The sequence below is a fragment of the Herpailurus yagouaroundi genome, unplaced genomic scaffold (genome assembly GCF_014898765.1).
Source record: "Herpailurus yagouaroundi ecotype Mexico unplaced genomic scaffold, PumYag 140, whole genome shotgun sequence".
Classification (NCBI taxonomy): Eukaryota; Metazoa; Chordata; class Mammalia; order Carnivora; family Felidae; genus Herpailurus; species Herpailurus yagouaroundi.
In genome coordinates, this window is record NW_024412395.1 from 10,057,682 (window position 1) to 10,122,920 (window position 65,239).

At 45.6% G+C, this 65,239-nt stretch overlaps 1 protein-coding gene and 1 long non-coding RNA gene across 2 annotated transcripts; one reads left to right on the forward strand and one right to left on the reverse strand.

Moving 5' to 3' along the window:
- Positions 1-12,590: 12,590 nt before the first annotated feature.
- Positions 12,591-57,050, reverse strand: RALB (RAS like proto-oncogene B). Its single transcript, XM_040474816.1, has 5 exons — positions 56,924-57,050; positions 32,607-32,772; positions 24,497-24,705; positions 20,555-20,732; positions 12,591-14,375 (listed from the first exon to the last, which is right to left on the reverse strand). The coding sequence occupies exons 2-5, from the start codon at positions 32,718-32,720 to the stop codon at positions 14,256-14,258; spliced, it is 621 nt and encodes a 206-aa protein (XP_040330750.1). The 5' UTR covers positions 32,721-32,772; positions 56,924-57,050; the 3' UTR covers positions 12,591-14,255.
- On the forward strand, positions 50,174-53,649 carry LOC121030422 (uncharacterized). Its single transcript, XR_005790193.1, has 2 exons — positions 50,174-50,360; positions 53,388-53,649. It is a non-coding gene; the product is annotated as an uncharacterized LOC121030422 (long non-coding RNA).
- Positions 57,051-65,239: the final 8,189 nt, after the last annotated feature.

Sequence of the window (65,239 nt, forward strand, 5' to 3'; positions counted from 1 at the left end):
TCTTAGGGTCTTTGCAAAAGAAACAAGACGAGTGTCATTATCCCCACTTTAGAGATGAGAAAATGATGCTCAGAGAGATCGAGGAACACATCAGTGGGCACAGAGCTTTGTTGCTAAGCCAAGACCGGAAGCTGCTCTATTCAAAACCCACGTTCTCTCCACAAGCTGTCCCCTGGCTGCAAACAGCGTCAAGGAAGGGGTCCCGAAGACAGAGGAGATGAAGAACGGATTTGGCCTGATGTTTCCTGGACATCCTTGCCCCGCCCCAGCATTGCCATGGCTCCCAGTACGCCATAGGCTCTCTCAACCTATCCGACAGGTTCCTCCCTGAAGAGTCCCTGCTCCAGAGACTCACCACCACCTGGCCTCCCCTTTTTCCCATCTGGAAGGTGGAGCTTTTTGGAGTTCCCCACAAGCAACTGGCGGGTTCCCTGATCCTCCTGACTCTGTTCTTGTTCTCCCTTTGTCTCCAAGTGTCTCTTTTCTTTGCCTGGTTCTCTCCTTTTGCATCCTTCAAAACTCATCTCGTTATCACCTTCTCTGAGAAGCTTTCCTTCCCCTTCCAGATCGGGCTATTTATTCCTCCGCCATTCTGCAGAACACCAGAAACACACTGCTACCGTGTGCGGTCATATGGTTGATTGCGTGATCTTGCGTGGCCGTTGTGGCACAGCAGCTTATGACCTGACTGTTGAAAGTGTACCTGTCCTCCCCAACAACCTGGGCGCCGCTTGAGGGCAGGGCCGTGTTCTGTTCCGTTCTGTACCCCCAAGTGCTTAGCCCAGAGCTCGGGACGCAGTGGGATGAAATGAAGCCTTCTGCCCACGAAATGCAGCAGCTGTCAGCACCACAGCCCCAGGGGTTTGTATGCTGATTAAAGGCAAAGTTCGCTTTATTTACCATTGGAGCCCTACCATCATCCACTTGAGCACCCACCTGGCACAGGGGTTTTCACAAATACAGCTACTGGACAAGCATCTATCGCATAACTGACTCTCCTTAGCCTACCCATGAGCTTGCTGGGCTCAAGCCCTCCTTCCAGGGAGGAGAGTCCTCAATCGTCCCTGACAGGCTAGTTCATATCCGCCCCCCTCCCCCCAACATTGACTGTTGGGTTGTGCCTCCTGGTGGCCATTTAGAAGCCTCTGGATACAAACCAGCATGTCTGGGAGCATTTACAGTGCACCGGACGGAGGCAGAAGAATGACCCCTAGAGGTCTTCGATGGCTTTGTTAATGTGCAAAGCACTGGGGCCATAGAGGAACGTGTCCAGTGGGGGAAGAGGCAGACATTGAAGGACTCGACCGTTTACAAGAGCATGTGAGGATTCTGGCGATCACAACAGAATAAACGGCCACAGAACTGCACGGTAAATTTTAAACATACCTTTTTATTAGTGTTAAACTACCCATCGAAGGCAGAGTGACTAAAACGTATTTTATCCATGTTTTTAACGTCTATGAAATTTTCAATTTAAAAACTGCTTTGAGAAGCCCTGATGAATATTCTAAACATCGTATACAGGCAACAGGTACATCACAGTGTATTATTTCTCAAAAGGCAAGTTTTTAAAGGGCTCTAATCCTTAAAAAAAAAAAAAAAAAAAAAAAGTCCTCCTCGGGAATTACTATCATTTTGCAATCCGAGAATTTGAAAGAAATAGCTATTCAAACCGGGGCTCCAGTTCTACAAAAACCATCCGGGGGGTCTGTACATCCCGGCATATGTCCTCTCTAAATATAAAATTTTAACTTACTCCATTGTGTCATTTCCCCTATGGCGATTTGTTACAGCAGAAGTTCGGAATGGATGAACCCAGTCTTACTATGCTCGTTTTCTGATTTGATTGTCTTTGTTTCCTTGGGTGGTAGTTCTCTCTCTGATGAACACATAGAGTAGGAGGGAAGAAACACCTTAGTTCCTTTTGTTAAACAGGAATTCTACCAGAATCTTCTCCCTGATTCAGCTCAGAAACAAAGTTCAAAACAATCGTGCGTGGTTACAGGAACATGTAACCTTGCAGGAAACCTACAGTTTCCTTTGGGTGTTTGCTGAACTGTATGCTTATAAACCCAGGGCCTCTGAAATATGCTGAAATATTCCCTTGACCATGACCTAGAGACTCACGTTCAGGTGCTAACATGCTTGGTGCCACCCTGACCTAGCTGTTCCACTGCATACCCGGCTGCGATGAGATCTTGGACCTGCCAAACATAAAACCTTAGGGAAAGTGCTCTTAGCCTTCTGCAATCAAGGAACTGCAGAGCAAACCCTCCCTCCCTCTGGATTGGACACCCACGAAGTCTACACCGCCAACATGAAAAGCAATAAAGTATGCCATGCTCCAGGAATAACGATTGTAAGTTTCAGGCTGACACACGGTATGAGTTTCACATAGTCAGCAGGTCTTTCTTGCAGGCTCTGGGCTGGTTTACTCTTACGTGTACATTACATACACAGTTCAAGAAAGGACTTGAAGGAAATTTCTATCTTTTTTTTTTAGAAGGAGAGAGCATGCGTGGGCAGGGGAGAGGGGCAGAGGGAGAGAGAGAGACAATGAGAGAGAGAGACAATGAGAGAGAGAGAATCCCAAGCAGGCTCCACACTCAGCATGGAGTCTGATACGGGGCCTGATCCCACGACCCTGGGATCATGACTTGAATGGAAATCAAGAATGGGACACTCAACAGACAGAACCACCCAGACGCCCTGGAAATTTCAGTTTTTAAAACTGCTTTTGAATCACAATTGAGTAGTCTCTTCCCTCTTTGCTACGTAACATGGAAAGATCTCTAGAAATCTTTTACGAAAAGCAGCCAGGTTAGGGAAGCCATGGCTCTCTGCCACGGTTTTAACCAATGTCCTATGAAAGAAGCTGTGACATTGGTGTCCCCTTCCAAAGACAAAGGACCAGCGGGGCTTCTCCATGGAAGGCACTGAGTCAGGTGCCATAGGAAGCAGGGGGAGACCCTAACCCTGCCCCAGAGGGTGGGGGGGGGGGGGGGAAAGAGGAGCACAGACAGTGAAGGCAGATGGCAAGATCTGACAGGATTCTAAGGAAAGACACATGATAGAGCAGGTAAATGCAAGAAGCCTTCTGAGGGGCACCTGAGTGGCTCAGTCAGTGGAATGTCCAGCTTTTTTTTTTTCTTGAGAGAGAGAGAGAGAGAGTGATCGATCAGGGGAGAGGGAATGGGGAGAAAGAGACAAAGCAGGCTCCATGATCAGTACCCGGTCTGACACAGAGCTCGATCTCACTACTGTGAGATCATGACCTGAGCCTAAATCAAAAGTTGGTCGCTTAACTGACTGAGCCACCCAGGCTCCCCTGAGCGTCCAGCACTTGATTTCGACTCAGGTCATGATCTCACGGTTCATGGGTTCAAGCCCCATGTTGGGCTCTGCAGGGACAGTGAGGAGCCCACTTGGGACTCTCTCTCTGCCCCTCCCCCGCTCATGCGTGCACACTCTCTCTGTTTCTGTCCCTCAAGAAAGGTTTCTGAGAAGGTGGGTACTCGGGTGGCTGTGAAGGGGTCAGGGCTTCCTTGCTCCCTGTGGTACAGTGTCCACTGCCACCCGAGGACCACCTTTCTGGGGCGGTGGCCCTGCAAGGATGGGTAGGACTTTAGGAGGAGTGGGGGCAGAGAAGATTCCAGGCAGGATGGGTTCATAGCGAGATGGGGGAAAGCACTCGCAAAGCAGTGACCTTTGCGGTCCCCTTACCAGGCCATTTTACGGATGCGCCCCGGTCACATAGCTAACGTGGGGCAGAGCCAGAATTCAAACGGAGGTCTGTCAGGCTGCAGGGCCAGGGCAATGTCCCTCATGCTGAGCATGGGGCCTGCTCCGCGAAAGAGAGAGCGCCGGGCTCCCAGGACACCGGGCGAGCTGGCATCAGAGGGCAAGCAAGGGTGAGATCCCTGGGGCTTTGCCGGGAGCAGTTCCAGAATCCCTCCAGAGAAGAGGTTTGGTCTCCTAGCTGGGGCGCTGCAGGCGGGCCTGTCCCAGGGCCACGTCTCTGCAGCCCTGGTGCACCACGACTGGAACTTGGCTCGAGTGCTTATCTGAGGCAGTCCCATCGATGGCCTGGAGTGCGCCAAATCATTTGTACTTCCCTGGACGGCGGGCAGCGGCACCGTACAGGGGTGCTTTTAGCCCAGCTGCTAAGGCAGGGTGCACACCGTGGGCTGCGATGTGGAGAGGCCGGAGTGGGAAGGCCACCATGGCCACCAGACCACCGATGCCTGGTCATCCCCAAAGCGCATGCAGTCCAGGGTAAGAAACGGGAGGGGAGGAGAGGAGGAGAGTCACACAGACGAACACTTGCACGCTTTGGAGGCCGCCGTGGAGGAGGAAGGAGAGCCAGCCAACGTTCCTAGGGAGGACAGGGCAGAAAAGGACGGGCGGTCTAGCTCAGCACAGCAGCTAAGCTGGGGAGCACTTGGGCCGCCAGCCGGTGTGGCAGGTTGATCCCCCGTGCGGGCGGAGACACAAATCAGCCTTCAGATCCGGGGTTGGAGAAACCCGTCTTCCAGACTTTCCAAGGCAACAGCGTTAGCTCTGACTTGCTTTGCCTCTTGGTAGCGGTCCTTCAGACAGCCACCGCCTTATAAAGAAACTTTAGTTAAGTATGTCATCAAGGCTGCATATAAGACTTTATATCTGAGCTATTTTGTTCCATTCAGCCAACACTTAAGATGCGGCAATGAGCCAAATACAGTTTGAGGCCGAGACAGAGTTGAAGAGCCCACGGGGCATGTGCTCACGGGGCTCACTGGGCCCTCTGTGACAACAGGGACAAAGAGCACACAGAGAAGCAGCAAGCACCTGTATGAGGGGGTGCTAAGGAACGGCCAGGAGAGCCGTAACAAGTGGATGTGACTGGAAAGCCCTTGGCATGTTCTGGGACGAGGTGGCAGTCAGGCGGCATGGAGGGAGGGAGGGCAGCGAGTGACGGGGAAGGCCGAGGGCAGCCAGTGTGCTAGGTCCAGGCCATAGGACAGTCAGGGTGAAGGGGTGGTCAGATCTGAGCTTTAGAAAGACAATGTGGGGCACTTGGATGGCTCCCTCGGTGCAGCTCTTGATTTTGGCTCAGGTCATGATTTTGTGGTTCCTGAGCTCAAGCCCGTCAGGCTCTGCTGGCAACACAGAGCCTGCTTAGGATTCTCTCTCTCTCTCTCTCTCTCTCTCTCTCTCTCTCTCCCCCCTCCTCCCACCCTCTCAAATTAAATAAACTGAAGAAAGAAAGAAAGAAAGAAAGAAAGAAAGAAAGAAAGAAAGGAGAAAGAAAGAAAGAAAGAAAGGAAGGAAGGAAGGAGAAAGAAAGAAAGAAAAGAAAGAAGAAAGAAAGAAAGAAAGAAAGAAAGAAAGAAAGAAAGAAAAAAGAAAGGAAGGAAGGAAGGAAGGAAGGAAGGAAGGAAGAAGGGAAGGAAGGAAGGAAGGAAGGAAGGAAGGAAGGAAGGAAGGAGAGAGAGAGAAAGAAAGAAACAAACAAACGCTGGCCATTTGGTTAAACATCTGACTTTGGCTCAGGACATGATCTCACGGTTCGTGAGTTTGAGCCCTGAATCAGGCTCTCTGCTGTCAGCACAGAGCTTGCTTTGGATCCTCTATCCCCTCTCTCTCTGTCCCTCCCCCACTGGTCCTCTCTCTCTCTCTCTCTCTCTCTCTCAAAATAAATAACTTTAAAAAATAAATAAATACTTTTTTCAAAAGATCATTTAAAAAAAATAGAGTGGGCAAGAGTAAAGCCAGTAACGGCACAGGACCCAGAACAGAGGTACAAGGAGAACGAGGAGAAAAACAAAGACGGGAAAACAGGAGCGAAAATTGAAAAAGACCTCAGATTTTTCAGGAAATCAGAAATTCCTATTTTTCTTTCTTTTAAAAAAATTTTTTTTTCAAGTTTATTCATTTTTGAGAGACAGAGAGAGACAGAGCATGAACGGGGAAGGGGCAGAGAGAGGGAGACACAGAATCGGAAACAGGCTCCAGGCTCCGAGCTGTGAGATCTCACAAACTGTGAGATCCTGACCTGAGCCGAAGTCGGACGCTCGACCAACTGAGCCACCCAGGCGCCCCAAGAAATTCCTATTTTTCATAGGAAGTCCCTGGCATCTTTGCCCCAAACAGGCTGGCGGAAATGGAGCTCACGACAGGCATCGGGTTCATGTTCCTGGGACACGAGGCTCCCTCTCCCGGGCATGAGGTAAATAATAATTGGCTTCACCATTAAAGACAAAAAGGAAAAAAAATTTCCTAGGTACTATGTTCCTACACTTACACAGTTCAAGCATCTCTGTAGCAACAACAACAACAACAACACCTGTACACAGCCCAAACGCAATTTATTCCCAACAGACGACACTATCCGCACAGCATGACCTGAGCGATGGCCAACTGCCTTGGGAGGTGCTGCCGGTGACCAGAGCCCTTTAGGAAGCTACAGCCCGGGGTCTCCACAGCCAGGACACCATCCCCTGCACGTCACACACTCCACTGGCCGCCCGCCCCTGGCCCACCAGCTGAGAACCACGGCCGGAGCTAGGTGCCTGGCGGTGATGAGGTGAGGAAGCTTCGCGGGCCGAGAAACCATCTTGCCTGCGCCTTCTCGCCAAAGCCAGCGTGGGACTCACGAACGTAAGTCCCAGTCCACGTTTACATATGTTACGACAGATTGAAAAGAATGATAGCATACGTTTGTTTTCACCAGGTAAATCAGATGGTAGGAAAGCTTTTCCAGTCGTAACGACTGAAAATACACAGGGGCTATTTGGTGACAGCCCTTAAGAAGGCGACCGAGGCACCCTTTTGATTCCTGTGGTACACTCACCTTGGGATGCGTTTGGTTTAACTACTAGAAATAATTAAGCTTGTTTGTAAAATATAAAGTTGATAGGGGCACCTGGGTGACTCAGTCGGTTGGGCGTCTGACTTCAGCTCAGGTCACGATCTCGCGGTCCGTGAGTTCGAGCCCCGCGTCGGGCTCTGGGCTGACGGCTCAGAGCCCGGAGCCTGCTTCCGATTCTGTGTCTCCCTCGCTCTCTGCCCCTCCCCCGCTCACACTCCGTCTCTCTCTCTCTCTCTCTCTCTCTCTCTCTCAAAAATAAACATTAAAAAAAAAATGAAGATGTTTCAGTCAGAGCATGGAGATGAGATGCTACAGAAAAGCAACTTTGCCCTCGTGGCAGCCGGGCCTTCATTCCCCTCAAGGCTGAGCACACAAGCTCTCTTCAACGGCCTGGGCGGGGAGATAATACCCCCCAGCTCGGCCATATTACGGAGTTTCTCAGACACAATCAAAAGCTGTGTTCTACCATGAGCAACGCATGCGTGAGTCCTTCATCGCAGAAGCGATACTGCTTCATCGCAGAAGCGATACTTCTGACAATTCTATCAGTATAACTGAGAGCATCTAGCTTGGTGGCACGCATCTGAATGAGTAGAAATTAATAGTTAGCTATACTATGTCCGGACACGCTCTAGCATTTAAATTAGACAAAGACAGGAGGAGGGGAGCGGTATTAGAGGAAGTATCTTTCTTCATAGTGAGAGCCATAAACCTAAGGGCCCAGAATAGTTTTAACATTTTTACATCCCCCGGGTGCGTGGGTGGCTCAGTCGGTGAAGCGTCCGACTTCGGCTCAGGTCATGATGTCGCGGTTCACGATTTCCAGCCCCACTTCGGGCTCTGTGCTGACAGCTCGGAGCCTGGAGCTTGCTTTGAATACTCTATCCCCTTCTCTCTGTGCCCCTCCCCCCATCATGCTCTGTCTCTCCCTCTCTCTCAGAAAGAAACAAATGTTAAACAATTTTTAAATAAAAACAAAATAAAGTTGATGGCAGAAGACAACTGGCCAGACCCAGGTCCGACCCCAAATGATGAAGTCCACACTACTATAGAACAGGGATTGCCACGGGCCCCCGAGTTCAAGAGGACCTCTGCAGAAGGTCAGATCAACGGTTTCACTCTACCTTCTATTCGACACTGGTCTGCAACAAAAGGACATAGTAAGTACTTGTGAAAATGGGAGCGGGTCAAAATGGAAGAGTGAGCTCAAATGTCAGGCCCTCCTGTTTCCTGACGCCTCTGTTCAAGTCCTAGTCAAGCAAAAGTCCAACAGCCAAGAGAACGAGACGGCCACCAGTCGATGCAGGAGTTTGACAAGGCTGCCCTCCAGAAGGGCACCGGGAGACAAAAAAAGAAGGAAAGAAGGGGCTGTGGAGGGGAGGAGTGGGTTGCCCAGCAGGAACCCCAAATCTGCAGACCGAGCAGCCGGGTATGGAGCGGGGCTGGAAATAGCGAGGTCAGAGGTCTGCTGGGAAACAGTGCACCCCGCTCCTGCAGCCAACACTGCATCTGTCCCCGGGGCTCTGCTTTTGAGAGAAAAAGAGTACGTGGGGAGAACCAAGGAGGCCAGCCCGGCAGCTGCCCCCCACCCCAGAGTACACCTTCCCTGCTGTGGATGTTAGGGGCCTGGGGCACCATGACTGGTGTGCCCCACATTCACCCCAAGTCAAGCGTGCTGCATCACAGGCCCCGCCCGCGTACACGGAGCTCCTGGCCCGTCTCCGCAGTCCCTCGTAAGTAAAGGGCTGGCTGGACAACCAGGTCACCGGATGTTTGAGGAAAACTGCAGCTTAAAGAAAACAAAGAACAGAATGAAGAGAAAAACTGCATAAAAATTAAACAAAGGTAACTCTGGATATAGAACTTTCCAAAGATCTAATATGCTCAGAAAGCCATGCTGTTGCATCCAGGAGGCCAACAACAGTTGCTATGAGAAAGGAACAATTAGAGACAAAGAAAGATGTGGTTCACACACACAGAGACGTAAATAATGAGTTAGACAATAAAAGCTGATTCCGCTAGTGTAAGCTCCAGGAGAGCAAAGAATTTCATGTTTGGTCACTGCTGGATCTTGAGGACCTCCAACAGTGTTTGGCAAATCACAGGTGATGAAAGGAGATGGGGAGACAGAGAGAGCGAGAGGGAGAGAGAGAAAGAGGGAGGGAGAGGGTGGTTCCGAGAAAAAATAAACCTGGAACATACAGGAAGAGATGACGCAGATACGAATCTAAGAGCTCCAAAAGCAGAGAGCAGAGGTTTTGGAAAGAAAGCACAGAAAACGGAAGAGAGGAATTATCACGCCCCCCCCCCCCCAAATTCAGAAACGCATTATTCTAGAGCTGAAGAGGTGTCATTGTTCACTGAAAGGCATCACCGAGTGCCGGGCCGGAGGAATAGGGAAGACCCGCATTTAGATCAGCCACTGTGTCATCTGGACAGTGCAGATGAAGAGAAGATTCTCTACGAGTCCATGGGCGGAGGGGAAGCCGGGCACCCGTAACAAGGGGTTGCAAGCAGAGTAACACCAGCTTTAGCGGCAGCGGCAGGTGCTTGAAGACAATGAGGCAAAGCCTCTAAGTTCTAAGGGAAAGTTATTTTGAACGTAGAATTCCATGCCAAGCCAAGCCAGCAGCTGAAGGCAGGCAAAGGTAACAGTATTTCATACGGACCGAGAGACTCTGAAAGCTTACCTCCAGTGCACCCTTTCCGAAAATGTACTCCAGCAAGACGAGGCTGGAAACCAGTAAAGGAAGATATGGGAGACCGAGGAAGCTAGAACTGACCCGAGGGCCCAATGAAACAAATCTCAGCGCGGCGGTTCACAGAAGACCTAGGAAGTCAGGAGTCCAACGATCAGGCGATCGTTGAGCTCTGACGTTTTCCAAAGAATGGAAGCAGATCCCAAGCGACAGAAAGAAAGTGGCCTTGGGAAAAGAAGACACATCATTATCTTCTCAACCACAAAAAAGCAATCAAACTTCAGGAAAAATGGGAGGAAGGAGGGGACCCTGCCCAGGAGACGGTCTCCAGTGGAAGCGAGCTGAAGTGGGAGTGACTCAGGCCATTGATGGAAGAGCCCACGTGACTGGATGCTCCGGCCGCTCTCCTTGGTGGGGTGTGGCCAGAACAGCGATGCCTGAAGGAGACACCATTAGCACACGGTACTCAGCTCGGCAGTGAGTCAAAGTTATGTTGGCCTCATAATCTAATTGTTGTTGAGTGGTAGTCCACCTTTAAAATTAATCTGCGGATAAAGCAGGGAGGCTTGAGTGACAGTCACAGAATGGAATGTTCATGTCATCGACCTTGATAATATACAGGTGAAAGGTGTCACAGAGAAAGAGAAAGGAGGGAGTCAAGAGACAAAGGGCAGGAATGTTAATGTCCTCACCTTTCAGAGTGGGGAGCCAAGAGTTGCATGAATAACAAACAAGAAGTTTACACATAGTTTTAAGGGGTGCCTGGGTGGCTCAGTCGGTTAAGCGTCCAGCTTCCGCTCAGGTCATGATCTCATGGTTTGTGAGTTCGAGCCCTGTATGGGGCTTTCTGCTGTCAGCACAGAGCCCACTTCAGACCCTCTGATCCCCTCTTTTTCTTCCCCTCCCCTGCTCGTTCTTGCTCTCTCTCTCTCCCTCAAAAATAAAAAATAAACATTAAACAAAAAGTTTAGGGGCACCTGGGTGGCTCAAGCAGTTAAGTGTCCAATTTTGGCCCGGGGCCATGATCTCACCGTTCGTGAGTTCAAGCCCCGCATCGGGCTCTGTGCTGACGGCTCGGAGCCTGGAACCTGCTTTGGATCCTGTGTCTCCCTCTCTCTCTGCCCCTCCCCCACTTGAGCTCTATGTCTCCCTCTCTCTCTCTCTCTCAAAAATGAATATAAAAAAATAACAAAATAAAAAGTTTAATAAATAAATAAGTAAATAAATAAATGGTGTTAACAGTCACCAAGAGAGGAATTAAAACCATCCTGTTATGGTCAAAAACGGGGTAGGGGTAAGGAACACAGTGAGCTACACTCTCATCTACCACAGCAAGCTGTCACTGGGGACGTCTGAGGTGGAAAAATCAAGAAATCATGGCGTAAGAACAGTATTGAGAAACTCAGGAGCACCTACCGAATGATCTCAGAACAGAAATGGTTGACTATGACTTTCAGGGAGCAGGGCAGGAGTAGGAAGAGCAGGACCAGAGACCTTCCATCCCAGACACTTCTAGACCGTCGGAATTTTAAAACACATGCGGTTACAATTTTGATTCGTTTAAACAAATTTTTAAAACAAAAACATCCAAGTTAAGTTTACTACTATAACATTAACTGTATCTACCTATGTATACTCTCCCAGGGTTAATACTTACCTACTGTTCAAGCTTCTATTGTGTTTCAGTATAATGTAGCTTCTAGACCAACAGAGGTGAATTCTGTATTTCAGCTGTCACTTAAACATACATATTGTACTTAGCCGCATCTAAAACATGCAGTTTTCCCCACACTTTTATGTCACTGGAATCGGGATGGGTTCACTTAATTAGCAGGGTTTTTCCTTTGTGGTGTATAAATTACGGTGACTTCTTACAATTAATGGTGCCTTGGATTTGACAAAATCGGATACTTGTAGCAAATTATGTGTCTAGGTATTTTCCCCCCACATCATTTCATGTCATCGTAAACTGCTACATCTTTTTCTACTACTCTGCCCACCGTCATTATACTCCAGCCATATGGTCCTTGGGGTCTTTTCCCGAACACCTTAGGGCCTTTGGACCTGCGGTTCCCTACCTAGCCTGGGAAGCTCCCTGCACCCACCCAAGTGGCTTGGCACATGGTTGCTCCTTCACATCTGCAGTCTCAGCTTAAATGTCACTTCCCTGGAGAAGCTTGTTGACCACGCAATCAAAATCCGCTCTACAGCCCAGAAACTTCCTGTCATATTACCCAGTTTTATTTTCATCAAAATACTTACCCTGATGTTTTCACTTATTTGTCTCTTTCCCCACTGGAATATAAGCTCCAGGAGAGCAGAGCTCTTGCCTACCTGGTTCAGTACTGTACCCCAGCACCTAGAATGCAGCCTGACATCAAGTAGGTGCTTAAATAGTTCTAGAACGAATACTTTAGGAAGATAATGGTAGGCCCTGGACACAATATAGAATCATTTAGCAAGTAACTATGTTTCCAATTTCTAAATAGCACCACCCCCTTATTTTTCTATGGAAAAGATTTTCATATGTATAAATTCTTTAAGAAGATGCATTTCTGATTGCTATCCAGTTAAATATAATTTTAGAAATATACCGATAGCACCTACCAAGAATAATTTCTAGAGCATGAAATAATTCATACCATCTTTAATATATTTGTGCATACTCCAAATCTACCTACTACTGACCAGAACTGATATCAAACGGGTAGCAAACCAGGATGAAAAGAAAAAAGGTTGTTTGAAAAACCTCAAGTGTGTGATTACCTTCAAGTTTTCAAATTTTATGAGGGGGGCCTGGGTGGCTCAGTCGGTCAAGCATTCGATTCTTGATTTCAGCTCAGGTCATGATCTCACAGCACATGGGACTGAGCCCTGCGTCAGGCTCTGTGCTCACAGCATGGAGCCTGCTTGAGACTCTCTCTCTCCTTCTCCCCCTCTCCCACTCACTTGCTCTCTCTCTCTCAAAATAAATAAATACACATTAGAAGGAAATTTTAAGAAGAGTAGTCCTCTCTCCCAAAGGAAAGATGAAGTTAAAATACTATTTATATTTAAATTTTATTTCCCACAGTCCAGTTCAAAGGATTAATAAAGTTTGTCTGATATCACAGAAAACCTAACATAATCAATAATGAACGAGTTACTGTCAGTTTCTTTAATGCTTGCATTTTACGTGTATGACGAAAGGGTAAAATAAAAAGCTTGAAGCCCTGAAAAAGTGTATTTGTCTGCTTTTTTTATTTAAAAAAGACCCATGATTCTTTGGGAGGTGATACAAGATTGCTTCCCAGTCAGATCATAATTTCCACAATTTCCGTAATAACCATAAATGTGAAAGGTTCCCACTCTCCCGACCCCAGTTCCCTTTTGGCACCTATATGTGAAATGTCACTTCCAAAAAATGGGGGGAAATGTGCTGAATACTGGGTTTTCATCACAGTACTCCTTTCCTGAGGAAAAATTTTTCTGGTTGCTAAATTTAGAATATTGATATACAAAAAAGTTTACCATATCTCATCAATAAGAGCCTTTTTCGAACCAACTCTATGGCTGTCTCAGAAGAAAATTATATTAGAAACAGCAGCCAATTCTCAGAGGTAAAAAGCAATGGCTTATCCTATCCTTTCCCACATCTTCTAATTTTAAATTTAGAATTACAGAGCAATTCTATGAGAGGTAGCAGAATGTCTGACACTGGCGCTGGCTTCATGATTTGAGGATACAATTTGAACTCATCACATTCTTCAGAAGAACTCATTATACTTAAAAGAAACAAAGGAAGAGGCTTTCTCAACCTCTGCATGCAGAGAGGTCGACCAGAAGGACAGACATCGGTTACCAGTGGAGAAGGAAGGGTCTCACCTTGGCTGGCAGTTAGGGAAGGATACAACCAAAGATAGATTTTTTGCTCTGATAAGGAAAGTATGCCATGTATAAAGCATACTACTCTGGAGTCTTCACTTAATCTGCTAAAAAGAAGCTTCTACACAAAATTCAGGATCCTTATAGGAGAGAAATAGCCAACACAGGCTGTAATTGGCTAATTTTTACATATGAAGAATTTGATTTTCATTTTTCGTATCTAAGAAGCATTTATGAGCTTGTTACTGACCCATCTGGCCCGATTCATATTTATTTTATTTTTTCACGGTGCTTCAGATCTGCAGGGTATTGCCAAGAAACTTATCACACACAAAAAAATCTCTGAATTTTTCAGTGTCCTTAGAACTTAGTGGATTTTTTTGAATACTTCTGTTACACTGATAAAAGTTGGGGAGAGTCTTATCCTACCCACCTCTCCCCAAACCTAATAACATAGGACATTTTTTATTCCAAAATAAAAGATGGTAACGTTCTAAAACTAGGGGGGTGGGGAAGAAGATGCTACGACACTGTATTTCTCTTTAATTAACACCTGACTATTTCCTACCTATAGCACTAGACACGTGATTAAACTTTTGGGAGGGAGAGAGGGAGAGAGAAGGAAACTCCAAAACCTCCTGACAAAGTAGCCATTCCGATGCATAGACAAGGGCTTATTTCTTCTGCCAGCCACTGGTTCACAAATATTTTCCCCATTTAAAGAAGTATGCGTGAATGAGGTTGGGAGAGCAGGGAGTACACCAAGAAGTCGACTATACGCTTCCCTTAATGAGCCCACCCTATGTCCTTAGCGGTGAGTGCTTCATCCGCCATCTTGGCATTCACAGTAAGCAACATCTTTCTTTAAAACTTTTCTTGTTCTTGCTGCTTTTCTTGCCGTTCTTGTCTTTGTTCTCTGACATCTTTTTGGCTCTGATTTCTCTCATTAGGTCAAAGAACACCTGGGGTGCGGAGGAAGGAACGAAAAGAATAGGGAGGAAAAAGCCATTTAATGATTTCATGAAGCAATTCCACTAAGCAGGATATGTAGTCACATTTTAAAGCATAAAGCAAACTTGTTTTTATAAACCCTGAGCCAAATTTTGCATTAGACTTTCTAGCATTTGCAACCACCAGGAAAGGTTAAGAACATGCGTACCTGCTACTGGGTGCTTTCTTATACACCACCACACCTTATGTAATCCTAATCACGACCCTGTACAGGTAGGAACATCATTATGCCTGACGGCTTCTCCAGCAAGACTAGTGACTTGGAACATGGTGGGGTTGAGAGAAGAGGAAATAAACCATAAACAAACTGAGGCTCCTGCACTAGGAAACTGGGACAGGAGAGGAGAGATGTGCTGTCCCACCACCCCTCCACAAGCAGCCCCTACCCTCATTCTCAGGAACAGCCGCTGTTCCTTGAGACGTTAGCTGAAAGGCACTTTATCAAGAACTGATATGACTTGTCCTCTGAATGCAATGTACTATTCAGATACAAATTATCATCTGTCAGATAGTTTGGGTTTTGCCCTCTGCCTCCAGCAATCATGCCAAAGTGCCCGTGATACCCAAGCAGACAAAATAAGCCTGAGACAAAGAAGCATTTCAGATTTCTCAGAGGGAGTGATAGAGACTGGAAGCAAGAGGCTGAGTGCAGGCTTTAATCTTCAGATGTTCACACAAAACGACAACCTCCTTTTATTTCCATAGACATACCTTCTTCTTGGTGAAAAGGAAGATGGAGCTTTCTGAGTGGGGGACTCCACGTGCATTTACCACCAGCTCCAGGCACAAAAAGGCACCCCCCTCCCCACAAAATGACCTAAGCACCCCACCCACAAGAGCAGCAGTGAACAACTTCAAATGTTACGGCTTTTTCGTTTTGTTCTAACAGCAAAGGCAGGAGGAGGATGGAATGTGTCCAATTTAAAATGATGACAAAGTTGTTCACGGGCTGATCTTATCAACCTTTCGTGTAAACTGTGTACAAGCGAATACAATGCTGCCAGTCATAAGTTTCTGCTGGGTCCTGTTTGGCAGGTCAAGCTGGTCCAGCGGAGGAAGGAGATACAAGCTAGCCTGCAACAGCCCCAACCCCCACCAGCCTGTCAAAAACTACACATCCCGGGTTCCAGGCCAAGAAAGCCTTCCCGGTGTTTTTTAAATGAAATACATGTCTGGATTTTCTGTGTGTTTTCTACAACTAGGAAACAATTTGATACAAAGAAAGAGATTTGGAACGGCACAGCAATCAGCATAAGAGCTGAGAAATAATAGAGGGAAAAAACAGCGAGTGAACATACTTCACATTACAGACAGATTTATATTGCAGACGCTACCAAAATGCTTCTAAAGTGAACCCTTTCTGGGCTGCCTGGGTGGCTCAGTCAGTGAAGCATGTGACTCTTGATTTCGGCTCAGGTCATGATCTCACAGTTTATGAGTTCGAGCCCACGTCAGACTCTGCGCTGTCAGAATGCTGCTGGGATTCTCTCTCCGGTCTCTCTCTGCCCCTCCCCCACTCACACGCACTCATGTTCTCTCTCTTTCTCTCTCTCTCTCTCTCAAAATAAATAAACATTTAAAAAATAAGTAAAATAAAGCCAACCCTTTCTGAGGAGAAATAATGACTGACACCACAGAAATAAAAAGAATTTTAAGAGAATATTAAAAAATTATATGCCAACAAACTGGACAAGCTGGAAGAAATGGATAAAGTCCTAGAAACATAAAATCTTCCCAAACGAAATTAGGAAGAAATAGAAAATTTGAACAGACCGGTTACTAGTAACAAAATTGAATTGGTAATAAAAAAAACAAAAAACAAAAAACAAAAAAACCTCCCAACAAATAAAAGTCAATGACCAGATGGCTTCAAGGGTAAATTGCACCAAACATTAAAGAAGAACTAATACCTATTCTTCTCAAACTATTCCAAAAAAAAAGAATAGGAAGGAAAACTTCCAAATTCATTCTAGGAGACCAGCATTACCCTAATACCGAAACCAGAGAAAGACACCACAAGAAAAGAAAGCTACAGGCCAATATCTCTGATGAACACAGATGCAAAAATCCTCAACAGAATATCAGCAAGCTAAATTCACAATAATTAGAAGTATCATTCACTACAATCAGGTGGGATTTATTCCAGAGATACAGGAGTGATTCGATATTTGCAAATCAATGTGATATATCACATTAAAAAAAGAAAGGATAAAAACCATATGATCATCTCGATAGACACAGAAAAAACATGTGACAAAATACAACATCCATTCATGATGAAAACTCCCAACAAAGTGGATTTAGAGGGAATATACCTCAATATAATAAAGGCCATATATGAAAAACCCACAGCTAACATCATACTCAATGGTGAAAAACTGAGATCGTTTCTTCTATGATCAAGAACAAGAAAAGATGTCCACTCTCACCACGTTTATTCAAAATAGTCCTGAAGTCCTGGCCACAGCAATAAGACAAGAAAAAGAAATAAAAGGCATACAAATTAAAAGGGAAGAAGTAAAACTGTCACTATTTGCAGATGACATGATACTATATATAGAAAACCCTAAAGATACCACCCACACACACAAAGACTGTTAGTAGAGATAAATAAATTCAATAAAGTTGTAGGATATAAAATTAATATACAAAACTCTGTTGTGTTTCTATATACCAAAACTGAAGTAGCAGAAAGAAGAATTAAGAAAACAATTCCATTTACAATTGCACCAAAAAGAATAAAACACCTTGGTGGGAATAAACTCTACCAAGGCGTGAAAGACCTCAACTCTGAAAACTGTAAGACACTGATAAAAGAAATTAAAGATGACACAAACAAATAGAAAGATATTTCATGTTCACAGACTGGAAGAATTAATATTGTTAAAGTGTCCATCCTCCTCAGAGCGATCTAGAGATTCAGTGCAGTCCCTATCAAAATACCAATGGTATTTTTCACAAAACTAGAACAAATAATCCTAAAATTTGTATGGAACCACAAAAGACTTTGAAAAGCCAATCAGTCTTAAGAAAGAAGGAGGTATCATAATCCCAGGTTTCAACACATACTTCTCCAAAGCTTTAGTAATCCAAACAGTACGGTACTGGCTCAAAAACAGACACAAGGATCAACAGAATAGGAGAGAGGGCAGAGAAATAGACCCATGAGTATATGGTCAATTAATCTAAGACAAAGGAGGCAAGAATATGCATGGGGCGGGGGGGGGGGGGGTTAGTCTTTTCAATAAATGGTGCTGGGAAAACTAGACAGCCACATGCAAAAGAATGGAGCTGGACCACTTTCTTGCACCACACACAACAATAAACTCAAAATAGATTAAAGGCCTAGATGTGAGACCTAAAACCATAAAACCCATAAAAGAAACAGAGGCCTGAGCATTGGGTGTTGCATGGAAACAATGAATCACTATATTGTACATCTGAAACTGTTATTATACTGTATGTTAACTAACTGGAATTTAAATAAAAACTTGAGGGAAAATAAAAAGAAAACACAGGCAGTCATTTTTTGGACATCAGCCTGAGCAACATATTTATGGATCTGTCTTTTCAGGCAAGGGAGACAAAAGCAAAAATAAACTACTGGGACTATACTGAAATAAAAACCCTTTGCACAGGGAAGGAAACCATCAACAAAAGAAAAAGACAACTCACCAAATGGGAGAAGATACTTGCAAATCATATATCCGATAAGGGGTTAATATCCAGGATATAAAGAACTTCTACAACTCAACACCTAAAAACCAAATAATCTGATTTAAAAATACACAGAGGACCTGAATAGACATTTTAGCCAGGGAGACACAAGGACGGCCAGCAGGCACATGAAAAGACACATCAGTAATCCTCAGGGAAATGCAAATCAAAACCGTAATGAGATAATCACCTCTCACACCAGTCAGGCTAGTATTTTGTCAAAAAGAAAAGAAAAGAAGTGTTGACAATGATGTGGAGAAAAGGGACCGCTCCCTGCCCTGCTGGTGGGAACGCAAACTGGTGCAGTCACTGTGGAAAACAGTATGGAGGTTCCTCAAAAAATGAAAAACAGGAAAACCATATGATCCAGTAATTGCACTACTGGGTATTTACCAAAAGATGAAAACACTAATTTGAAAAGATATACGCACCCTGATATATATAGCAGCATGATTTACAACAGCCAAATTATGGAAGCAATCCATCGATAGATGAATGGATAAAGAAGATGTGGAACATATATACAGTGGAATGATATCACTCAAGCATGCAAAAAGAAGGAAAGCTTGCCATTTGCAACAACATGGATGGACCTAGGGGGTATTTGGCTCCCCTAATAAGAGGATTCCATGTAAATTCCACTTACATGTGGAATCTAAAAAAACAAAACAAACAAAAACAGACTCAAATACAGAGAACAAACTGGTGATTGCCCAAGGGGAGGAAGGTGGGAGGATGGGTGTAAAAGATAAAGGGGACTTGAGATACAAACTTCCAGTTATAAAATAAATAAGTCACAGGGATGAAAAGTACAGCCTAGGGAATATAGTCAGTAACACTGTAATAACATTGTACAGTGACAGACCGTGATTACATCTACCATAGTGAGCACTGAGTAATATACAAAATTGTTAAATCAATTTGTTGTGCGCCTGAAGCGAAGGTAACATTGTATGTCGATTATACTTGAACAATAAATAAAAATTGTTTAAAAAATAAAGGGAGCCCCTTTTATTTTATTTTTTATTTTTTTTTTAAATTTTTTTTTTCAACGTTTATTTATTTTGGGGACAGAGAGAGACAGAGCATGAACGGGGAAGGGGCAGAGAGAGAGGGAGACACAGAATGGGAAGCAGGCAAGGGAGCCCCTTTTAATACCAACATCCTAAACACCAATGTTCTTCTAGACTCATTTCAAGCTAAAGTAAAGCTTGGTCACAAATCTGTCCCTCTCAGGTAAGAAGTAGAGGAGAATTATTTCCCCATAAGAAGGAGCAACATGAGATGCAATCTGGGGGCTTCAGATGCTGACGCCGCATAATACAAAGCAGACATATCCACTGCTCGACTGCCAAAATGAGGTGGGTTTAGATGTTACAAGAACACAGATCATGAAGTAAGAGCTAACAAACAAGGTGAAGGCAGAAGGGAAAGCCTCATCTATAAGGCTGTTCACTTTAACTGTGTGGCAACCGCTCTGAACCTTAGTTCTTTAGAAAAAACCCCAAAACCTAACAATAGCGATCACTAGTAGGTGGATCTTCCAACTGTCAAATGTTCAGCATTGTCGGGGCCCCTGGGTGGCTCAGTTGATTAGCATCTGACTCTCGGTTTCAGCTCAGGTCATGATCTCACGTTTCGTGAGTTCAAGCCCCACATCAGGCCCTAAGCTGACAGCACGGAGCCTGCTTGGGTTTCTCTCGCCCTCTTTCTCTGCCCTTCCCCCACTTGTGCTGTCTCTGTCTCTCTCAAAATAAGTAAATAAACTTAAAAAAATTATTAAAAAAAAAAAAAGATTTTCAGCATTGTCAAGGTCCCCCTTTCACCAGCGTCAGATTTGAATGAGAAAGTACACTGGGCATCGCTAAGAGACAGAAGAGAAGGGAAGGGGAGGGGATGGGAGAGTTGATTCCTGAGAGCAAATAGTATTTGGAGACTAAGTAACAAACACAGAACACATTGGCTCTGCCGGTGGACAGTAAGGGGAAAAGAATAAATCTAACCGATAAGTCACTGACAACAAAATCAAGGTACAACATGTTTCCCTGGGGAAGCCGCTAAGAACCCGCTGATGGACTTGGCTCCTGGAGAACAATAGGCTGCAGCAGATGAGAGCACAGAGGTGCCACTGTGGCCGTCCTTCCAGCACTGCCTTCACTGACCCCGGGGCCATACTTCCAGGGGCCAACCTTAAGCATGCTCTAACAAAGACTCAAGACAAAGTGAGGGGACTCTGCTCTGGGTTGTTTTAAATCCACGGTCAAACCCTCCCAGGGCTTCTCACTGTACTGGCTGAGACATCTGGAAAAGTCAGTTCTCCCCTACTTTCCACAAATGGTTCCCTCAAAACCAAACAGATGAGACATCTACGTGCTGCAGTTTCCCAAGAAACACACAAAGAGCGCACACCTACCTTGTCCACGTTGGCCCGCGTTTTAGCCGACGTCTCCACGTACTGCACACCCCACTCCTCTGCTTTCGTCCTGGCCTCCTCGACGGGCACCTGCCTCCGCTCCTCTAGGTCGGACTTGTTTCCCACGACCAGCAATGGGATTTTATCTTCTTCGGCCTTAACGCGGAGGATCTGTTCCCTAAGGCATTGCATCAAAATAAAGCAGCTAAGAAAGCTAGAATGAGAACTCAATTTCACCGATGCATCTAAAATGAACGGCTTTCCTACGGCAGAAAAAATTGTTATGCTCGGACGTGTCCCAAGGCAGCATTCCCTAGATCCTGTCACAAACAAGTGTTTTCAAAGCCTGGTTCTCAGTTTGCCTACATCAGGAGGACCTGGGGTGCTCGTCACAAACACGGGTTTCTGGGCCCAATAGGAGGCCCACAGAAGGAATGTCTGAATAGGAGCCCAGGATTCTGCATTTCAACAGGGTCCCCAACTGATGCTTAGGCACCAAAACTTCTTAACAAAAAGGACAACTTAGGAACTCTGGGATAAAAACAAGCTAAAAGAAGTATCTTCAGGGGCCGCCTGGGTGGCTTGGTCGGTTAAGCACCCAACCCTTGATTCCGTCTCAGGTCAAGATCTCACAGTTCATGAGTTCAAGCCCCGCATCAGGCTCTGGGCTGCCAGCATGGAGCCTGCTTGGGATTCTTTCTCTCCCCCTCTCTCTCTGGCCCTCCCTTGCTCTCTCTCTGTCTCTCTAATTAATTAATTAAATAAATATTAAAAGAAGTATCTTCATACATAAAATGCGTAATAATTCTCCTGAAAACATGGTATGATTTCTTTGTGACACTAACAGCTGTGAAATCAGTGTTTTTCATACGGAAGGTGGCAGTCTATTAGTGGATCGTGAAATCAGTTTAATGGGTCACAACCAGCAACGTTTTTTTCCCTCAGTGAAACAGAACACCATAGACCAGGGCAGAAACATCAGAGGGGATCTCAAGTATGACATGAAGTATGTTTTGTGAAACTTCTGTTTCGATTACATCTGTATGCGTATATGCACCTGCCCCCCCCCTGACTCCCCGCACCTCTCCCCACCACAGTTTCCATTTAGATATAGTAAATGTTACAAGCAATGGAATGAGGTCAGTTAAGTTAGGCACTAATCATGTTTTATTGTGTGTCATTTTTCTACTACAAAGTAAAAAAAAAAAAAGGAAAGGAAAGAATCCAATATCTATGGAAAAGTACTTCAAAAACATCTCCTTAAAAAAAAAAAATTAACTGTAACACCTTAAATTTTACCTCTCCTAAAGCTATCAGCTACCTAAATTACTAATCAATACCAAATATTAAAAAAATAAATATTTCATTTCCAGTATTTTGGTCCAGTGAAGACATTTCTACTTTCACATTCCAATATATTCCCAAAATAGACCACCTCAAAAGTGTATTTTGTGGGGATCTGTATTGATTTCTCTATGATATAGGGTAACGTTTCAGAATATGAAAATTTAAAAAAAATTTTCCATTAGAGTCAATTTAAGTATCAGATATCAAACATTCTAAGAAAAACGAAAAAGAAGATAAAGAGATGCTTATAAATTGCCTCTAAGTAGCTTTGCTATAGCCTGCATTTCAACAGGGGTCAAAGAACATGCTACATTTAGAAGTTACGTGATCAGCACAAATTATGACAAGAAAAACTGATAGCTCTCTGGCTCATTAGTCATGCAGAGGTTTGTAAAATGACCTCATTAATAAACATATTCATGCAAAAATAGAAGTACCGATTCTGGTCTCTTATAAAAAAAAAAACCTAGCTTTTGAGCTTATTGAATATTGTCCAGGGCAAACTTCAAGGAAGATGGAGCATGTTAACATTTTGTTTTATGTTGGGACCTTTCCATAAATACAGAAATGCTATGTTTGAAATCTGTTAACAGGCATAAAGGAGTTTAACCACAAAGACTCAGATGCCCTACTTCCATTTTCCGTTTCTGATGCCGTGAGAAACCTGGACAGCCTCGTGACTTTTCTCTGAATGTCTGGAGCTCAAGTCAGAAGAGCTAACCTGCCCTCCCTTTTTCTTTTAGGTAGTCATCTGTCCTTTTTCTCCTAAGGACCTCCGTTCTCACATAATGACCGAAACCCACCTCCCAAGACGAGATGAGACTGCTCCAAATCCCTGAGAACACATGGCTTTGTGTGCGTGGTGCGGGGCAACAGGACGAGGCTGGCACTGTGTCTTCTCTGGACGTGACTCTCCCACTGCCCTCCACGTCCTTTCTTGGCGAGTCATGGGGTAATGGGAAATCAAAAGGCTCGGACATTCAAGATAATAAGGAAGTGTGTGCATCCGTCCTGTTTTATCCTCAAGGATGCACTCACAATTATGAATACATCCACTGTACCCACATAGAGAAAACCCTAGGCATGTCGGGAAAGTCTGAAAACTCACAGGACTTCTCCTAAGAGTCCTGGTCATTTAACTGATCGCCACCATGCACGTACTATAGTACCAGAGAATTTAGATGTGCCACCTTTGAAGACTTGACACTTTGAAGCCGAGCAAGTGACGACTACTGTGTTTACCTGGGATCACCCCTTGAGGGCCCCCTGGCTCACTGATGCTTCCTTCCAAATCTTGTGGGGGGAAATTTAGTTTCCTCATTTTCACCTTTGGCTGACCCCTTAACTTCTGACCAGAACTTGCTAAAGAATGGAAAAAAAAATTATGGATTTTCTTCCCTTTTTAGTTCCCTGTTAGACTCTAGATTTGCTTCTTAAAATCAAAAGTCATCTGGACAGATATGTTTATAAGGGGAGTAGATAAGAGAAAGAAAACAAGCGTGTAGGGTAAAGAGGAAGACGCCATCCCCATCAGAATTCCTCTAAGAATTATGCCTAACAGCTCACAATTTCTTGGTAACAATGAACTTCAGGTATCTTTAACCACTGCACTTAAAATGAATAACAGCGGTTCATATTCTACTCACTGTGTAAGCACCATGTGCCTACACTGTGACAGGGCCTGGGGACACAGCGCGGTACAGGATGGCCGTGGCTTCTGCCCTTACACATGGACAGCCCAAAGCATCATTTCATTTCATCTCATCAAGTAACAAGTACACTTTCAGACAGAGAAACAGAATCTCCAATGCCAAGTAAACCTGCTCAGGGTCCCCAAACTGCTAGGTGGCAGGGCAAGGATTCAAACCCAGGTCTGCCTGATTCTAAAGCTGGGCTCTTTTCACTCACCTATGTTACAAGTCCTACAGGTGCCGCAAACGGTCACTCTAACTGACATCTTTCACTCTCCTGACAATGTTTCATCAACCTCAAAACAGATCAAAATGATGACTTTTCCAGCAAAATTATAAAAAGGATAAAGATAGTTAACCCATCGATCACTGTCTCTTAGGATTTATATGAAAACAAAATTAGAAGTTCTTGAGTGTATGGAATGGCTTCGTCCTCTTAAGATTCCTTTTTTTTCTTCAATGTTTATTTATTTTGAGAGAGAGCACGCATGTGCACACATGAGTGGGGGAGGGGAAGAGAGAAAGGGAGAGAGAGAATCCCAAGCAGGCTCCACGCTGTCAATGCAGAGCCCGACGCTGGGCATCTCACAAACCACGAGATCATGACCTGAGCTGACATCAAGAGTCCGACGCTTAATCAACTGAGCCACCTCTGAAGATTCTTAAGGTAATTTATATTCAAAAATTATAAAAATGGGGAAGCCCAAAGAGATGATAACAAATGGGGGGCTCTCATGTGCCAAGATTCAAAAAGCCCCAGAACATCCGTCAGCGGAATTCTTCTTAATAACAAGCCCAACCCTCTGTTATTATGCTCAGCCCCAGATTCCTGCCAAGCTGACCACGTGAGAAAGACAGGCAGAAAGTCTCCTGGAGGCTGGAGGCTCTTTCGTTTCACACATACCTGAATTCGGCAGTTGCTGTAAATGATTCATGTTCTGTGATCGAGAACACGAGGAGAAAACCTTCCCCACTGCGAAAGTAGTTGTCTCGAATGGCTGCATAGTCCTCTTGTCCAGCCGTGTCCAGAATATCTATCTGGACTTCTTCTCCATCAAGAACCACTTTCTTTCTGTAACTGTCAGCTTTGGTAGGTTCATAGTCTTCTACAAACTGCGGGAATAAACAACATTATCAGTAATTAACAACATACTAAGGGAAAGAAAATTTGCCAAAGAAATAAATTTCAATATATGGGCACCTGGCCTATAATCAACTGAATATTTATTGAGTATTCATAATTATCACACTATGTTTAAGGCACTATAAAAAAATAACTCCTTCTTTAACACTTCTTTATTGCTCTCGGTTCTACTGCTTTTTGTTTTTATTTTTGTTTTCATGGTTTTAATATAATGTATTGTCAAATTGGCTCACATACACTATGTACAGTGTGCTCTTGGTTTTGGGGGTAGACAAGAGCCAATATTCCCATTTTGTAGATGAGGAGACCAAGCATAGGGCAGAAAGAACACTTGGTGATATTATTCACAGTATAAAATTATAATATAAACACTGGCAAGAGTGAGAAACAGAAGCTCTTACACACAATCAACAGAAGTATAAAACTCATCTGAAAAGTAACTTGACAAGAGGGACTAAGGGGATTAAACAGCCAACATGATAAACTTCAAATGGGTCAAAAATTAAATATAAAAAATAAGCCCATCAAGTATCAGAAGAAAACATGGGTGAAATCCTTGTATTACCTTGAAGTAGGGAAGGCCTTTTTAACTATGACTCAAAATCCAGAAGCCATGTAAGAAAAAATTGATAAATTAGACTACATAAAAAACTTATTAAACTTCCATATGGCACAACACACTATTTAAAAAAAGACAAATGACAAACAGGGAAAAAGTATTTGAACCCATATCACAAACAGCTATATTTAAACAGTTCCTAGAAACAGGGAGAAAAAAACATCAATAATCCAACAGGGAAAAGTGGCAACAGACATAAACAATTGACAGAAAAATACATACCTATGATGCTAATCATACAAAAAGATGTTCATCCTCACTAATATAGAGAATGGAAATTATTGACAACACAGAGATACCGTTTTTCACCTACCAGACCGGCAAAAAACCCAACGTCGGACAACATACTCTGGGGAAAAGGCCCTCTTGCACATGGCTGGTGGGAGTAGAGAACAGCACAGCCTTTACGGGGATGAACACGGCAACATCCAACAGCAGTGGAGAAGCACTCATCTCCCAGCCACCCTGCTTCTAGGAATCTAATCTACAGCAACACACAAGGTGATCACTGTGGCACTGTGTGTAACAGCAAATGGTCAATAACCACCCAAACGCCCAACAACAGGCACCCATCAACGGAATACTACACAGCTATAAAAAACGACAAAGAGAACCATGCACAGATACACAGCGATCTCCGGAAGATAACAGTCTACCTTTTGCGTAAGGAAAGGAGGGAGAATAAAGAATAAGATAGGAGTGTATGAGTATGTATAGCTGTTTTTGTGTGTATGTATATGTATGTATGTATGTGTGTGTGTGTGTGTGTATCTTAATAGGCACATATATGCATATGTATATATGTATTTATGCATGTATTTGCCAAAGAGATTCCCTGAAAAGACAAACAAAACAAATTTAAAAGCTGTGAAACAGAAAACAGAAGCAAATGAATCTGAATGAATGTTAAATTGGTAATAGAGCCACACAGAGAACTAATTCAAGAGACTTTAGTACAGAATATTTTGATAGCATGCATCCCACTAAAAGAGACAAAGGACAAAAAAAGTTTCAAAAACTGCTAAACTTCTCTCGGCTTGTATTATTGAGTAATAATGATATTAGTAATTCAAAGCTATTTTCTTTATATCGTGGTATACATCAAATAAGTAATTATTTTAATGATGTCAGAAGTTACAGATATTCAGGAAAAAAACTAAATTAATGACAGCAATGTACCATTAAAATAGAATTGGTGTGGGCGGCCTGAGTGGCTCAGTTGGTTAAGCAGCCAACTTCGGCTCAGGTCCCCATCTCATGGTTCGAGCCCTGTGTCAGGCTCTGTGCTGACAGCTCGAAGCCTGGAGCCTGCTTCAGATTCTGTGTCTCCCTCTCTTTCTGCCCCTTCCCTGCTTGTGCTCGGTCTCTCTCACTTTCAAAAATAAGTAATAAAACATTTTTTAAAAATTAAAAAAAAGGAATTGGTGCTGGTTTAAGCAGATATCTAGATGCGAAAGAATGAAGTGGGACCCCTACTTCATATCACGTACAAAAATTAACTCAAAATGGATCAAGACCAAATTGTAAAAACTAAAACTATAAACTCTAAGAAGAAAACAGGTGTGAATCTTTATGACCTTGGATGTGGCAATGCACTCTTAGATAGGACATCAAAAGCACAGGCAACAAAAGAAAAAGTAGATAAACTGAACTTCATTAAAACGTAAAACTTTCATGCTTCAAAGGACATCATCAAGAAAGTGAAAAGATAACCCATAAAATGAGAGAAAATATTTGTAAATCATGTATCTAATAGGAGACTTATATTCCGAATACACAAAACACTCTTAAAGTTCAACAATAAAAAGACAAATAACCCAATTTAAAAATAGACAAAAGAGGGGCACCTGCATGGCTCAGTCGGTTAAGAGGTCAACCAGCTCAAGTCATGACCTTGCTGTCTGTGGGTTCGAGCCCCACGTCAGGCTCTGTGCTGGTAGCTTGGAGCCTGGAGCCTGCTCGGGATTCTGTGTCTCCCTCTCTCTCTGTCCCTGCTTGCTCTCTGTCTCTCTCTTTCTCTCTCAAATAATAAACATTTTGAAAAAATTAAAAAAAAAATAGATAAAAGACCTGAATGAACATTTCTCCAAAGAAGATACACAGGTGGCCAACAGGCACGTGAAAGAAGGCGCAACATCATCAGTCACTAGGGAACTGCCAATCAGAACCACAGTGAGATACTGCTTCATACTCACTAGGATGTATGATCAAAAAGAGACAATAACAAGCATTGGCAAGGATACAGAGAAATCGGAACCCTCACACATTGCTTGTGGGGTTATAAGATGGTACAGCTGCTATGGAAAAAAGTTTTGCACTTCTCAAAAAGTTATACATAGAGTTACCATATGACCTGGCAAGTTTCATGCCTCGGTATATTTACGCAAGGGAATTTAAGACATAAGTCTACACAAAAATTTATGCGCATGTGTTCACAGCAACATTATTCAAAATAGCAAAAAAGTAGAAACAATCCAAAAGTCCATCACTTGATGAACGGATAAACAAAACACAGCATATCCAGACAATGGAATACTATTCCGTGAAAAAACCTGATGCAGGTTACAACATGGATGAGCTTTCAAGACATTGAAAGAAAGTCTGATACGATGTGAAAGGAGCCTGATAGAACGATCACATGATGTACGATTCCATTTATTTGAAATGTCCAGAACAGGTAAATCCATAAAAACAAAATGGTTGCCAAGAACCCGAAGTGGAAGCAGGGGAGGCAGAAATGAGGAAAGACTGCTGATATTAGGGTGTTTTCTTCTCTTTTGTGGAGGGAGAAAATTGTTCTAACATTATATAATAGTGATGGTTGCATGCCTGTGTGAATATGCTAAAAAAAATCATTAAATTGTACACTTCAAAAGGATTGGGGTCCCTGGGTGGCGCAGTCGGTTAAGCGTCCGACTTCAGCCAGGTCACGATCTCGCGGTCCGTGAGCTCGAGCCCCGCATCAGGCTCTGGGCTGATGGCTCGGAGCCTGGAGCCTGTTTCCGATTCTGTGTCTGCCCCTCCCCTGTTCATGCTCTTTCTCTCTCTGTCCCAAAAATAAATAAAAAATGTTGAAAAAAAAATTTTAAAAAAAACAAAAAACAAAAGGATGAATACCATGGTGTATGAATTATATCTTAGGAAACTAATTTAAATTTTTAAAAATTTAAAAATTGAATTGAGGGGCGCCTGGGTGGCTCAGTCGGTTAAGTGTCCAACTTTGGCTCAGGTAACAATCTCACAGTTCATGGGTTCAAGCCCCACATCGGGCTCTCTGCTGTCAGCAGTGAGCCAGCTTCGGATCCTCTGTCTCCCTCTCTCTCTGCCCCTTCCCTGCTCATTCTCTTTCTCTTTCTCTCTCAAAAATAAATAAAACATTTAAAAAGAATTGAGATTATCAGTGTGAACTTAGTGGGCCCTTTGAAGAACACCCTTAAAAAAAGCCTTGTACTGATTTTAAGCCCCAAAATAAAAAAAAGACAAGATTTTTAGTATTAGGTTCTTACATTTGTACTAGCAGTTATCTTAAACTAGACAAAATGTGGAAATTGACCTGTTTTACAACAGTGTCCTATTAACTCCTTTCCAAAGAGACAAATCCATGCCCCCAAAACCCAAGCACCCAGTGCAAATCTCTAAATACTACCATGAAGCATCTCAAGTGCGTATTTCTGAGCTTTCAAGGTTAAAAAGGTCCACAGACTCGCTGGACATGGGATGTCTGAATGTCCTCATAGCGACTGCATACCTCTGTGTCAGTGAAAAGTGTACAGATTATTAGAACATAGACTACAATCTTGATTTTCCACTTTTCCATTAGAAACAGAAAGTCCTGGAGTCTTGGTATCTGTTAAGACGATCCACACTCCTGGCCTTGGGGGGCGGTGTGTGAGTCAGTTTCAGATGCCTAAGACACACAGATTCCCCAGGGATCTGTGTCTAAACTGCCTTAGCCAGCCACTGACAGTCTGCCGTGGTTGCTGTCAAAGTCCCCGGTCACCAACCTCACATGGTCCGTAGCTTTAGAAGTCTTCAAGTATGTTAGGTCAAGGATAAAAAGATTAAGATCTCCCTCTAATTTTTCTCAAAGTCAGACCTTAGCCAAAAATAAAAACTTCTGGGACCACTGCCCCTTGCATAATCCAACCCTCATAGCAATTTCACCATATAAGCTCTTTTTTTTTTTTTTTTAACTTGAGGTAAAGCCCTGGACCAAAAATAAAGAATGCGGGATGTGGGTAGACTTTAGGTAACTGGCATCCCGGAGCACAGGACTGTTCCCTTTTCTGTGAAATCAGGCTTGACCAGGTGATCTCTCAGGCAGGAATCACCACACTTGGCCATACATCAGACTGCCGGGAGAGCTGTGCATAAAATGAGAGTCCCCATTTTCAACTCTAGAAATGTTATTCAGAAGGTGATCGGCTAAGTTTGGGAATCGCTGCTAAGATCTCTAAGATCTCTTCAAGCTCCAAGACTATGATTCTGGAACTCTCCTGTCCAATATAGTAGCCACTAGCCACATTTGCTGGAACTCTAGTCACATGTGCAGACAGTACAGATACAGAACGTTTTCGTCGTGGCAGAAGGTCCTACTGGACAGCATTGCTTTAGAAATCAATTAAAGACTTCTCCAGACGTACATTAATCCATCTCTATTCTTTCCTTGCTCTCATTTTACCATTTCTTCAACAACTGCTGCTCTCCAGTCCTCAACTATGTTTGCCCATGAAAAAATAGACTAAGATAAAGCCTAGTTTTCCCTTGTTTCTCTGAAGATACGAGGAAGAAGGGACAAAACTCTTCTGTGTGCATTTTCCCCACCCCCTGCCCCCACTTAACCATACGCACACATACAAACCTACATAATAAAAATGAAAATCGAGGTTCGACTCTCCTACTAGCTAGTCTCCCGCAGCGTCAGCAGCTGTGCTATTGACAAGACTATTTGGGATGGATAATTCTTGGTTGTGAGGTCTCTCCTGTGCACCGTAGGGTGTTTAGCACCATCGCTGGCCCCTACCCACTAGGTGCTAGTAGTAACTGCCCTCCAGTTGTGACACTCAAAAGTATCTCCAGACATTGGGGCGCCTGGGTGGCTCAGTCGGTTTAGCGGCCGGCTTTGGCTCAGGTCACGATCTCACGGTCCGTGAGTTCGAGCCCTGCGTCGGGCTCTGTGCTGACAGCTCAGAGCCTGGAGCCTGCTTCGGATTCTGTGTCTCCCTCTCTCTGCCCCTCCCCCGCTCATGCTCTGTCTCTCTCTGTCTCTGTCTCTCTCTCTCAAAAATAAATAAATAAACATTTAAAAAATAAAAATAAAAAGACCAATACTGTGGCAAATATACCCTCAGGTGACCCTCAGTGAGCCATGCCCCTGGTATGATACTCTCCTTTTAAATACAGAGGACTCTGTGATTGGCTTCTAACCAACAGAATGTGGGAAAGATCGTGAGATCACCCCATGATTACGTTTCCTTATATAAGAATCTGTCTTAGCTAACCAGAGATGCTCCTACTGGCCTTGAAGAAGCAAGGTGCCACGGAATGAACCACCTATGGAAAGGGCCTGGTGGCAAGGACCTGTGGGCCTCCACCCTACGTCTGCATGAAACCCAATTCTGCCAGCACCCAGAGCTTGGAAGAGGACCTGAGCGTCAGCCAGGCTCACGGCCCCAGCCAACTCTGACTGCAGCCTTGTGGGACCCCGGGCAGAGCAGCCAGCTAAGCCACGCCAGACTCCCAAGCCCTGGAAACTGTAGATAACAAACATGTGTTGTTTCAAGCTGCTAAATTTCTAGTAATTTGTTACATGGCAATAGAAAACCAATACAAATACCACTTATATCACAAAATCCAGCAAAGTAACATTTTTTATTAATTAACTGCCTGCCATAACTCTACAATACCTTCTTAACTGTTTGTTTGTTCACTGCATCCTCTTTGATTATCTCGTCATACAGGCCAACGATTGTGTAACATTTCCTATAGAGGATGAAAAACAATTTAGTCTTATCCTCTAGCATAATTGGTCCAAGTTTCTCTTTTATTGAAAGTTTAGAAGGATTTTCTTCAGCTTCACAATGACGTGACACTACTAGTAATAGAAGTTTTAGGACTATTGTCAAATTTAAGAAACCTCTCTTAAACTTCCCTGGAAGAGACTATAAGATCTGGAAGAACTTTCCTAACCAGTTTCTAGCTCCACGTCTCGACCCTTGTTTCTCGAGAACTCCACAGCCCACACACTTCCAGAACCAGGTGCCACAGGACCACACTCACACCACGATGACCTCCTGGCCCTGCACCTCACATCACAGTGCCAGGTGAGTCAGCGGAGTGGGTGGTGGGAATATTCCGGGAAGCCATCCCTACAGCGAAATGGCTAGTAATAACTTAACCACATGCCCAAGTGACTCCAAACCACATAAATAGATACCACTAATTCCTAGCTAAATATATCCTTAACCCAACTTCCCTCAGCTAGATCCCAAAAATGGCCATTGCCATTCCAACACCACCCAACAAAAGTTGGACAGAGGGCAAGTCTAGTGAAGATCAGATAATGATCTTCACCGACTGTGGTGACAGGTATCTTCCTTTTGGAAATCCTGTAAAGCACACACCCATGGGAACGTGACGTGAGCGCCGGTCAGAACACTCTGCCCATGGTACCAACCGACGGCCCGGGACATTTGTTGCCACGGGAATCAAAACGGTGTTGTCACATTGGACTCAGCACCAGTTCCATTATCCACACATTAAGTGACATAAATGTGGGGCAAGGATGGTGTGAGCTTTACTTTGCTACATGACAGAACTAGAGAGAACGTGATGCCCATCGCTTGAGAAAAGATTGTCTTATGACAGCTTAGCTCTCCCTTTCACTACCTTCTGAAAGTGACTGTCACAAAGCTAAATCTGACCTGTTCTTCAGAACGGTGTAAGAGTATAAGAGGCCCCTCCTCTTCCCTTGCTCCTGTCAGAAAGCAAGCTCAAAGGAACACACCGGAAGTCATGCAAAGCAGGGACCCCTCACATCCCCGCCAGAGTTGAAATTACTTACCAAAAATCAGCAGCCCAGATCTCATGCTCGTTAGACCACCTATAAAGCTACTCAGAAACCATGTTAACACAGATTTGCCCCACGATCCTCCGTGCACGTGGGGCACTGAACACATGAACACAGCTGGAGGAGGGACACTATGACAGCAGACTCGATGAAGAAAGGCGTCTGCGCCCGGCATGTCTTACCTCATCGTACATGAACTGAAGCGTCAGGGCCGACTTGCCAACCCCTCCACTGCCGACCATGATCACCTTGTGAAGGGCCAGGGAGCTCTGGCTCTTACTCTTGTTTGCGGCCATCCCGCTGGTTGTCTAAGGTCACGACACACGACCAGAGGACCCGGTTGAAGAGCTGCCAAGGAACAAGACAAAGACTCAGAGGCAGTTTGATGTCTACCCAACTGAAAGAAAATGAAGTCCGTGTGCACCAGTAAAGCCTAACCCAGACATTCCAACAGAGAAGCAAAGCTTCTAGGTGCCGGGCAGAGATGAAACGATCCCTCCAACAACCCCAGAGGTCATTTACCATAGCAGAGCCAGAGAGAAAGTAAGACAGAGAGGGAAAAAATGGCACCCAGTGCCTGGATCACTGGGGAGTGTGGGGAGGACAACCGGACACTAAAAATCCTCAAAGGCGCTTCTCTGAAGTGGAGAGACCAGAGAGCTCTGAGTCCCACCCTTCAGATCTCCCCCCAAGTCATCTGGTGCCACAGACAGCACTCAGGGACCTCAATTTCGCCTGCTTTATTCTCACCACTCACTTCCCCTTGTGCCTCTGCCTCCCGATACACACACTCCCACAGCCCCCAACGCGGGCCACAGAGATACTCTGGAAGGAGATCAGTAAATGCAGTTTTTATAGTAAGTACCCCTTTGTGGCACACGATGGAGCTAAAAGAAAGAGAACGAAATTATTTTCTTCAAGTGTATTTAAAGTGGTGAATCAAAATGAGTTAAACTGGGGGCCCCTGGGTGGCTCAGCTGGTTGCACCGGCTCTTGATTTCAGCTCAGGTCATGATCTCATGGTTCATGGGTTCAAGCCCTGCATCAGGCTCTGCGCTGACAGTGTGGAGCCCTGCTTGGGATTCTCTCTCCCTCTCTCTCTGCCCTTCCCCCACTCACACACGCACACATACTCTCTCTTTCAAAATAAATACACTTTAAAAAAAATGTTTTGGGGCGCCTGGGTGGCTCAGTTGGTTAAGCGGCCGACTTCGGCTCAGGTCACGATCTTGCAGTTTGTGAGTTCGAGCCCCACATCAGGCTCTGTGCTGACAGCTCAGAGCCTGCAGCCTGCTTTGGATTCTGTGTCTCCTCTCTCTCTGTCTCTGTCCCTCCCCTGCTCATGTTCTGTCTCTCTCTGTCTCTCAATAAATAAACGTTAAAAAACATTTTTTTAATAAAAAAAATTAAAATAAAAATAAATTTTTTTAATAAAATGAGTTAAGTTCCCCTATAATGACCATTGATCAAAATCAGTTTAACCTCCTCAGATGTGAGATAAAAAGAGGAGGGAATCCCAGGCACTGCGGGAAGATAAAGTATTCCAAATATGTAAATTTAATAGTAAATGGAATTTACTTTAACTCCAGTACAAATTTTTACTTTAACCAATTCGTATGAGAAAGCCTAGTTCACATATGCCACAGAGTAAGGAAAGGACGCAGGCTGGGGCATCTCCTGGGCCTGAGCCGGGGTCTGCCATTTGTGAGCTGGGAGACTTAGAACTATTTGAGTTCTCCGAGCCGCAAAACCCAACCACCACCTGTCTTGAAGGATTCTCCTGAGGATGAGAGACCTAAGCACAGTGCCAGGCACCCCCTAGGAACTTGATAAAGGTTGTTTTCCTTTCCAGCAGACTTGAACATCCTAACAGTTAAAAAAAAAAAGTTTTTTAATGTTTTTATTTATTTTTGAAGGAGAGAAAGACAGAGCATGAGTGGGGGAGGAGCAGAGAGAGAGGGGGAGACACAGAATCTGAAGCAGGTTCCAGGCTCTGAGCTGTCAGCCCACGCGGGGCTCGAACTCACGAACCGTGAGATCCCAACCTGAGCCGAAGTCGGACGCCCAACCGACTGAGCCACCCAGGCGCCCCATTAACATCCTAACATTTAAAAATTTTTTCCAGGGGCGCCTGGGTGGCTCAGTCAGTTAAGCGTCTGACTTCAGCTCAAGTCACGATTTCGCGGTCCGTGAGTTCGAGCCCCACGTCGGGCTCTGGGCTGATGGCTCAGAGCCTGGAGCCTGCTTCCGATTCTGTGTCTCCCTCTCTCTCTGACCCTCCCCCGTTCATGCTCTGTCTCTCTCTGTCTCAAAAATAAATAAACGTTAAAAAAAATTTTTTTTTCCAATTCCAATATGGCAGGCTCCTATTTCCATTACTGCTGACAAAGGAACTTGACAACATCCCCACTAGAACAATAAATTAATACACACAGTACACACATAAATCATCCATTGGTTGATTTATAAATAAAACATTGGTTTAAATCAGTGGCTTCCATCCTTGGCTGCACAACAGAATCCCCTGGGGAGCCTTGAAACCATTCTGATGCGGTGCCTGGGGGCTCAGTCGGTTGAGCGTCCGACTTTGGCTCGGGGTCATAATCTTGCAGTTTGTGGGTTCGAGCCCCGTGTCGGGCTCTGTGCTGACAGCTCGGAGCCTGGAGCCTACTTCGGATTCTGTGTCTCCCTCTCTCTCTGTCCCTCCCCGTCTTTCTGTCCCTCCCCCACTTGTTTTGTCTTTCTTTCTCAACAATAAATAAACATCAAAAAAATTAAAAAAAAAAACCAAAACATCCTGATGCATGGGTCCCACCCCAGAGAGTCTGATGGAATTGGCCTGGCATGTAGCCTGGCATGGGGACTTCTAAAAGCTTCCCAGGTGATTATAGTGGACACCCAACGTTGAGAACTTCTCTTACATGTACAGCTAAGCTCAAAAGAAAGGAAGAAATCCCCAAGGTAGGGTGAAAAACGTCAGGGCTCTGAGAGCTGCTGTTCCTGCAGTCTTGAATAGCTGCTGTTCGCAGTAACTTAGGATTTAGCAAACACACAGGGCTGAGGGACCAACTGCCCAGGCCAGGTGGGAGTCAGAACTGACACCTTTTCTCAACTGAGAACAGAGAAGCCAAGACGCTTAGAGGAACACACCTTCAGGTAAAGAATGTACTAGAAAAACATTTGTTGACCAACAGGGTACAATGACAGAGAAGCTTATCTGACTGAGCCCCAGCTGCATGGAAGTGTACCCAGAAAATCTGTGACCATGGCACTTCTCCAAAGCCAAGAAGTTAACATAAAAAGCAGTCCGAGTCTGGTCGCAGTGCTGGAACACAAGGCAGAGTGACAAACAAAACCTCTCTGGGGACACAACATGCAGTAAGACACATCAGGATACTCATAGCTAAAATCCACAGAAAGGAGCCCACAGCTCCAACCTATGAAACACCTAAGAAAATCACCATACGTGGTAGTTCACATCCATAACAAGTAGGGCTTTTCAGACAGCTATTATAAAAAGTATAATTTGAGCATGTTTAACAAAGGCAAAATCAAACTGCTAGAAAAACATTATCAAAAGACCAGGAGTTGAACAAGAACCCTTTGAATGTCTAACATATTTTAAGTATTTAAAACAAAGAATAATAAAACCATAGGGAAGGAGGAAAAAAAACTATTGATTTTTTCTCCACCTATTTTTGGCTTATTGGTTGGAGCCCTGCAGATCTGACAAAAAACAGAGTAACAAGAGAAAAACAAATGGAAGTTTATCACTGTGTACATCTCACTAACACACACAATTCAGTGATGAGTAACTCAAGGGGGTGGTCAGAACTTCAGCTTACATCGCATCTTAACAAAATAGTAATAAATTTCGGAGAAGCGACAAGACGAACAAAACAAAAGAAAACAAATAAAGAAACAAACAAAAAACAAGACTTTGCACTTCTAGGGGCAACAAAGCGTGGGAAGACAAACACTATCTAAGGGAAGTTGATAGACGAGATGAGGGCTAGTGAGTAAGGTGTGCTAAGCAGGTTCCTCTGGTGCCCTCTCGGGGCTGGTAGGAGCCTAGAGCTGTCTCAGGTGATTCAGAATAGCCCTGCCCTTCCTGGTAGGGGCGCGGCGGGGAGGCAGAGAATTTTATTTTGGTCTGTTTTCAACTGTCTTCAGCTCGAAATAATCCTATGTCAAAGTGGCATATTTGGGGGTGGCACACTCCAAACCCTTTCAATGCTCAGTAGAAAATTTAGGAAATATCTAAACCATCTTTCAAAGAGAAAAAAAAAATCACTTATGATTCCACCACCCAGAGATATTTGCTTATTAGCAGTAGATTTCCTGCCAGTATTCTAATCTATATAATCCTATATTTAAAACCTATTTAAGATCATAGTCATGTAGTTTGGCATGTTACCGCTCACGTATTATCTCCATCTGTCTTCTTAGAGCAGACTGAACATAATGAAATCCTTCCTTGATGAGTTAAGGACCATCAAGGCTGCTGGGAGTAGGATCGCATGTCTGCTTGTGCTGCCCGCTTCCCCCCCGGACCGTTAGTTTATTGCCTATGCCAGGCCTTCTTTCCACCACTCCTTTTCTAATTATGTGCCTTTTAATAAGTGTTCTAAGCAATTAACTGGATAATTAAGCACATTTGAATTGTGACTAAAATAGAATAAATGGGGTAAGGCGTGGGCCTCCCCTAAAGGCTTCAGTTTAGCAAAGTGAAACCGCTTGTGGCCTAATTTCTGGTCCACCAGTGTTCCACAGAAAGCAAATCCTGGAGCATGAGGCTGGGACCTCCGGACCATCCATGTGTCTCACAATCACTCCGAAGCAACCTTGCTTCTGTGAATTATTACAGTTGTAAGAAAATGGAGAAAGAGTTTTCCAGGTTGGAGTAGGGGAGGCTTTCAAACCCACGTAGACATCTATCTAATTCTGAGCTGCTATTTTCAAAACACAAAGTCAATCTCTCTAGAAGAAACCATAATAAATGAGCTGAAAACTACGCAATAGGTCCAAAGATATTTGCCAGAGGATCTGTGCTCAAAGCTCAAAAACTGAAATAACCATGCTGGCTATTTCCAATCCACACGACTGCGTTGGTCAACTTCACCCGATGAAGGGAAAGACAGGATACAGGCAGAAGGGCCAACCAAGTGCCCAGCACCAAACTGATCCTGGAAACTGCAAACTCCTGACCTCGGGGCTCTTGACATTGGGAATAAATAATATTTGTTTAAGCCACTGTTAGTCTACTAATTGTTGTTGTTTTTGTTTTCACTTCTACCAAAAGTGTTCCAGAAACAGAGTCATTGACTCAAGAAACTCCAAGTCTGTGGTTCAGACAGATCACAGCGCAGGTAAAACAAATCCCACGGCAGAAGTGAGATGCGAGGGGTGCTCTGGGAACACTGAGGAGAGACATCTAAATCACCCTGGAAAGTCGGGGAAATTCTCCCAAAGGGAGCAACACAAGACCTGGGATTTAAAGACACCAACTAGACAAAGAGAGGAAGAGAGATGCCAGGAAGAAAACAAATCAGCACAGCTTAGAAAGCGTGTGTTGAAGATTTAATGTTTGTGATTGATACGCGCAGCCAATAAATGTGTTCTAAAAAATAATACAAGTATCCTTTTTCCCAACAGTTTGTTATGAAAAGTTTCAAACTTTCAGGAAAGTTAAAGGAACTGCAGGGTGCGTCCACATACCCACCACCCAGATTCTCCGGTTTGCGTTTTGCCCCACGTGCTTTACCACAAACCCTGTCAACTGGCGTCTCTCTCCCTACCCGTCAATCCGTCTTATTCCTTGCATTTCCATGTAAGCTGTAGACATCAGGACTCTTCATCCCTGACTTCAGTGTAGACACCCATTTTTTTTACAAAGCAATCATATCCACCCCCACCCCTCGCCCCACTGCTGCCTTCACTGATAATTTCAGAACTCTCTCCAAGCGGTTTGCAATCCTCCTAAATCACTTCAGTGAACTCATGGGTTCATAGCCAACACATGAAGCTACAACATTGATCTTCCAAGAGGGGAATTTGGGTCCATAACACCACGTCCTGGCATGTCTCTCCCTTTGGGCCAGAAGTCTCTTACAGGGCACTTGAGAAACACATCAATGAACACCCTTCACTACGTCTCTACCTAGTAACAGAAAAGTTCTGTGGTTAGTAGATCCATTTTTGTGCAAAAAAAACTTTTAAGTGCTACTTTGTGCCAAGCTGCGGGCCTCTGCTCTTAGGAAACTTAATCTCTAAGGAAAGACATACAACTAAAGTATGTTAATATAATTTCCCACATGCGGTGATGAAGATGGTGCAAAGTATAATGGAAAGCACAATGAACTCTGGAAAAAAAAAAGAATCAGGAAAGGCTTCAAAACTGAGTAAGAGTTCACTCAACAGATGGGGTGATTGAGGGGCGCTTTCCAAGCATAACTCAGAGCACAAGCAAAGGAACAAAGGCATCACACATCACAGTTAGTACCAGGTACCACATAATATTGAAGCATAAGGTATGGAGTGGGGAAGTGACAGGGTGAGGAGTCTCCAAAGACACCCATGTTCACCTACAAATGGACCTAAGATGCTATCTTAAGAAACATACCCTGGAGAAAATGGGAAACCATTGTGGGGTGTGGCCTCCAGCCCAAGTTAGCATGTAAGGCACTGAATCTGTAAGAATAAAAACACATTCCCTGGGGCGCCTTGGGTGGCTCAGTCGGTTAAGCATCCGACTTCGGCTCAGGTCACGATCTCACGGTTCATAAGTTCGAGCCCCACATTGGGCTCTGTGCTGACTGCTTAGAGCCTGGAACCTGCTTCGGATTCTGTGTCTCCCTTTCTCTTTGCCCCTCCCCAACTTGTGCTCTCTCTCTCCCTCTCAAAAACAAATAAACATAAAAAAAAAATTAAACACACACACACCCATTCCCATACAGAAAAACAAGACATGCCAAACTAAAAAAAAGCATCACTCATATGGTTTGGCAGGCAGGCAAGGGTTAGGGAGTGCTTTTTCTATGTCATATTCTATGATACATTAATTTGAGATAGGGCCCTCTACCACTCAGCATTAATTCAAGACCAGAACACATTCACTTGAGAAGTGAAGTTTTTAAAGCAGATCACAATATATAAATCACGCAAATGTGTTAGGAGGTAAAGAGCAGTTTCTAGACTAATATTCTGGGCTAATATAATCATTAGTCTTTTATTGAACTGAGGCTAGGAGAAAATAAGTTGGTAGACAGAGTAAAATGCCACCTTGTCTGTATCACGGGAATGTCAAAAAAAAAATCAAATGACAATTTGAAAATGCAGAGCAACACTTACTCAGTCCTCCTCATAAAATTCAAGTGTCCTAGGTAGCACACGTCCACAAAAGCACATGGGAAACTCTCAAATACTATCCACATGCAAAGAATTGCACTTAGCACTTTTTTTAGTATAACTTTAAGGTAACCTAGATACTACTAATAGGGCATAATCATAATACCTGAGTCTCCCAAAATATTATCCATGTTTTTAATCCTCTCTATAACAATCAAAAAAGGAGGACAATCCTAAATCTGGGACAATTTAAGCACCAAAATAATTAAGGGCACTAATGAAAACAGACCATTGAAAAATTAGGAATTCGTGAATCCATACCTATAATAAATATTAAATAAACAACGGAAGAGGGAGGACTCTTGCTTCCAGGAGAACGCCAAAGGCAGACTGACACATTATAGAGGGTGCACCTGAGTTGGAAAATCAACATTTATATGGAAACAACTTCATATGAAAGTTCATATACATTCAAACAATTCATATGGAAAATCAACTATCATAGTAAAGATTGGTTCAGGCAAGAATCATTAATAGATGCTAAATCTACAGGGGAGATCTGGATGAGGAACACAGTATTTGCATGGTCTTACAGTGCCTCCGTACATTACTTATGAATCAGAATCTGCATTTTAACAAGCAGAGCCCTATTACGTGTCAAGGCAAATCCATACCACTTCCTGTTACAATCCAGATTAGAAACAATCTGATCTAAATTAGGGTCATGAAGAACTCTCCCCCAAAAGACAGTGCTTTCAAATATGAAGTAACACAGGAAACAGATGGACTGCAGGGATTGTGAATGCTGAATCATGAAAAAGGAAAACACCATGACACGGTCTACCCAGTAGATGCCATTTCCATTGGTGTTGAAATCGACATGGAATCTTCTTATTTCTTAGCATCTAACGCCAAATTAGTAAATAGCTGTACCCAATAAAATGAGGGGCTGTACACACGAGTATGCCAGTGTGTGTTGACAGCACCTCCCTTCCTGCCCTGAGTCCCCAGATCATACTAGTGTCTTCTACTGATCTGTCATTCTTCAAATTCAAGCACAATAATTTCCATATATTCACCCTGCACTTTTTTTTTTTAATTTTTTTTTCAACGTTTTTTATTTATTTTGGGGACAGAGCGAGACAGAGCATGAACGGGGGAGGGACAGAGAGAGAGGGAGACACAGAATCGGAAACAGACTCCAGACTCTGAGCCATCAGCCCAGAGCCCGACGTGGGGCTCGAACCCACGGACCGTGAGATCGTGACCTAGCTGAAGTCAGACGCTTAACCGACTGCGCCACCCAGGCATCCCCACCCTGCACTTTTAAAGTCTTCTGGGGGCGCCTGGGTGGCTTGGTCGGTTAAGCGTCCGACTTTGGCTCAGGTCATGATCTCACGGTCTGTGAGTTCGAGCCCCGTGTCGGGCTCTGTGCTGACGGCTCAGAGCCTGGAGCCTGTTTCAGATTCTGTGTCTCCCTCTCTCTCTGCTCCTCCCCTGTTCATGCTCTGTCTCTCTCTGTCTCAAAAATAAATAAACATTAAAAAAAAATAATAATAAATAAAGTCTTCAGAAATAGGGGTGCCCTAAGTAAATGAGAAACAAAGTTCTTAAAAGACTGTCTTGGGAATTCATAGAATTTTACCAGACAGGACAAAATAATAAAGATTTAAAATGATGTGCTAACTTCAAATAACGAAAACACATGGAAAGAAACAAAAAAAGCGATTTTGATTTGAAAATGCATTCTTGGATTTTCACGGTTCATAATAAAACAGAAACTTTAGAAACCAGGATAAGTTTTTTTGTATATACTTTACCAGATTCTATCAATACCTAAATTTTGATTTTTACTAAATCAGGTTTGTAAGATTGGGAGTATGTTTGTAGCAACCCTTTGCAATCCTAGCTTGAATCATCCATTAAAAACAAACAGATTAGCCATGTTACATCATAAATTCCAAGTGAGATGCTTAGCTTTGACGGGCACATTCACAGGACTGAATTATCACGAGAGCCTCTATGAAGTCCTCCAGCACTCCTCCAAAATAAAAAAGCAGAGGACCACTTAAAGTGTTAAGTGTGTTAAGAATAACAGGCCCTTTGGACAAAAGGACATTGGTAAAAAGGAGTTTAAAAAAAATTCACTAAATAACATAGAACTTTTTCCAAATATCTCACTTCAGTTACTGTCAGACTAGCACCCTTTTTCTAGAAACTGCTCCCCTCTGCCATCTGCATGGTTATTACAGGACAAGGGGTGAGGGAGATAAGGCATGTCAGCTCAGTATGTGGCCCTATCCCCTGGGAGAAACTGACTGATCCCAAGGAGGGCACCTGACCCAGGCCAGGGTCTGGGTACAAAACCACGCAGCTGGGTCCAGGATGGCTACAGCTGGGGCAGGGAGCACCCGGGGCAGAAGTAAGAGGAGTAGCAGCCCTGTGGTCCTTTAGACAGTGTGTTGCCCTTCCAAAGAGAAGTGCCTGCCGGTTGCTGGAATTTAGGGATGTCAGACTTCTGCTTCTTTAAGAGATGTCGGACATTTGGAATTTTATGTGAAACTCCCTTTTTCAATGTTAACAATTAAATCACTTTTGAAAAGCACTGTGAGCAGACAAAGCATGTCTGCAGGCCACTCACTTTTGCAAATTGGCAGCTATGTTTTTTGCCAAGTAGTGAAAGCAGCAAGAGAGACGGAGCCTGAACACGGAGAGGAAACACTGGGACAGTCCTGGCCGCATTCGGGGGGTTGGTTCCCGCTGCTCCTGAGTCCCAGCCGCATCCTCGGCCCCTTCCTTGGCTTGGTTTTCCATTTGTCCGCTGAGTCAGTGACACACACTGGTGTCCACCCAATAAATCCCCCTTCGTGGTATGAGCTCGTGTACCTTACATTTCTATCACTTCCAACCAAGTGAGTCCCAACTGACTGTACATAATGGCTTTGAAAGTACACATACAATTCAAGTCCAAGGAATCAGATCCAGGCAGGGCCAGGGGGAAAATACAATGACACAAAAATACTTCATTCTGAATGAATAAGGCATGAGCACTACATATAGCAACTCCAGCTGAAGGTGTTTCCAGGGAATTCAAATATTCTGTCCCTTATATGATTAGGACTCTTGCCCACAGTGAAGGAAACTCCAACTGAAAATAGTTTAAGCAAAACAATTATTTATCGGCTCACCTAATGGCGTGTCCAGGAACAAAGCTTGCTTCAGGGGCTCAGATGATGTCTCCAGAACCCACTTTCTCCCCACAGCCCCCCGCCATCCCTAGGCTCCACCTCTCCAACCTCACGGCCTACTACTCCCCCCTCTGTACCCTCCCAACCCTGAGCCTTTCCACACTCATCATTCACAAACCCAATTCCTTCTAGAACTTTCCATTTAAAGGTCACTTCTTCAGAGAGTGAAGGACCTCCACACTTCAAGTAGACCCTCTCTCAGTCTCCATGTCAGCCTCTTGGCTCCCTTCACTGCACTGATCACAACTTGTAATTCCTTTCTTTTTCTCCTTCCATGCTTTTTGCTTATTTCTTCCGCTACTCTTAAGGCTCCATGAGGCCAGGTGCCAGGCCTGCCCTTTTCCCTCTTATACCCTTGTATGACAGGAATATTTCTGCTCTCATCAACCTGAAGAACATGACGTTTACCCAAACTATGGTCATCATAAAATCTAGAATACAGGGTAAACTTAACAGTTGGATTCATCTGGGGCACCTGGGTGGCTCAGTCGGTTGAGTGTCTGACTTCAGCTCAGGTCATGATCTCACAGCTCGTGAGTTCGAGCCCCATGTCGGGCTCCGTGCTGACAGCTCGGAGCCTGGAGCCTGCTTCGGATTCTGTGTCTCCCTCTCTCTCTGCCCCTCCCCCACATGCACTCTGTCTCTCTCTGCCTCTCAGAAATAAAGAAAACTAATAAAAAAAATGTTTAAACAGTTGGATTCATCTATATCTTACTTCCATTACTTACTGTCAAAAGCCTAAAAAATTTAAGCCATCATTTCCTAATGTCAAAAGCAAAATTTGGCAAATAGGTAACATTAATTTCTACTTTTTAAGCTTTGCGAATTTGTCACTAAAGACTTTGACTCTCTTAAGCTTGGCATTTAAGTGTTTATTTGAACTTACTATGGGATTGTCATTATTGGTTATGGCCCAGGCCCTTAAAACAGAGATTACCAGATCATCAAGCAAACATGTTTCAGAGTAAATAAAAACCTGTAGCTTTAGGGTCCGGTGTTTCAATACAAAAGCCAAACTCCCTACACTTACACCAGAGACACCCTTTCCAAATTAGAACAACCTAGTACTCCTAAGAGTCTCATCATTTCACCCGCTGATTTAAATAAGGAATCCTGAGAGGATTTATGATCATTTGATTGTTATTCAATTGGCAGTGATTTTTCGGACAGACCATCTCTCCTATGTCTTTGCACTGTCAGAAAGAGCCACAGGCCCTTGCCGGGGCGGGCGGAACGTGAATGGCTAAGCGACCCGAATAACCTGGACGTGGCTCGGAGCACCTCAGCTCCAGGTACGGCAGGCCACCTAGCGAAGGATCTGTATGGGTCAGCTAACAATCTCTCCACAGACACCAAGTCACTTGAGCTGCTGTTCAACTTCTGCTACATCTTTCTATGGAAGGAAGATACTCAGTCTTAACTTCTCTGTTTGGGAAGTTTGGATTTTCTTATTGCTCTTCACTGAACACGGCATTCCAGGAGTGACAGTCCTGGCAAGAAACAACTGAAGTCCCCACGGTTCTCAGAGGACAGTCTTTCTGCGCCCTCAGCCTCACCTGCACATACTAACTTAAAGAAGGAAACTCCTTTTTCCCTTCCCTTGAACAACTGCTATTGTCATTAGCACTGGGGGAGAGAATATTTTTGTGCTGTCATTCATGTATGACTCAGTTTCCAGGTCCAAAAAAGCAAGGAAGTTGAATTAAATGATCTAAGTTCCTTTCCAGTCTTTGCTGGGTTTTTTTTTTTTCCCCCTGAAACTAAATCTGCAAAACAACTTAAGGTACTGCTCCTAAGTGCCTAAGGAAATTTGTTTTAGGTATGTCTGCTCCCTGATGAATATCTCTTTATATGTTCTCCCGCCAACAAAACAAAACAAGACAAAACAAACCCCGTAACTAAATTAACAAAACAAGCAAAAGTCACTTAAACAAAAACCAGAAAGCTCTGAAGTCACTCATCATAAATATTCTGTTTCCAGGCTGTACCCTTATGTACATGTTATTCTTTCTGCCAGGATTGCCCTTCTTCCTGATGGAGGATCGCCTATAATTTAACACTCAGCCTAAATATTTCCTCTACCACCTTCTTAGGTCTCCCCCAGCAGAGCTGACCCTCCCTGAGTAGGTTCCCCTGCCTGTCAATATACCTACTGTTGCACTGAAATAAACCAGTAATTTATTCTTAGATGATGTTTGTCTCTCCCACCACATTGAGAGCTGCCCATTCACCTTTGTGTGCCCAGTGTGCCTGGCACTTAGGAGACGTTCAGGAGTTGGCAGATAAAAGAAAAACAAGTTCTCCATTGGGGCTGAGAGGTCTGGTCTCAAGAGGATAAGTGGTAACTGGTGAACTTTGAAAGGTTAATTCATTTATATGATGACTTTCCTGAACTACAAAGCAATGGAACAGTGACAGGTAATTTGCAAGCTCTGATTTTTTTTTTTTTTTAAAGTATACAGTTATTTCTGAAACAAAGTCTTCTCCCACTATACACTCATCCCCAATGGAACCTGGGGATTGCTCTGGCCTTGGAGAGGTCTACCAATTTATCCAGACTCCAGCTCCTTCCACCCGCAAAGGCAGCCTCGGAGACATTAGAACCACTGCATGTCTCAGTCGCAGAAGGTCAAATTTGGAACTAGCATACATGTCCCTGTTCTGAACTACTCTCCCCAAATCAATCCTGCTTAGAGACGTTCTACTACTATTTCCACTTGTACAGCATCTACTAGTGTATCGCACACACTCAGAGCGTGTAGAATTTGCTGGGTCATTTAACTAGTCTGTGGCAGGGCTGGGACGGTAAGCCCAGCAGTCTGGCTGTAGAGCCTACTCTTGGAGCCGTGACACTGGGCTGCTCCATCAGCGGACTAGGGTAGGGTGGGGAAGACCTTCAAACACGGTGTGAAATACTGGAATTTTTATCACTGACACAGAACTATGGATCAGAAAGCTCATTAAGGAGAGAGAGGCACAGGCAACTACAGCACAAGTTCGAGGAGGAAATACACGACAGAAAGCACTTACTACAGAGCCCCCCGAACATACCCCCAGAAACTGAAAGCAGGGACTTGCACAGATTTGTACGCCCACGGTCACCGCAGCACTATTCACAGCAGCCAAAAGTGAAAGCAGTCCAAGTGTCCACTGATGAATGAATGGAAAACAAAATGTGGTACATCCGTACAACAGAATACTATTCAGTCTTAAAAGGGAATTTAATCCTGGCAGAAGCTACAATGCAGATAAACCTTGAAGACATCAGGCTAAGTCGAACACGCCAGACACGAAAGGGCAAATGCTATATGATTCCACTTACGTGAGGTACCTAGAAGAGTCAATTCATAGAGATGGAAAGAGGAATAGTGGTTGCCAGGAGCCAGGGAAGGAGAAGATGGGAGTTAGTATTTTATGAGCACAGAGTTGCAGAATGGGATAATTAAAAATGTTTTGGAAGGGCACCTGGGTGGCTCTGTTGGTTAAGCATCTGACTTCGGCTCAGGTCATGATCTGACCTCTGTCTCTGTCTCTCTCTCTCAAAAATAAATAAACATTAAAAAAAAAATTTTTTTTAATCACTAAAATGATGGAGAGGTGCCTGGCTGGCTCAGTCAGTAGGGCATGTGGCTCTTGATCTTATGGTTGTGAGTTTGAGCCCCACCTTGGGTATAGAGCTTCCTTTTAAAATAATTGCTAAAATGACAGATCTTATGTATATTTTACCACAATTCCTTCATTTTTTAAATGTTCATTTATTTTTAAGAGAGAGATAGAGCACAAGCAGGGGAGGAGCAGAGAGAGAGGGAGACACAGAATCCAAAGCAGGCTCCAGGCTCCGAGCTGTCAGCACAGAGCCCGACGCGGGGCTCGAACACACAGATGGCGAGATCGTGACCTGAGCCAAAGTCAGATGCTTAACCAACTGAGCCACCCAAGCGCCCCTACCACAATTTTTTAAAATAGTTATATACCAACTACAATGTGAGAAAAAACAGTCAACTTGAAGTTTGGAGTCTGTCTGTGGGAAGCTAATGCCCTTAGTTAAGTTGCTTTCCTCGGCCTCACCCTCATCCGTAAAACACACAGGGGGTCTGTATCCTTGGGGTTGTTAACATTACGTGAGAAAATACCCGGCTCTGGGTAGGCACTTAACTGACTTTTGAACATCATTCTGACAGTCTAGAAAGTCCTGAGAATGACACTGGCCTACCAGCCAAACCTATTTGAAGGCGGGATAAGCTGCTGGTCCTTAAAGAAGGACGAGAATAGGGGAGCCTTCTTTGCAGAGACTCAGTCCTCTGCCAGCGGAGGTGACACCTGCCAGGACACCACACTGGGAGGGAAGAGGACCAGATCACAATATGACTGGGTGATTCTCTCTACCACCCGGCCTGAACACCTGCCCCGCCTATCTTGGGGTAACTAGAGAGGAAAAACAGGACTTCCGCCTTCCTCTGAAAGGACTCCTTTCCCCCACCCTCCACAACCAGGAGAACACGAACCAACTCTTCAAGACCCCCCCCACCTCATCCAAGAAGTTTCCGCTAGCTTTTAGCTTTCCCTGAGACTTTGCTGTGCCCTGGGGACACCATATCTTAAGTAGACACTATCTTCCTCTCCTGCCATGTGCCTCAGGGCCAGGAAGAAATAAGTGTCCTTCCTCCCTCCCACTTGTCACTTCCAGTAGAGGACATCCTTCCTCCAATACTCCCCTCCTTCCTCTTGCAAAAGCCCCTTATCTTCAAGGCTCTGGCCATCAGCTTCCCCCCAACCCTGCTGCCCTCAGGTCATCTATGGACGTCCTCACTGCCCTCATCTATTGGTGGTATCTGCTTCTGGTTCACAGACTTCCCTTTGACCCCTTTCTCCTGTTATCCCCCTTAGTGACTCCTGTGCCCATTTGGACAACTTGCCACAGAGCTCGGCCTCTCCCAAGTCCTTGTCCTCCTCTTCTCCAAAAACCCTTTCCTTCCTCCTACCTAACACTGCTGTGCTCATGCCCGGCACGTCAGCCTCAGAGGCGGCTGCCTCCAACATGTCTCCAGCCTCGGCCTCCTTCCTTCTGGCTGGGGCTCGGGCTCGCGTAAATACCTACTACCCCAGTAGCTGCTGCTACTACCACCGCGGTTCCCCGCCTGATGGTTACTTGCAAGCACTGGCCTCTAGCACTTTCTTTCTGTGCCTTACCTCCCCAGGCCCCACCTCCCTCCTTCAGGAGCTTAGATCTCACATTATGAAAGCCCTCTCGCTGGTACCTTCCAGCCCCAGCACCCAGCACGCATCAACATCAACGCTGCTGGAGAGGGAAAGAGACCCTTGCAGCCGGCCTTACGAAACTTCATGTTAAATGCACTTACGATCCCAAACCAGGAACGGGCATTCGCTGCCTAGAAATGTTACTGATTCTCCCCTATGCCCTCCCTAAGCTCACGCTCTACAGATGACCTTACCTCACTTTTCCCAAACACAAGCCATCAGGCACAAACTCCCTCATTGCTCCTGCGCCAAATCTACAAACCTACCAGCATCGTTACCCACCTCCTCCCTGTCTCCCGCTGCACGAAGAGCACACTCCTGCTCCTCGTAGCAAAGCCAAGCACTCCACACAGGCTTTGCTCCACGCGTCCCTACGCCCCTACCCAAGAACAGCATTCCGGTCGCTGTCCCCTTTTTCCTGCCTCTTTAATCAGTCTTTACCTCCGTAGGGGATCATCCCCAACAGCATACAGACGCGGTCGACTGAATCTTCATCTTAAAACACACACACCCCTGTGATCACCATCTGTCCCCCCCAGCTAGTGACACAATTTCCCTGTAGCCCTGGTTATCTATACCAATGCTTCTCAAACTTGTAATTACCTGGGAATCTTGTTAAAATTTATATTCTGATTCCGTAGGTCTAGAGGGGAGCCCAAGAGTCTGCACTGCCTACCAACTCCCAGATGGGTCCTGGCCCAAGGGTCCCACTCTGCCCGACAAGGCCCTGTGTTTCCTTTCCTCCCTACTTCATTTACAAATTCCCTTCCAGCGCGGCTCCCTCCCCCAGCATAACTTCCAGACACTGGGCTGGTCAGGGTCACCCCTAAACCCCACGCTGCAAACTCCAATAAAAACTGTTCTCTTCCTGGGGCGCCTGGGTGGCTCGGTCCATTGAGCGTCCGACTTCGGCTCAGGTCATGATCTCACGGTTCAAGGGTTAGAGCTCAGCATCGGGCTCTGCGCTGACAGCTCGGAGCCTGCTTCGGATTCTGGGTCTCCCTCTCTCTCTGCCCCTCCCCTGCTTGCCTTCTGTCTCTCTCTCTCAAAGATAAATAAACTTTAAAAAAACAAAACTGTTCTCTTTCTCCTTTCCCATGCCCTCCGCTTTCACCAAAGAGCACGTGGCAACTGCGAGCCAACCCTGCCTGGAGAAGGGAAGGCCCGTAGCAGGCCAATTCAAAGACCCCTCATGGGGTCTCCCTCCGGATCCTGTCCCTTCTGGCCTCTAGAGCACCACACTCCCCCTCACCCCCCACCTCCGGGGCTTGCTGTGTCTCTGGCAGCTCTCTGTCAGGCATCTCAGGCCAGGTCTTCCTCCTCTACCTGGCTCCTAAATGCCAGTCCGCCTCAGAGCTCCGTCTTCCCGCCCCTACGCTCCCCTTCGGTGACCTCATCCATTCCTGCAGCCCTCCATGCCACTCCCAAACTTCTAAAATGCAGCCTAGACAATTCTCCTGACCTCCAGACTCCTATCCCTCTGCCAAACTGCCACCTCTCCCCACGTGGCTGTCCTGCGAGAATCTCAAGCTTAACATTCCCAAAATAGAACTCTCAATTCTTCTTTCCCTGCTTCAAATCTTTTCCATCTCCACTATTAGTAGTAGTTACTCAAGTGAGTAGTTGTGCCCAAGCTATTACTAAAGCCAAAACCTGAGAGTCATCATCTTGGATTCCCTTTGCCTCTCCCCCAACTCAGTTCGTGACCAATTCTACTGGTTCCCTCTCCAAAACCCCTTTCAAAGTGGCTTATCGTGGCCACTTTAGCCCCTCTTCAATCTATTTTTCACACAGCCCCTACTGTGAGTTTTCCAAAACCGCAAATAGAAGTGGGCATAAAGCCCTTTATGGCGCCCCATGAATAAAATCCAAAGCCACTATTCACCAACCTCTCCCTGGCCAGCTTTGCCTTCTTTCAAGTTCCACGAGCGGGCCAAGTGCTTTCCTATCTAGGATTCCTTTCACGTGCTCTGCTCCCTTCTTGTATTGCTTTTAGGAAGACCTGAAGCAACAGGAAGCAAGCAAGACACAGTCAAGTGACCGAAGAAGACCCCCGTGGCTGCCCGGAGCGGAAAGAAAGAGGTAGGGTCTGGTATGAGCCAATACTACACTGGGAAGGAAAGGGCCAGATCATTTGAGACCCCGCAGGCCCAGCACTGTAGAGACTGCAGACTTTCCAATGAGGGCAATGGAAGGCCACTGAAGTGCTTCCAGCAAAGGGGTGACATAATTAGTCCTGCATGTTGGAAAGATCACTCCAGTTAAAGTACGGGAAACCAGAGGGGCCAAGAGCAGATGTGGGAGGTACAGGAGGCCAGACCAGAAACAACGGGGGCCTAAGAGGATGACAGTGGAGACGGGGAAAGTGGTTAGACTTTAGAACTATTTAGGAGGCTGTGATGCTGTGATTTATAAGAAATACACACTTGCTCCTTCAGATGGCCAAAATGTATTTCTCATGTATACTTAGTCTTCATCCAGTTTCTGTCTCGCAGCTCCCCAAACCCTTGGAATTTCCTGAATGCAAAGGGCAACAGGAACATCTTTTGTTATAATATTTAAGTCTCTTGTCCTCAGTTCCTGAAAAGCCTCAGAGCCAAAAAGGCGGAATGGGTGTCGTGTTATTCATAACATGACCTTCCCACCACAACTAGGTTTGTGCTAATGAGGTGACCTTTAGACCACCTAAGTATGGGCGCTGGTTGCCAGAGGAACCCACCTTGGACAGGGGGTTGGAAGTTCCAGTCCCACCCCCCTGACCTCCTGGGAAGGGAAGGGGCTGCTGGGAAGGGAAGGGGCTACGGGGCAGTGATTTCATCAATCATGTCTCTGTAATGAAGCCTCCACAAAATCCCAAAAGGAGGTGTGGAGAGCTTCCAGGTCAGGGAATCACGTGCCACGTGCGGGCCCCCAACCCCATGAGGCCAGAAGCTCCTTCGTTCAATGCCTCACCCTACGTAGCTCTTCATCTGGCTCTTGATTTGTCTCCTTTAACACCCCTGTAATAAATCCCTGATCTCGTGAATAAATGGGTTTGCTGAGTTCTGTGAGCCACGCTAGCACATTAATCAAACCCAGGCAGGGGGTCACGGGCACCTCTGGTTTGTAGTGAGTCGGTCAGAAGCACAGGGAACGATCTGGGCTTGCGACTGGCATCTGAAGTAGAGCGTGGTCCTGGGGGGCCAGACCCTTAATCTGTGGAATCTGATGCCGTCTCCAGCTGGTGTCAGAGAACTGCACAGTGGTGTGGGGTGGGGGGGGAACCACACACACGTACAGCCTTGGAATTGGGTCCAGAACCCCTCTAGAAGTTAAAAATGGCAGCACTTAATGAATGAACACATGTAATTTTAGATTTTTAAAAAGGCTTAACACACAAGTATGAGTAGAGGTCCCACAATGACTACGTCCACTACTGATAACAGGATCAGCTAATCCACACTGGACGACAGTCCACCAGTCCTTTCCTGTTGTTACTGGCAGACTGGGGTGGAAGGAAGGAGGGGGGGGAATGCCAGGAGAGGTAGGATGAAAGAAAAGAAAGATACTAGCTCACAAATTAGGGCAGTGGATGGGAAAAGGGCCAAAACGGGAAGAAAGGAAATGCCAGCTTTGCTGAGTTTCCAGGCGGCCTCATGACCACTCGAGCAACCTTCAACTGGGCCGGACTGAACAAAAGCCATTCTCACCACACTTAGTTTTCTGAACTTACAGTTTAACATGACTTGTGAAACCCCTCGTTCCAAATATGCTTTGTGCAAAGGATATTTGTTATATGAAAATACTAGAGGGGGCGCCTGGGTGGCGCAGTCGGTTAAGCGTCCGACTTCAGCCAGGTCACGATCTCGTGGTCCGTGAGTTCGAGCCCCGCGTCAGGCTCTGGGCTGATGGCTCAGAGCCTGGAGCCTGTTTCTGATTCTGTGTCTCCCTCTCTCTCTGCTCCTCCCCCGTTCATGCTCTGTCTCTCTCTGTCCCAAAAATAAATAAACGTTGAAAAAAAAATTAAAAAAAAAAAAAAAAAGAAAATACTAGAATCACAGAAGAGAAGTTTTCGAGCTGGAAGGAAACTTAGAAATCACTGAATCAGGCTTCAGGCTCAGGATGCCTCTTCTCTCCACCGATAGACACTTTGGGAGATTTCATCTAGAAGCTAAAAGAATAGAGTCCTTCCATCCAGGTAGATAATTAAAAGGTATTAGGTTTTGGGGCACCTGGGTGGTATAGTCAGTTAAGCACCTGACTTCAGCTCAGGTCATGATCTCGTGGCTTGTGAGTTCAAGCCCCCCATTGGGCTCTGTGCTGACAGCTCAGAGCCTGGAGCCTGCTTCACATTCCTTGTCTCCCCCTCTCTCCTCCCCTCCCATGCTCATGCTCCATCTCACAATAATACATAAACATTAAAAAAAAAATTTAAAGGTATTAGGTTTTAAAAAGAGAAATCAAAAATTGCTGGCCAAATACATATTGCCCAAAGATTTATAATAATTGGAAGAGAGGGGCACAGATTAGGTTTTTAAAGATTTTTTTTAGTTCCTTTGCCAGTGAATTTTATTTTTAAAAATACACAGATGATTAATGACTAATTTTAAGCTGTTCATCAAGGAGATCATTTTGGCAATAATTTTTTTTTTTTTTTTTTACCAATTTGTTTTAGGGTTAAAAAAAAACTCAGCTGTTCCATTTGGTTTAAGGATCAGCTAGATTTAAATTTCTAATTTCCAAAGCTACTGCATATTTGGCTAATTAATTCTAGCATCTGACAATGAAAAAACAGGAGAAAGAACATAAAGTTAAAAGTAAAATATTAAAAGTCTCTAAAATGGTAAAAACCCTGGCTGCATTTTATTCTCCCATCATACATACTTTGGTAAGCATATGAGACAAAGATTTGCTCAATAATGTCTGGTCTAAACCTTCAAAAGGAAATCTGGGAGCCTCCAAGAATGTCCAGGGTCCTCAAGCTCTCCTTGTATAATTCCCTCCCACATTGTACCAGGTTTGGTCCATGTGTCAGTAGAAGTGAGGGTACGTCTGTCACCTCCAAGATTAGATACAAAGGTATCACACCTTCCATCTTGACTGCCCTCTTTCTCTCTCTCCCTCTCTCAGATCACTTGCTCTGGGGAGAAACTTAGTCACCACGTTGTGAAGAGTCCTACAAAGAGGCCCTCATGGTGGGGCACTCAAGCTTCCAGCCAGCAGCCAGGAGAGTGAGCCACCGTGGAAGCAGATTCTCCATCCCCAGTCAAGCCATCAGATGACTCCAACCTCCGAAGAGACCTGAGCCAGAATCACCCAACCAAGCTGCTCCCGGATTCCTGAATTTCAGAAACTGTTTGAGACAATAAACGTCTGTCCATTTAAGCTGTTACATTTGGGCTAATTTATTATACAGCAGTAGAAAATTCATTCAAGACAGATGAACTTTAGAGGTAGCCAGCCACACAGGACCAAACCACTATATTTCCTTCAACTCATGCCATTACATGAAGAAAATACATGTACACACTATATATAAGATGCCCACAAAGCACTGGCAAAAGCAACAATGACAACAATGTCAATTAATCAATTATCAATTAATTATCAATTAATGGCACCACTCTCTGCATTCAGATTTCAATTGTTTTCAAAAAGCACAAACTCCCCAAAGAGTCATCTACAACCACCATAGGGAACACTCACAAAAATTATAAGCATTCCCCCCCTTTTTTTTTAGAGTAACATAAACTTGAAATACCTTCCCTCTTTGACTTTCCGCGTCCACATTCTCGTCATGTTTCTCCCCACTCTCACCCGTCCAAAAGCTCATACACCCTCTTGCCTACTGGGTTCTCCGTTTTGAAACCTCTAAGAATACGTACATATAGACGCCCATATTTGTATTCTTAGGTAACCGAGAGAACTGAGAAGTTAAAGGAACCAGCTCATGGTCAAATCTCCAAGGTCAGATACGTATCTGGTATTGCTTAGATCAGTGGGTCGGTGCCAAGTGGACAACAGATACTCTATAAATGTTCATTTCTTTCCTCTTCCTTTCCCACCTCCCCCACGATTAGGAAAGATTGCATTTTCTCTGGTACTCTGTTTTCTTTGATTCGGACTTCTCAACAACATGCATTCTCTTGAAAAAAAAATTTTTTCTTCAAGTGTCTTGCATATCTAACAGCAGGGGTTAGTTATTTGCTCAGAAGCAACTGGATCCAGTGAAAAGTGGGACTCTTGCCTTATCATCTTGAGACAAGTTACACTGGGAACCTCAGAAGAGCTCACCAAGATCTCTTCCAAAAACTGCAGCTCTTCGGTGTTATCCTGTCTCCAAATCTAGCTTTCAGAAAGGGTTTCCAACAATGTTTCTAACTTCCATAAATTTCATGAGTGGAGAGGGATTTAGTAACCGAATGCAAAGAGGCATTGTGGGATTGGGCGATGTGGCACAAAGGATTACCTCAACTCTGGTTTACAAATTTCCAGAGTCCCGAGCCATCTCCAGCCAAGGCAAGAACCTTAAAGAATTAAGGCAGAATTAAGAATTCAGAACTTTTCTTCTTCCACCTTTCACCAACACCCATTTAGATCCTATCTGACATTCTAATTCTTGTCTCCCCACCTATGTGTCTGGGTCCCACATTCACAAAGTCCTGGGAAAGCATCTACCACTAGGGAAATCTTGCCAAGATCTCAGATACCCACTGTTTTCAGTGGGAAATCCCATGAATAGAAAAGGAAGTTAAGACCCAGATGCGATCAGAAGAAAGCAGTCTATGGGACAGGACTAAAACCACACACAAGGAGGGGCGCCTGGGTGGCTCGGTCGGTTAAGCGTCTGACTTTGGCTCAGGTCATGATCTCACAGTCCGTGAGTTCGAGCCCAGTGTCGGGCTCTGTGCTGACAGCTCAGAGCCTGGAGCCTGTTTCAGATTCTGTGTCTCCCTCTCTCTCTGCCCCTCCCCTGATCATGCTCTGTCTCTGTCTCAAAAATAAGTAAACGTTAAAAAAAAAAATTAAAAAACCACACGTAAGGAATGTGTCTCTCTGGCCTCATTCCCACCCTTACCTCCATTCCACCCCCACTACCACAAAGAACACCTTAAACATGCCCAATTTCGTGTACTCCTAACAGGTGGCATAACTATTTACCACCTTTTTACTGCCGTGGGGTCTCCAGCACACAGAGGTGAAAAGTCATGCTCAAGACCCCACCACCAATAAAGTTTCAAAACCAGCATCGCACCTAGGTCTTCACATCTTGCCCTCCTTTTCTTCCCAATATTCGACACCACCTCCCCAGTCACTCCCTTTCTGAGAACTTCCACGTTCTAATTCCACTGCTCCAGGTTTAGGGAATATTGCCTTCACCTGTTTTGAGCTTTGACCTCCAAGAATCTTCGTTGCTCTGCTGAACACAGGTCATGTGCACATCTAAAAGATATGCTATACTCTCTGACAATCAGTGCCCACTATCCATCTCCAAAACTTAAAAAGAAAGAAAGTTAGAAAGCTAGGCCAAAGCAGAAAGTTCTCTGTTCTACAAAGGGACGTCACAGGGGACGCAAATGAACAATCAGCCAAGACTCTTCCATGGGCAATTCTAAATTTTTTTTTTTTAATATTTATTTTTGAGAGAGAGAGAGTGGGGGACGGGCAGAAAGAGAGGTAGACACAGAATCTGAAGCAGGCTCCAGGCTGCTGAGCTGTCAGCACAGAGCCCCACGTGGGGCTCGAACTCAGAGACCATGAGTTCATAACCTGAGCGGAAGTCTGATGCTTAACCATCTGAGCCACCCAGGAGCCCATGGGCAATTCTAAAGCAGTCCACCAGGTACAAAAACTTCTCCCCTGAAGGCTCACCTGATAACAATACCAAAGTTCCAATGTTTCCAAGATTCATCTGTAAATTAGCACAGAAAGGACACTGCTCAAACAAGCAGACTGGGCACAGCTATCTCTGCCCTTAGCAGTTCTAAACCCACCCCGACACGGATAACCTTACATACCCGCAAGAGGGCAAGAAACGAGGAGTGGAAGCCTGGTCCAGCCACACAGTTCAAGTCCGTGGTACTTCCTATTAGAAAGCCACAGACGGTGGCAGTCCTACTATCAGAAATGAACTGGAGCGGGATGGGGGGGGGGGGGGGGGGGCAAAGAAACAACTCTACGCTCGCTTGCAAGACAGGACCAAAAACAAACAGACCAAACAACTTCTGGAGCACAGCCCCAGTTCAGTCCAAGTTCCTAAGGTACTAGGAAGTTTTTGCAACACTTACTACAGCTCTTACCCTGCCCACAGCGGCAACTAAGGTACTGAGGAAGTGGACCATACTGGGGCTGGAGGCCCTAAAGGGCAGGAAGTGGAAGCAGAGGCCATTTGTGGGAAAAGGGAAGGAGCGGCGAAAAGGGAGAGGCTGGGGCGCCGCCCCCATTTCCTCAGCCCCGGGCCGGCTGGGAAGCCGGGAGGCTCTCTCCAGGGGACCTGCCGTGGCCGAACGGGGCCGACAACCCTGTGTCGCCCTCCGCCTCCCTCCACAGCCTACGCGCAGGGAGCGGGGGCAGGCGGTCACCGAGCGCAGGGCGGTGCACCCCACTTCCCCAGCCCGCGCCCCACCCCGCCCGGAGCGGGCCTGTCGAGGCACCGGCACCCTTACCTGGGACCCGTCCCGCGCCGCCTCGGCCGTCTGCACCGATCCCGCAGCTCTTAAGCCTGCCCCGCCCTGTCCTTCGCCTCCACCCGGGGCCGGACCCCAGCAGTCCCCTGCCGATTTGTCATTGAGCCTCTGGCTTGCTTCCCCACCCCCGAGCGCGCCCCCGGCGTCGCCTAGGCAACCCCGCCTCCCGGGAGAGCGCGCTTTCCTTCCGCTCTTGCCTGCCCCCTGGAGGCCACGCCCACTAAGAGCATATTAGCCAATCCGAAGCGAGGCCCAGAGGCTGGGGAGGAGGGTTTGCCAATAAGAGGCCGCCTCAGTCGGGAGGGGCGGGCTCGGCACGCCTGCCCCACCCACCTCTACTTCCTCCTGCTTTCCGCGGGCGGGCGGCCGGCCGGACTTGCTGCGCGTGACCGCTGCTGCAGTGGAGTAGAGCTGGTCTGGGGACTCTGGGCGTGGGCGGGTGGAGGGCGCTCCAGTCGTGGATTTAGGTCAGAGTGAGGCCAAACTAGTGGAAAGCAAAAGGGTAGGGAGGACCGATAGAGAAAAACCAAAATTGCGATGCATCGCGGGAGTGTCTAAGGGTCCAGGCTGCTGTCCGGACGCCGGCCTGGGGCATCTGAGACAGCGGGACCTCCGCCTGTCGCCACGACTCGCTTGGCTAAATGACATCCCATTAGCTGTAATGGGGCTACTTGTCCAATGCCTAGTAATAACTTGATCCAGATCACATACAAGGTTCCGAATCCTAACCCCAGGTTCCCGGAGGCAGGAAGTGCAGTGGGCTAGCAGGGTACAGACAGGTTTTTCACCCACAACCTGCCCCCCTCATTGTCCTCCAAATAATACAGGGAACTTGTAGTTTTCTACCCAAACAGGGCTTCACCTCGGGTTGATTTTCCTAACTATCCGCCCCTCCCTAGAGCTGAATCCTCTCCAACCCTGCTCAGCAGGATGTGTGGCCCCACTGACCCCTACACAAACCTCATGGCAGGTCACGCCGTATCACAATTGTTCAAATGCCCCCCTGTATAATCTCTAGGAATGGAAACTCTTGTTCAGGTTGATATCCACAGCAGCTAGCTAATTCTTTCCTTGTTAATAATTATACATTAGAATACATGTGTATTATATGAGAGGCTTTGTGCCTTGATTAGATTGCTGTGTAAAGCAACGAACACATACAGGCCCTCCACCAATAGCTCCCTCAAAAGGCACAGAAGCTTTACCTTAGTCTTCAGTAACAGGCTTACCAAAAAACATTTAACGAGAAGAATATCCCAGTGTTACACTATCTTACATATTGTTTTATCTTTCTCATATCTTTCTCATAAGTCATTGCATGACTTCTTGCATGCTGAGTATATGAGAGAAACTCTGCTAGGTACTAAAAGGGAGAAAGGGAGGAGGTGTCTCAAAAAGGAAGCTCTCTAATATTTATAATCTAGAAGGGGAATCAGACCCAAACCTCTTCCTATGGAGTAATGATTAAGTGCACAGGTTTGGAATCGGGAACCGTAGGTTCAAAGGAGGACTCTACCATATAACTAGCAGTTATTTTAGGAAGTGACTAAACCTCTGTGGGCCTCAGTTTCCCTAGCTACCCAATGGGAGCAGTAGTTCCACTAGGAACTTGGGAGTGCTAGGATCTTGGTGAGTGCTCAACAAATGTCCGCTTAAAAATATTTTTTAGTGTTTATTTTTGAGGGGGGGCGGGGCAGAGAGAGAGGGAGACAGAGAATCTGAAGCGGGCTCCGCACTACCAGTGCAAAGCCTCACATGGGGCTCAAACTCACGAACCGAGTGATCATGACTGGAGTGGAAGTTGTATGCCCAACCAACTGAGCCACCCAGTTGCCCCAACAAATGTTAGTTTAAATAGTGATTACCTCCAGAGGCCGAAGCTGTGGAAAGAACATTCTAGACACTCCCTCCTTCAAAAGTATTACTGCAGGGCGCCTGGGTGGCTCAGTCAGTGAAGCGTCAGACTTCAGCTCAGGTCATGATCCCATGGTTGGTGAGCTGGAGCCCTGAGTCAGGCTCTGCGCTGACAGCTCAGAGCCCGGAGCCTGCTTCGGATTCTGTGTCTCCCTCTCTCTCTGACGCTCCCCACTCATGCTCTGTCTCTCTCTGTCTCTCAAAAGTAAATAAACATTAAAAATGGTTAAAAAAAAATAATCTGGCAAACAGGTTTGCTATTCAAAAGTATTTACTGAGTATTGTGTGAGTCTTTACTGCTTTTAACAAATATTTCCGCTTCTCCTTCCTGGGCACCAGGTAGGATTGAACTTTCTAGCTCCCTGTGTTGGGTGAGGCTCTAACCAATGACTTGTGAGTGGAAGTAACACATAAATTATTTGGAGACCAGAGGACTTATTTGCCAATGCGAGACCCTCCATCGCTCTTGTCTCTTTGGTATGGCGGCTGAGAATGTTCGGGTCATAGTTGTTCCATCAGCCTGGGACCCTACAATGTCCACAGCGCTCCCCCTGCCAACCTGTGGTGGACATTTAGCATGACCGATAAACAAACCTTTGTGGTCTGAGGGCACTAGGATTTGGAAGTTGTTTGTTTACTGCCGCATAGCCTAGCCTGCTCTGACAGATACAAGGCCCTCAGGTGTGCTCAGCTGGGGACACTGTGGTGAACAGCTCAGAGGACAGGTAATAAGCCAGTAGACAAACAACTCAGTAATTACAAATTGTGTCATTACAAGTTCCTTGAGACTGGGTAGCAAAAAAAGGTCTCTATTAGGGGGTGACATTTAAACCATGCCCTGAAGGATGGAAAGGAATCAATCTCTGAAAAGGTTGGCAGTTGGAGGAAGGGGAGGGGAATATCTCAGGCAGAAGAACAAGCAGGAGCAAATTCCTAAGGCCGAAAGAAGCCGGGTCCTCTTTGGAACAGACAGGAGGCCCCGGTGGAGCACCATAAGCAGGGAGAAGTGAGACCGCGCAAGGGTAGAGAGGGAGGCAGGAGCCAGATTAGGTGGCGGCTTCTAGGTTATGATAAGGAGATGGGAGTTTATTCCAAGTGTGACAGGGAGCTACTGAGGGGGTTCAAGCCAGGAGGGTGACATGTTTGATTCAGGTTTTAAAAAGACCTGTAGTGTAGTGTGGAAAATGGGCTGCAAGGGACAGATGTGGGAATGGAGGTTAGGAGGCTGTCCCAGGAGTCCAAGCAAAGTGGGGTTCCACAGGAGCAGAGGCTAGAAGGCTGATCTTGTCCTCAGATAACAGGAGACATGGGGCAATTGCTGGGGGAGGGGAGCAAGAGGGCTGACGACTAAACCAGGGGTTCCTCCTGCCAAATCCCAGACAAAGCAGGGGCAGGGTTGAAAGTCAGGGGCCCCCAGAGGTGCTCTGACCCCAGGGAGATCGTGCTCAAAAGCCAGGCAGGAAGAGATGTGGAACAGACAGCAGACCAATTTCCTAGCATGTCAGCTAGCATCAGACACTTGTTCTCGTGAGCCTCCAGTATTATCTAAACAGATGGTGTTGCTGGACAGAGTCTGACAAGCCCTAACATCACTGTGGACCCTTGGTACTTGTTGTCTACCTGGACCGGAAAACAAAGGGTGCCACTAATCTATACATGGAAAAACAAAAACCACTCTTGCCTCCTGATGGTCATGGAAAGAATCTTACTGTAAATGGCAAAAATAGATGGAGATTATCTTTAGCACTTGGGTCATCTTCCTATTCTGTGCTTCTCTGCCCCTCTGTGCCCGTGTGTTTTCTCCCCACCTCCTGTGACCTCATCCTGTTCTCAGGACCAGGTCTCACAGTCTCCGTCACATGTAGGACTAAATGACTAATGACAGCTCAATGGATACCCACCCCTTCCTAAGCATTTGGGACATCCAGTGGATCAAAACCTGAAGTCCTAGGCCAGGGGAAGGATTCAGGGGAGAACTGGAGATCTTTAATTCAGAACTACTAGAATGGAGTGATTTATCCCTCCTCAGAAAAAGGGTCAGACTCCCGAGTCCTTGCTCAAGGTGCCAGATAAGGGTAACACACGATTAGAATCCTCTCCAAAGCCTGGGTACCGTCCATCCCCAAGCCTTCCTCTCTTTGTAGCTGTTTGCTAAAGGCTACAGAAAAGCCCCTAGCATTTACTTATTCCCAAACAAATTCAAAATGTTGACTTTGTTGCTCAATCTAGGTATTGCCGCTATAAAAGATTTACTAGGGGTTTAAAAACCACTCTTTGCTATGCGTCTTACTGAGAGCCTCTCTTTCCTCATTACTATCTTTCTATGTGGTCGCTGCAGCCCCAGCCAGTCAGCAGGAGCTAACCAGCTGTTCCTGGGAATTGTTCTGCTGGAAAGGCAGAGGCCTCAGCAGTTACTAGAAGTTGAGCTTTCCTCTTCCAAAAGAAATTAATCTACTTGGGAAATGCGTTAGGAAAAAAAAAAAAAAAAAAAGAGTGACTTGTTTCTAAATTATTGAATTAGCTAGATTTATCTTTCTGCCATCATAGCTTACAGAGAGTTATCTCCCAGAAAGGAAGTCAAATCTGTCTTGTCATTAAAGACTAAGTCTTCATCATTCTTGCTAATCCCCATGACATGCCAGCTCATGTTCTCCCCGGCTCCCATCTTTGTGGAGACACGCGCTCCCTGCTCCAGAACACCTGCATGGTGAACATCCACCTTAGATCGGGTGCTGACCTCCAGGCAACCAGATAAAAGCCCCTGCAGGGGGAAGGGCACACGCGAAGCCTCACTGCACAATCTGTGCGGGTGACAAGCCCAGTCCTGGCACTAAGGGCCCTAAATTGCGGGAAGCAATCTACTCTCCGGGTGGTTGTGCAGACCCGGCCACAGCAGCTCCGTGGGAAGGACCAGCTGGCCAGAGGTTGGAATTCTGCTCTCTGTCCCTCGGGACCCACTCCTGCCTGCCCTCCCCTCCCACAGGGAGGAGGAGAGGCCCAGAGCTCAGAAGGGACATGTTTGGGCCAAGTGAGGCTGTGGGGAGCCTCTCCACAGAGACCAAGGTCCACCCTCCTCTGAGGAGTTCAGGCTGGCACCGTGCCAGGTCCTGCGCCCCGCAGTTTATAACTTCATCATGGCATCCTTCATGAGGGAGTCTAAGAGAGAGCTGTGATTTCCTATTTACAGATAGGTCAGTGAGGTTGATAGGCAGATGAGGCCTCAAATCAACTGTGCCTGACAACAAAATCCATACTCTTTATCACAGTCTCTACCGCCTTCCCGGCAACAATTGCAAACTGTGTGACCCAGGACAAGATACCTCCCCACTCTGCCCTCGGTTTTCTCTGTACAGTGACAGTCTCAGGTCTACACCGAGCACCCACAATGGGCAGGAGCTGTGCCAGGCACCAGCTGTCTGGGACCTCTAGGGTCCGTGCTCTAACGCCTCCTGAGTGGGCACCCGGATAAGGAAGAGGCCTTTGACAGACCCAGCTCAGCTCCTAACTGTGGAAGTCCCACAGAACTCCTGGCCCCCCACAGTGTTCCTACCCCCATTTTATCACAGCCTGAAGCCACCTCCAGGAACCTCCCTGGAGGAGTGGCTGGTATGTAAAAGCAAGGCTAAAAAATATCTCCCTAGATCACTTGATGCTTAAACATAGGAGATCGGGACCTTCAGTTAACCAGAAATTGTAGCTGATGGCTATTGTCAGCCACTCACATTTAAATAGAATTCTTTTAATCTTTCCTGGTACTAAGGTATTATACATCAAAATGCCTGCTATAGTGGCCCATAGTAAGCCTCAACAAATACTTGTTATGGATGGATGGATGGATGGATGGATGGATGGATGGATGATGGATGGATGGATAATGGATAGATGGATGAGTGGATGGATGGATGGATGGATGGATGAGTGGATGGATGGATGGATGAGTGGATGGATGGATGGATGGATGGAGGGATGATGGATGGATGGATGGATGGATGGATGAGGGAACAGCTGGAGAAAGTTTGATTGGGAGACTCAAGGAAAAGGGCATGCTATTCAAGAGTTGGGGTGCCCTGGTAAGTGGCAGGAGACGGAATTTGGCAGCCAGAGGGCTGTCTGAGGGTCTGGAGGATATAGGCAGGAGATGGGGAAGGCACACACAGAAAACAGTAGGCAAATCTAGAACACAGACCCCAACACGTTGACAGTGTAGTCTCCCACCGTGGGCTCTGCATGGCACACAGAGCAGTGTCAGGCACACAACAGGTGTTATCACACTTGGTAATTAGGGCCCCTGCGGTCTGCCTGGTCAGCTCACACTGGGTAGTGGCTGGACAGAGTCTGCCTCGTGGGTCTCAGCAGAGCTGTGACAAGCTGGGTCTGGTACTCAGGCCTTTGGCAGGCCTTTGTCTCAGGCCTTTGTCTGAGGTCAGGAGGCCCCGGTCCTGCGACACCCAGAGAGACCATCCTCCCGCCTCTTCTCAGTTAACAAAGCCCCAAGGCTAGGGTGGCCACATCAAGTATAGATGCAATATGGGTGACACACTTACACTACAAATTACTCATTGTTGACCTGCAATTCAAATTTAACTGGACATCCTGCATTTTTACTTGCCAAACCTGACAACCTAGCCCAAGCCCAGGGATCTCTGGGTGGGCAAATCTCAGTGGCCCCACCCACTAACATGGTCAAAGCCCACAGGTGCTGTGCTTGTCAAGAGGGGAGGAACTGAGTCCCGGACAGAGGGACTCCCCCCAAGGCATATAACATCTCCCCAGTGGGGACAGTTGAGGGACTTGAATGAAATGGTGTGTGGCAGGCCTAAGCCACAGGGAGGATGGGGGGGTTGCCCCTTCAGGTCCAGTTCTTTCCCCATTGCTTCCTGCAGCCTTCCTCCTAAGGAAGCCCCCCTCCCCTCTTCCCTCCCCCCCTCCCCCTGCAACCTGCGCCCATTCATTCTCTCAGCATATAATGACTGGGAACCTCTTAGGGACCAGGGTAACAGTGGCAGATCAGGCATGACCTCCAGCCTTACCCAACCTCACTTCATCTTCTAAGAAGCCTCCTTGATGACTCAGGCCTCACTGATCTGTCCATATAGTTTCACAACCAATTACATGGCTCCTTCTGTTCTGCTGCCTGATGAGTGTGAGGGTGGGTCCCCAACAGAAATCCTAAGACCCCAGCAGACAGAGTGCCCAATGCTATAGTATGACACAGCTCTTGCCCAGAATGTAAGAATGATTTGAGTCCTGGCCTGTCACTTCCCAGCTGGGGGCCTTGGGCAAGACTTGTCATGCCCTTGGGGCACCTGGGTAACTCAGTTGGTTAAGCGTCTGACTTCAGCTCAGGTCATGATCTTGTGGTTTGTGGATTCGAGCCCCGCGTCAGGCTCTGTGCTGACAGTCAGAGCCTAGAGCCTGCTTTGGATTCGGGGTTTCCTTCTCTCTCTGCCCCTCCCCTGCTCACGCTGTCACTCTCTCTCTCAAAAATAAATAAATGTTAAAAAAAAAAAAAAAGACCTATCATGCCTTTAAGCCTTAGTTTCCTTGTCTGCAAGGAGAGAGCTGTTCCATGGAGGTTGGTTGGGGGTTAAATAATACAAAGCAAAGTGCTTGGTGCCTATATTCCCTGTAGGAGCCCCTTGGTTTCCTTTACTTCATTTTGCTTTGAGTTAACTTCTTACATTATCTTTAATTATGGTAAATACACATAATATAAAATTCACCATTTTTTAAAGGGTACAGTCCAATGGCACTAAGCACATTCATACTGTTGTGCAAACACCATCCGTCTCCAGAACTAAAGAGCATCCTGCAAAACTGAAACCCTGCTCTCATTAAACACAAGCTGCCCCTTCCCCGTTCCCACAAACCCTGGCAGCTGCCTTCTTTCTGTCTCTATGAATGTGACTACTCTAAGTACCTCCTATAAGCGGAATCATACAGTATTTGCTTTTTGGCAACTGGCTCATTTCAATGTCGCATAACGTCCTCAAGGCTCACCCATATCGTGGCGGGTGTCAGAATTTCCTTCCTTTTGAAGGCTGAATTATACTCCATTGTGTGTGCACCACACTTTGTGTATTCACTCGGGTGGACCCTTGGGTTGCTTCCAACTTTTGGCTTTTGAGAACAATGCTGCTGTGAACATGGGTGTGCAAATATCTCTTCGAGCGCCTGCTTTTCCATTCTTTTTGTGGGATTTCTGGATCATGTGGCAGGTCTATTTTTAATTCCTTGAGGAACCGCCATTCCATTTACATTCCCACCCGTGGTGCACAAGGGTTTTCAACTTCTCCACATCCTCACCAACACTTATTGTCTGTTTCCTGATAGTAGGGGGGGGGGGGGGGGGGGGGGGGGGGGGGGGGGGGGGGGGGGGGG

Excerpts from the sequence above, each read along its gene's own strand:
- RALB (XM_040474816.1), bottom strand. The coding sequence starts at position 32,720 with ATGGCCGCAAACAAGAGTAAGAGCCAGAGCTCCCTGGCCCTTCACAAG. Across the intron at positions 24,706-32,606 it reads TTCAGTTCATGTACGATGAG|TTTGTAGAAGACTATGAACC; the intron begins GTAAGACATGCC and ends TTATTCCCGCAG. Across the intron at positions 14,376-20,554 it reads CGCGGGCCAACGTGGACAAG|GTGTTCTTTGACCTAATGAG; the intron begins GTAGGTGTGCGC and ends TCCGCACCCCAG.